A 72,089-nucleotide genomic window follows, 5' to 3' on the forward strand; every position below is an offset into this window, starting at 1 on the left:
TGTGTTGGAGCACCGGTAAAGAATCCCCGTTGCTCAAGCAAAGTGAGCATCACATTGATTATTTGGAAGTTGCCCGCCCTAATACGGGGAGAGACTATTGCACTAGCATAACCTTCGTTGGAAAATATCCGGTGTGGAGCCACTCGTGGTAGATGTGGAGGTGGAGCGGGCATATTTTCATGAGGAACCCGGCCTCTTCGATTGGCTTCAAGTTCAAGAGGTACCTCCTCAACTTGCTCATCCTCGCCGTCCATATCCCCCAATGGCACATTTTCGAGATCATTGTTCGCCGCCATGGTTGTACCTAAAATTTCTCACACAAGTTAATAACACGGAAGGAAAAGAAAATATTCCAAAAACAAATCCAAATATATAGCTAATACGGTTTTAACTCCCCGACAATGGCACAAACAATTGATCCATGTCCAATCCGCACTCAATAGTGAGTGGAAATGGTCGTTGGAAGAATAGTACCCAACAAGAGCCGGGGTCGATTTTCACAGGGAGTTACAATGGGTGTTAGGAGTATACACTTGACGAAAGCGAATGGAATAACTAAATTTCACTTCCATAAAAGGTTTTGATTTATAATTCTAATTTTACTCTAGCAATTATAAGCTAAGAAAAGAAACAAGAAGTGAATGCTTGTTTTTGGTGTATTTCCAATTAATTAAAAAGTCTAGGGATGTGACCATAACCTAGGTGTTCGCCTAATGGGTTAAATACATTAATATTTGTTTTGTTGATTGGGGTATATTATAGCTCTCAACTCTATGTTACCTACTCAATACCTCTCGGTCAAAGAGTGATTTTGCCCATTTGGCTTTCTCAAGTCCAAATGGGTATCAAACAAAATAGTTGATATGAGCTCAAGTCTCATTCTCACTATCTCTAGTTTGAACCCTTTAATTAGGCTAATCAAACCCTTAATTAGCCTAATTCCTTGTTATCCAAGTTATCCCATACTAGGTCCCTCTTTCTCAAGTAGAGACTAAGTCAAAAAGGCATGAATTAATGTTTGCACCCACTAATTCTAACATTAAAGCATAAACTAAGCTAAATAATTAACACCCAATCATAAACAAGCATTTAATTAAATACTCATAAGGCTTACACACTAGGGTTGGGTCACAACCCTAGTAAGAATCTAGCTACTCAAAGTGAGAATTAAAGAAAATAAAGAAGAAATGCTAACTAAACTCTTAATCTAAGATTAAAATAATAAAATATAATATTTAAACATTAAATTAGTCACAAACTTCCTAAAATGGCAAAATGCAACGGCTACAACAGCTCAAACTTCGAAACTTGACCTAAAAATGTGAAACTCGTCTATTTATAGTGGCCCAAAATTTACTGACAAAAATGCCCCTCGGGAGGTTCTGCGGCCGCACAATTCCATGTGCGGTCCGCATATTTCTTCAGTTGGCAAGATCTAGGATTATGTAGCCGCACAATTTTGGATTGCGGCTGTGAAGCATCTTCTACGGCCTTACAATTCTTGTGTAGTCCGCACTTCAGCAAGGCTTCGTGTCTTGGTCTTTTGCACACACACTAAACTTTGAATCATTTGTTAGTGCAGACCTTGTTCTGTGGCCGCATAATTCATGTGTGGTCCGCACATTGGCCAAATTGCTGCTGGGCTCTTTCACTTGATCTGCGGCCGCAGATGGAATTTTGCGATCCGCACTTTCTTCTGCGGTCGAAGAAATCCCTCGGCGGACCGCACTTCTGTAGTTCTGTGCCCTTTCTTACCTTGTGATTGATTCGGAATACTCTTTTTTGAGTCGGATTTCATCATGGGAGACCAAACTTCCAACATTCCTGCAATTTGTACACTTTCTTTAATTTCGTGAACATAAATCAATACTTTTGGACTAAAATTTAAGCAAAAAGGTGCTAATAAGTAGTCAAAATCCCCACTTATCATATATTATTGTACATATCTACGCATTTTGTCTAGTATCGTATGTGTATATGTGCGTTGAGTTCTTTATGAAAAAGGATGTAGTCATGCATGTGTATATGTGATATGTGCCTTGGAAAGGTAAATACAATTAAAATAATGCGAGAGAGTTGACCAAAAATCTGAATTTGAAATAAAAGTTTGCCAAAGTGTAGGGATGGAAACCGTAAATTCCCTCAAAACACGTGCGAAGTTACCATAATGCCCCCATATGGGACATTTGGGCCATTATTAGTGTGGCCAAATATATTTTTTGTTTTCAAAATATGTTAATTTTAAAAGTTTGGCCAAACAAGCTATAAAAGTACTTGGCTAATAAAGAAATCACTTTTGGGCCAAAAAACAAACACGGGACAAAGTTGTCCCTCTCCATATAATTAAAATATATTTTTTGCTATTTTTCCAATATATTAACCTAAAACTTGTTCTAGTTTACTTCAAAAGAAATGTCATGTGTATCCGATACACTTAGACCTCCAACAGGGTAAAATGAGCTCGAGATATGATTATGAAAGATCGATATCGAAGTAAGGATATCATCGAGTCAGAGTATGGGGGCCGACCATCGACCCTCGATAATATCGGGGTCATGATTCGAGATTGACCTAAATTCTGAAGGACTTCTGAGAGCTTTACCGGGCAATCGAGCACGGCCAATAGGAGGCCGTAATATCCGTAACCGGTAGGATATCACGGTATGTATCAATGAAGAATCGGCAATCAGTTAAACAGAAGATGGTTTACTTTTTGTAGAGTTATACTTAGAGTAGAATTCCCCTACTATATAAAGGGAGTCTGATTATTCATTAAGGACATTGTAACACGCAATCCAAAATAATATATTATTATTTTCTCTGTCATTAGCTCTTTCTCCTATTCATCAGTGTTGGCCATAGCGAGCCCGGATCGAGGGTGAATATTTCACTAAGTCTGGAACTATCCTCCTTATGTGGTTTGAATCTATTTTATCTTTGTTTTATTAAATTTGACTTAATTTATCGCTTTGTATTAAATTAATATGCGTATCCTTAAAGCCACTTATAAATTTAATTGTTATCCGATTTTTAGGGTAAACAGTTTGGCGCCCACCGTGGGGCTAAGGATAATAGGGCAATTTGATACGAATTCCGGTAACACACCCTATTTTACACTTGTTCTTTGAAGTATCTTTGATTCCAAGTAAAAGTTTGAAATGTCGAACTCCCAGTCTGCCCCTCTAAACGTGGATGCCGAATCCGGACACCATGGAGAGAACAACAATATAGAACCCAGTAACACGGTGCCCCCCGTCGATCTCGGCGGAGTTCCAATCGTGGACCCGATCGACTCTAGCTCACATGTGGCCATCAATGCAAATTTTCCTACCGATCCTGAGAGCAGCACCCGTAGGAAAGTCCGATTGATTGCCCAAAATATGCACAGTGGTAAAGGTGATGGGATCAATTTGCGGGTGATCTTCGAAATATTGCAGGCTCAACAGGCAGTGATAGCCCAGTTGCAGAACCAAAATCGTGCGCCGAGCAGAATTGAGCACGAGCCATCCCGAGAAGTCACCCGCAGAAATGAACCAGTCATGGAGAGGCCGAATGAAAATGAATCGGGGACCAACCCCGAGATCAAAATGATGCTCGAGGAGCTAACAAATCGGGAGAGAAGAAAATCGAAGCCAATGACAAAAAGGTGGAAACCTACAATTCCAGGGTCAACCAAAGCCCAGGAGCACCGCCGATATTAAAATGCTTGGATTCCAAGAAGTTTGTTCACAAAACTTTTCCTCCGAGCGCAACTCCAAAGCCGATCCCTAAGAAGTTTTGCATGCCCGAGATTCCTAAGTACAACGGAAAAACCAACCCAAATGAGCATGTTACCTACCACACGTGCGTCATCAAGGGGAATGACTTGGAGAATGATGAGATCGAGTCTGTCCTGCTAAAAAGGTTTGGGGAAACTCTGTCAACGGGAGATATGATATGGTATTATAACCTACCTCCTAATTCTATTGACTCATTTGCTATGCTTACAGATTGCTTCATAAAAGCACACGTCGGGGCTATCAAGGTCGAGACCAGGAAGTCAAACTTTTTCAAAGTGAAACAGAGGGATAATGAGATGCTCAGAGAATTCGTGTCCTGGTTTTAAATGGAACAGATGGACCTGCCTCCGCGCAGATAAATGGGCCGTTCAGGCCTTCACCCAAAGACTCAATGTTCTAAGCTCATTGGCTTCGCAGCAATTGAAACAAAATCTGGTAGAATATCCGACTGTTACTTGGGCCGATGTGCATAACTGGTTTCAATCAAAAATCAGGGTCGAAGATAATCAGACGGGGATCGGTATCAGCCATACAATGAAGACCAAAGAAGTAGTGGGTCTGGGCGAAACCCTGTGAGAAGTGAAAGGCGGAGTGATAGAGGTCAAAACAATCGGGGACTCATGAGCAAAAACAGGTTCGACAGGCCCATTGGGCCTAAGGAAGCGCCAAGGTTATCAGAGTACAACTTTAACATCGTCGCCGCCGCCATCGTATCTGCCATCGGATGCATCAAAGACACCAAATGGCCTCGACTTCTACAGTCTGATCCAGCCCAAAGGGATCCTAACCTAATGTGCAAATATCATGGCACTCACAGCCACAGAATAGAGGATTGCCGACAATTAAGAGAGGAAGTAGCCCGGCTATTCAACAACGGACATCTCCGAGAGTTCCTGAGCGATCGAGCCAAGAATAATTTTAGGAATAGAGATTCTACTAAACATATCGAGGAGAAGGAACCTCAGCACGTCATTAACATGATCATCGATGGGGTCGACGTTCCCCAGGGGCCGATGCTGAAGCACACCAAAGTATCCATTACAAGGGGAAAATGGACTCGGGATTAGGTGCTAGAGGGAACCTTGTCTTTCAATGACGAGGACGTTGAAGGGACCATGCAGCCCCATAACAATGCACTGGCAATATCTGTACTTATAAATAAATATCAAGTTGAGCGTGTGTTAATTGATCCAGGTAGCTCGTCCAACATCATCATATCGAGGGTTGTGGAACAGCTCGGTCTATAAGATCAAATCATGCTTGCAGTTCGAGTTCTAAACAGATTCAACATGGCATGTAAGACCACTAAAGGGGAGATAACATTACCGATGAACACCGTCGGGGCCATTCGGGAAGCCAAGTTCTATGTAATCGAAGAAAATATGAGGTACAATGCTCTGTTCGGGAGGCTATAGATCCACAACATGAGGGCAGTACCCTCGACTCTACACCAAGTGTTGAAATTTCCAATGCCATGAGGGATTAAAACAATCTACGGAGAAAAATTGGCCGCAAAGGAAATATTCGCGGTCGAAGAGGTGATCCCGATATACGCACTTACAATGATAAAAGGTCTAGGTTCGGTCTCCAAGAAAAAAACCAAATAGCAATTACCAACACCGGCCCCGACCCAACCGGAGAAGCAGGGGACCAATGAAGATGACGACTATGGGGTTCCCAGGTCTTTTATAACCCCTGATGACTCCTACGCCACCAAATCGATGGTCGAAGAACTGGAGCATGTTATATTGATCGAGAATTTGCCCGATCGAAAGGTATACTTGGGCACAGGGTTAAGTCCCGAGCTTAGGAAAAAAACTCGTTAAATTCCTTATAGCTAACATGGATTGTTTTGCTTGGTCCCACCTTGATTTGACAGGGATCCCCCCAGAAATAATCACTCACAAGCTGAGCCTGGACCCGAAGTTCCATCCAGTCAGACAGAAAAGGAGACCTCAGTCCGAAGTCAAGCATGCATTCATCAAGGATGAGGTATCTAAACTACTTAAAATAGGATCCATTCGGGAGGTTAAGTACCCGGATTGGTTAGCAAACGTAGTGGTAGTCCCTAAATAGGGGAATAAATTAAGAATGTGTGTAGACTATAAAGATTTGAATAAGGTATGTCCCAAGGACTCTTTCCTTGTGCCCAACATCGATTGCATGATCAATGCGATAGCCGGCAGCGAGATCCTCAGTTTTCTCGACGCCTATTCCGGGTATAACCAAATTTGGATGGACCCGACGATCAGGAAAAAATGTCCTTCATCACTAAGTACGGTACCTACTGCTATAACGTAACGCCATCCAGACTAAAAATTACTGGTGCCGCTTACCAACGCCTAGTAAATCGGATGTTCGAAGAAAAGATAGGAAAATCAATGGACGTTTATATTGACGATATATTAGTTAAGTCCCTGCGAGCAAAGGACCATTTAAAGCATTTGCAGGAAACCTTCGACATATTGAAAAAATACAATACGAAGCTGAACCCAGAAAAATGTGCATTCGGAGTCGGATCCGAAAAATTTCTCGGATTCATGGTGTCCAACCGGGGGATCGAAATCAATCTTAATAAAATCAAGACCATAGAGGACATTACCGTAGTGGACAATGTCAAGGCCGTACAATGGTTAACTGGACGCATAGCCTCTTTGGGTCAATTTATCTCGAGGCCCTCCGACAAGAGCCATCGGTTCTTCTCACTGGTGAAGAAGAAAAATAACTTCTCATGGACTCCGAAGTGCCAACAACCTTGGAAGAACTCAAACAGTACCTCTCGAGCCCACCTTTGCTTCACACTCCGAAGGCAGATGAACAACTGTACATATACTTAGCAGTATCCAAGGTGGCGGTAAGTGGAGTACTGGTCCGGGAAGAAGAAGGTACGCAATTTCCTATCTATTATGTTAGCAGAACTCTAAGCAAGGCCGAAACCAGGTATCCTCACCTAGAAAAATTGGCGCTCGCTTTGCTAAGAGCCTCTAGGAAGCTAAAACCATACTTTCAATGCCACCCCATATGTGTTGCAACTACTTACCCATGAGGAACATAATGTATAAACCCGAGCTCTCGGGACGACTGGCCAAATGGGTCGTGGAAATCAGCGAGTACGATATCGAATATTTTACCCCGGACCGCCATCAAATCTCAAATTTTAGCAGACTTCGTGGCCGACTTTATGCCGGCCCTAATACCCGAGGTCAAAAGAGAGTTGTTGTTGAACTCATGGACTTCTTCGGGAATCTGGACCCTCTTTATGGACAGTGCCTCGAACGTAAAGGGGTCCAGACTTGGCATCGTATTGAAGCCACCGACAAGTAATATAGTTAGACAATCTATTAGGACTGTAAAATTTACTAACAAAGAAGCCGAGTATGAGGCCATAATTGCAGGTCTCGAACTAGTTAAAAGCTTGAGGGAATAGGTAATCGAAGCTAAGTGCGACTTCCTCCTTGTAGTAAACCAAGTTAACGGGACGTTCGAAGTCAGAGAGGAGCGGATGCAAAGATACCCGAATAAACTGCAGGTAATGCTACATCAGTTCAAAGAGTAGATTCTACAACATGTACATCGGGATCAAAACAGTGAGGCTGATGCTCTTACTAACTTGGGATAAGTTCAACTCGGGGCGGTAGTGGAATAATGTCATACCGAGATAAACTCAACAAGCCTAACCTGGGACTGGAGAAACAAATATATAGAGTATCTGAAGATCGGAAAACTGCCCTCAGATCCTAAAGAATCGAGGGCTCTGCGTACAAATGTTACATTTTGCGTTTTCGTACGTTAAATTTTCGTCGTAAGTTAATCGACGTAGACTCGAGGATGAGAATATTTTTGAGGTTATAAGCATTTATACTACTTATAACAGGCAATAAGTAAAGTGTCATGAAGATTAAAGGTAAACAAATCAAAGAAAATGAGTTTCGTTGAAGATTGTCAATTTGGGATAAAATACGGTCCGAGCTATAATACCCGGTATTTATGGACTAGTGCCATACAAGGTACTACATGACCATGATAGTAAGGTGTATAAGGCATGTTAAAAGTGAGTAGTATTTTAAGTAAGTTGAGATAATTCTTAATTGTATGGATAATTGGTTAATTATTGGGTAATGGGAGATTACCTAGTTAATTAAGGAGTTGTGGGTGATTAATTAAAGAATTTGGTTAAGATACCCCCCCCCCGGTGGCAGCAAGCCACCCCAAGATATATGACTCTTAAGTCATTATGGATTATGTGGCAAGATTAAGGATTAAGAGTGTGCGGTTAAGCCACCACATGGAATGGGGCCCACACCCATTCAAATATAAGGCTTTTCTAATTCAAAGGGAGATACATATCTTTCAACAACTCAAAGCAAAGACTCTAAGGTACGGATATTCAATAATTCAAACAAAGATTTCATAGCATCTTAAGCAACGTGAGATTTTGCAATTTTAAGGTAGTACGGTGTAATCTTTCTTAAGAATATCATATGAATTTTTTCCTAATCCGATCTTGCCATCACGTGTTTTTTCGCAAAAGACGGGTGTTAGAGGGATTGTCCAGAGAATCGACTCAGGTATGTAAAGGCTATCCCTTCTTTCCTTTTGACATGATCCAAGTAACGATACGTAAACGTAATATTATTTCATAAATGGTTCTACTCTTAGTAACTAAGAAGGTCTACGTTATTCATTCCTGTAAAATGATAATCACGCATGTCTAAGTATGTGTCTAGTTCCCTATTGAGGTATTTGATAAAGATGTTAATGTTCATAATGATATTATATGCATCATCATTTACCATCGAGCTACGGCCGGTTGGACAATTATACATTTACTACCGAGCTACGGCCGGTCGGACAGTCATGCATTTACCACCGAGCTACGACCGGTTGGGCAGTTACATATTTACCACCGAGCTACGGACGGTCGGCCAGTCATGCATTTACTACCGCGCTACGACCAGTCGGGCAATTACCACTGATCAGTTGGGCAGTTAACATCACGAAAATGATGCAATCACAATTATTATATTGTAATTTTATTTATATATACGAGATGGGTCTTATTCTTTATGTTATGGCCCTCAGGTGTAAGTCAGAGGTTATAAGTTGACTCTTATTGCTCAACGAGATAGTATCTTATTATTACATTTCATTTTTGCCTTACATACTCGGTACATTCTTTGTACTGACGCCCCTTTTTCTGGGGCGCTGTGATTCATGCCACGTAGGTGTAGATCAGAGAGGTGAGGACCCTCCATTATAGGCTACCTCCAGATATCAACTTTTGGTTGGTGAGCTCCACTTCTTCCTGGAGTATTGCGGAGTCAAGTTCTATATATGTTATTTCGTTTTATGAGAATGTCGGGAACCCTATCCCGACTTATATATTATGGTCATATTTTCTTAGAGGTTTTGCAGACGGTGTCCTATGTATAGTTTTAGGTATGACATGTCAACGGCCTTGTCGTCCCCTATATGAATCTTTTTGAATTAGTTACGTGAGTTAAGTTCTAATATTGTTACTTATATATATAGATGTGGCCTATCATGGCCTGTGATGAGTCTTATAGTAAAGAAAGATAAGGTACGTGGTGCTCAGTTGAGTAGGCACCGGGTGCCAGTCGTGGCCCTTCGATTTGGGTCGTGACAACAAAGGTGGCCCGGTTCAGCTTGTCTGAAGACGGTACCTTATTCAGGAGAACGTTCGATAGACCAATCGCAATATGTCTAGGACCAGGAGATACCGAGTATGTCATGAGGGAAGTCCACGAAGGCACCTGCGGACATCATTCAGGAACCGAATTATTAGTTCAAAAAATAATCACAGTCGGCTACTACTGGATCGACATGGAAAGGGACGCGAAGGAGTTCGTACGAAAATACGACGGATGTCATAGGCATGCTCTGATGATTCATCAGCCCGGGGAGATGCTGCATTCGGTCTTGTCACTCTAGTCGTTCATGAAATTGGGGATAGACATCGTCGGCCCCCTGCCATGGGCACCCGATAAGGCTCAATTTATATTATTTATGACTAACTCATTTTCTAAATGGGTGGAAGCCCAGGCATTTGAGAAGTCAGGGAGAAGTAAATTATTGATTTCATCTGGGACCACAAAATATGTCAGTTCAGAATGTCGGCTGAGATCGTGTGTGACAACGGGAAGCAGTTCATCGGCAACAAAGTGAGCAAGTTTTTCGAGAACCGTAAGATCAAAAGAACCCTATCGACACCCTATCACCCTAGTGGGAACGGGCAAGCAGAGTCCACGAACAAAATCATACTCCAAAACCTCAAAAAGAGGTTGACAGATGCCAAAGGAAAATGGAAAGAAATCTTGCCCGAAGACCTATGGTCATATCATACGACCTCAAAATCCAGTACCGGGGCCACCCCATTCTCGTTGGTCTACGGTGCCGAAGCTATAATATCGATCGAAGTGGGAGAACCGAGTCTTAGGTTTTGATATGCCACCAAAGAGATAAACGATGAGGCCATGAGTACGAGACTGGAACTTTTAGATGAAAGGCGCGAGGCTGCCCTCGTCCGGTTGGCCGCCCGAAAATAACAGATCGAAAGGTATTACAATCGTAGAGCCAACCTTCAACACTTCAATGTCGGGGACTTGGTGCTAAGAAAGGTCACACTAAGCACCCGGAACCCCGAACGACGGGAAGCTGGGGCCAAACTAGGAAGGTCTGTATTATTGAGATCACCAGAAAAGGATCGTACAAACTCGGAGCAATGAACGGTGAGTGACTACAGAACAACTGGAACGTAACTCACTTGAAATGATACTACTGCTAAGGTATGAACCCATTCATTTCTTTTCTTTACATATTGGACTAGCACTTGCAGGTAATGGTCAAGGAATGATACAACTTTTAGGCCTGAAAACATGCGTTATACTCTTTTTCTCTTGAACCGTTTTTTTCTCCAAATGGGTTTTTTGACAAGGTTTTTAACTAGGCAACAGCGGATCGTGCTAACTTAGAATTGAAGACCAGCTATGAACCGGTGTCAAAGATCACGTCAACAGTATCCGAGGTTTCTCTAAAATTCGGCCTCGAATACTGGGGGCATCACCCTCGGACAATGATTTTAGCAAGGAAAGAAACTTTGTGCTTGAACAGTCTAGGATCGGTGGATAGGATTTACTGTAAGGGCCAAACGGTCAAATGAACCGTGCCCACATAGGCCACCCAAGCCATAACAAAAAGCTTGAACACATTTGAAACTTTGTATATTGCGAACAAAAATGAGTTTCTACCTTGCAGAAAAATACTTTGTCTCTAAAACATTATTACATTTTGTTCCCTTAAGACATCGATCCCAAGGGCCACCTCTATCTGGGTCCAAGGGATCACTCTAACTCAGGGACTGTCGTCCAAAGACAGACTCAGACGGCCTGGGCTATCGAAGACCAGGGGCGCAAAACCTATTAGGTAGTGCCTGAACTTTAAAGACTACGGCCATCCCATTCAGGGACTGTTATCTTGGGCAAGCCTGGATGACTCGAGGTAATAAGCCCATTGGTCAACACCCAAACTTTAAAGGCTACGACCATCCTAGGACGACTCGGAGACGTCCGAGACCCGTAACCAAAATATAAGGCCTTCAAAATTTCTAAACCGGTTCAAAGGCTACCTTTGGCAAAATTATAACATAAAACATCATAAGTAAATACTTCAGGGAAAGCTTCCGATCATACCGAGCCACCACGTATCTTGAGCAAAATAATATCAAGAACGAGCCTTGTTTGAACCTCTGAATAAGACCTAATTATTACGCGTTAAGGCATTCAAAATCTTTGCAATCGTAAAGAAAAAAGCAAAAAGCTTGAAATTTGTCGAAGGAAAAAAGCCTTGTATATATATTAAAAGATCTTGACAAAGGCCCAACGGCCTCAACAAAAACTACAAAAGTACAAAAACATCTACAAAACACCTAAGCAGTCTGGTCCTCGTCGGAGCCCGCCTCATCACCAGGACCATCGGGGTCCTCTCCTTCCCCGGATCCGTCAGAACCCTCGGAGTCTCCGTTGTCCTCGGGATATGCCAACTTCTTGGCCTCGGCCTCACCCTCGAGCCCCTTAGCATTTTTTATCTTGGCCGATAAATCAAAACCCCGGGCATGTACATCCTCGAGGGCCTCCCTTCATGATTGCCACTTTCACATATTCAACGATATCTTTTAGGCAGTTCTGGGCTGCCTCAACATCAGCTTTGTACTGGGCCACCATCTCATCGGCATCGGCCTTGGTTATTTTAGCCACTAACTTAGATGCTTTAAGCTCTTTGGCAACGGTATCCCGATCGGCAGCAGCCGAGCCCAGTTGAGACTGAAGCTCATCGATATTTTGGGATCGGGCCTTAGCTTTCTCCCTCATCGCTCGAAGTTGAGCCCCCGCCGAGTCTAATTGTGCCCAGGAAGTCTCCTTTTCCGAGGCCAAGCAATCCATATTGACCTTTCACTCTTCGGCCTTGACCTTGATTACATCCATCTCAGCTCGGAGTTGGTCGATCCGATCAATTTTCTGTTAGACCTATGGGTTTTGACCATTAGTCATCATGTCTAGCTCATCATTACTAACTTCAAAGATTTTTACTTATTCCACCAGGTCGGCGTGTTCTTTCTAAGCCGCGTCCAACTCGGCTCGAAGGCTCTTAGCCTCTCTTTCACGTTGCTCGCTGAGAAGTTTGTGCATGTCTCTCTTCTCAGCAAGCTCTTTGACTTTGCCTCGAGTTGGATCAGCTCATCCCGATACCGGAGGAAGGTTTCATGGTAAAGCACCGAGGCCTACAAATATGAGAAGAAATATTAGGATCATCAAGAACTAAAGATGAAAAATGAAAATGTTTGGCAACACCGTACCCGGTTCAGCTCCTGTTGTGCCTCATTGAATAGGTATGGCGCATCCACTGTGTTCATTTTTGTCTGGTCTTTGTCGGTTACCAAGCACCGGAGGTAACTAGCTACCCCAATAGGGGCGGAAAGAACCCGGGCATCTTCCGGAACGGTGATGATAATTGACCACTTCCGACCAGGATCCACACTCGGGGTAGGGAACCAGTTGGCCAATCTCGGGCTCGAGTTAGGCCCACCTACCTCCGAGGATGAACTTTTCTTTGGTACCTCTAGGTCACCTAACCCGGTGGCGTCCTCCATGGCGGTGGAATCCACGACGTCAAAAAAGCAGCGGAAGGGATTATCCGCTCTGTAGGCCCCCTCGTTGGGTCGTTCTTTCACCGTTTGTGCCTTGTTGTACATAGACTCGGTAAACGAGAGTGACTCGGTGATGTCTATTACACCAAGTACCTTCTTCGAGGAACTACCCGCATCCCGGGAAGCCCCAGCCCCGGCCTCCTCGTCTACCTCCCTAGCATGAGGAAGATCGGCCTCGCGGATCTATGATTCAACGGCCCCCTGCTCTTCGAGGGGAGATGGCTCGCGGGCCACAAAAAGCTCCTCCCCCTCAGACTCGTCCCTAAGCCGATAGAGCATGTCCGAAGCTGGTGCTCAGGAGCTGGTGTTTTCCTTTGGCTTGTGCACCAGCCTTCTCCTTGGTTTCTTTTTCTCCGAGCTCGGGGAACTCGGAGCCCTCCTCATTTTCCTCTCTTCGGCCTGCCTCGGAGCAAGAGACTCAACAGGCAAGTCCTCGTCCCCAACCGGAGGCCTAAGCTCGATGTTCTTAGGCAAACCTGCAAAAGAAAGTAAAGGAAATAAGGACGTGATGTTAGAAGAAAAAGTTCAATACGACTTGTTTGGGAAAAGAACCTTACCATGGGAACGAGCCTCCCAACAACCTTTTGAAAGTTTGCGCTATGAGCGCTCGGAGTAGGGAATCTATGACACAATGCCCCCAACCCACTCCTTGAGCCGAGGGATAGCATTCAGAACTCGAGCAAGGGCTACAACATAATAAGCACCGATAAGAAAATGGAAGATAAGGCATAAAATCGACACTTAAAGTGAATACTTACGTGATGCGTTCCACCTTTCGAGGAACGGCCTCCACTCGGCAGATACCAAGACGGCGGCCTTCACCCGAACAAAACGTCATTACCAACCCTAATCTCGATCCTCGTTGATGCTCGAGAATGGGTCTTTGCTCGCCCTGCGTACTAATTTTATCAGTCCCCCCGAAAGATTTGGGGACTGTATAAGCGGAGTAGATGATCGATGGTGAGCGAGCACACATCGATTTTGTTCACAAAGAATCGGAGGAGGATCACGATCCTCCACAGTGATGGATGAATCTGGCCAAGGCATATGTTATACCTCCTACAGAAGTCTAAGATGACCGGTTCTACCGGGCCCAATGTTAAAGGGATAAGTGTAAACACTTAGATATCCCTCGACATGGGTGTTAATGGTCACTTCGGAGTCGGGGACCACTATGTCTTTCTTATCCCAGTTGCAGTCTTTTCGGACCGTGGGGAGGACCTCTTTGGTAATTGAGCAGATGTATCTCGAGTCCTCCTCACGCTGACCCTGTACAGAAGAAGGCTTCTAAACCTTGAAGTCATCGGTGACCGAACAACCACCGAGAATGAACATCTTCAAGGGGGGCTCTTCCGTCGGTTCATCAACAACCGTATCGGGGACGGTCTCCTCGACCTCAGTGGTCGGTCGCGAGAAAGAAGGAGTATCCTTCTGAGGAATAGATTTTGAGGTTTTTGCCATTGTTATGGAAGAAAAAGCTCGGAAAAGATTGAAAGTTGAAAGATCACACTTGTTGGCTTGAGTAGGAGATGAGTAAAAAAATTTGCAAAGTACTGAAGAATCTTGAGTAACGGAGGTAAAAACGCTGGAGAGTACTGAAATCCTGAAGGTATGAAGGTAGAAGATTTAATGTAAAGTAAAAAATGAACAAAAGAGGGGTTATTTATAGCGGTGTCGTGACGCTTCGCCTCCAGGGACAGCCGACCGGCAGCTGACATGTATTTAATTCCATTATGACATGACTGACGAGACGTTTCGGATTTTTTGTCGTTTATGTCACGGTGTATCGAAGAAGGAATCGAGACGCTCATGTCGTTTCTCATCAGCTTACTTTCCGAGAAATGAGGGGACTATCTGTGTACGGGTAAAACACTGGCTCATGATATACTCTGACCTTCAATATGGTAAAACGAGCTCGAGATATAATTATGAAAGATCGGAATCGAAGCAAGAAACGAGTCAGAGTACGGGGCCGACAATCAATCCTCGATAATATCGGGGTCATAATTCGAGATCGACCTAAAATCTGAAGAACTTCGGAGAGCGTCGCCGGGCAACCAAGCACGGCCAACAGGAGGCGGTAATATCTGTGACCGGCCGAAAATCACGGCGTGGATCTCGGCACGTATTGATGAAGAACCAGCAATCAGTTAAAAAAGAAGATTTTTTACCTTTTATAAAGTTATACTTAGAGTAGAATTCCCCTACTATATAAAGGGGGGTCTAATGATTCATTAAGGACATTGTAACACGCATTCCAAAGCAATATATTATTATTTTCTTGTTATTAGCTCTTTCTCTTGTTCAATGATGGTCATAGCGAGCCCGGATCGAGGGTGAATATTTCACTAAGTCTGGAACTATCCTCCTCGTATGATTTGAATCTATTTTATCTTTGTTTGTTCAATTTGACTTAATTTATCGCTTTATATCAAATTAATTCGCGTATCATTAAAACCACTTACAAATTTAATTGTTATCCGATTTTGAGGGTAAACACTACTCATGTACAATACGAAGTTTTTCAATATACTTTCCGTTATACTCTAGTTTTATACCCTTGTCGTTAGCTAATTACCTAGTGTTGCTTGTTGTTATTAACAGAATTTCAATATCAAACGGATAGACTGTATTAGGATACTTTTCAGAAAATGTCGATTTACCCATCTACTTTTGAGTACGACCTTCACGTTGAAGTTTTGGTAGAAGTCAAGGACAAACAAGACATTTTTTCTAATCGTCAAGTGCAAGAGTAGACCCAAAATACAAATAGCAAAATTGTTCAATTTTAAAAAAATATTCAATTTCAAATAGTACACAAATTAAATCTTTTTCCCTTTATTCAGAAAACAGAACAAACTGTGTTTAAAAATAAATAAATAAATAAATAATTGAGCAAAAGAATGAAACATTTTGCTTTTAAAAACAAAGTGGATATGAGTTATGACTCAAAAATATTTGCACAAAGTATAAAAATCGTCACAACAAGGAATTGAGCAGTTGCATGAATATTTGTCAACCATCAACTAAAAATACCAAGAACAAATTTTGTTTTTTTATTTATTTAAGGCCTCGTTTATCCATAAAAAAGTATATTTAAATCAATTTTTTTTAAAATGTGTGTGTTCATAAAACTTTTAAGTTTTTGAAAATTTTTCAAAAATAAATTTTTCTAAAACAAAATTTTTTTAAAAATTTCCAAAAAAATATTTCTCCATTCATTATAATATTTTTTTAAATAAAATACATGTTCAAGTATAATTTCAAATTTCAAATATTATTTTTTAATTTAACTCCAAATACAAGTTACAATTTTTATATCCAAACGTCTACTAAATTTCTCATACTCCTTGAAGAAACTTCCCGCTACAGGGTTCCACCTAATAAAACAAAATTAAAAACAACAATAACCGTCATTTGTTTATTCTTTTCATCTAAAATAATCAAAAGATAAAACAGCACAATATACAAAGCCGTTCCCCGTTCGGTCAACTGAATCGATCCGATATCTAATTTCTGATCGATGGAGGACGGTACAATCAACGGAGCACGACGTACTACAATTCAAAGCCAAGTCAGCGACCGTGTGAAGCTCAACGTCGGAGGCAAGCTCTTTGAAACAACAGTATCCACACTTCGCTCTGGTGGACCCGATTCTCTCTTATCCGCCTTATCAAACCGGAATTCCGACGAACCGGTTTTCATCGACCGGGACCCAGAAATCTTCTCGGCTCTCTTAGCTCTTCTCCGGTCTAATCGTCTCCCTTCGACCGCAAAACGATTCTCCAATCAAGAACTCATCGACGAAGCTGTTTACTACGGAATTGAATCACAGCTCAGATCCGCACTCGCTCCGAGTCAACTCAGCGGAATCGACGCTTCACTTCTTTCAACTATCCGCCCCTCATCTGACGGCGTTGTAACGGACTTTAACGCCGTTGATTCTGACGGATCCGTTTGGGTAGCTCATGGAGGGCAGGTTTCGGTTTACGATTGGAGTTTGACCCATACCGAAACTATTCGGACCCATCTTGATTACATCAGCTCGATTCGGAAGGTTGGACCCGATTTGGCAGTTGTCGGGTCTGAATTCGAGTCCGGGCTCCATTTTTATAACTTGGCTAATGGGCGTAGAGTTGGATCTGTCGAATGGACCGACCCGTCTGACCCGAGAATCTACAAGGCAAAAGTCAACGCGGTTGTTGACTCGCCGGACTCTGTCTTTGCGGCCTTCGAGTGTCAGCATAGAGAGAATTGTGTTTTGAGTATCGACAAGTGTACAATGAAAGCGGTTTCGGAGTTGGGAAGGCAATCTGGGAATTCGGCAAAGTCAACGGTCGTCGGAAAGTTGACTTTTTTGCCGGAGATTAATGCATTAGTTGGCGTTTCAGTAACCGCCGGAGCTTTTGGGTATTCGGGTTACGTGCGGTTGTGGGACCCCAGGTCAGGGGACGTTGTGTGGGAGACGAATGAACCCGGGTCGGGTCGGAGCAGCCGGTTTGGTGACTCATTTGCTGACATTGACTTTGACCGGGACGAGTTGACCATGTTCAAGATATGTTCAAAGTCTGGTGATTTGGCGGTGGCAGATCTTCGTAAATTGAGTGAAGATCCATGGGTATATTTGGAAGAGAAAAATCCATGTATGAGGCATGTTGCAAGTGGTGGAAGCAATATTTTACTTCACTGTTATAGAAAGCAGGTGTTCGTCGGAAGAGGGGGAGAGTTGGAGGTGTGGTCAAGAATGGTGGAGAAAGAAAGTGATGTTGAGAGGGAAAGGGTGTTGCATGGAGGGTTGTATAGGAGGAATTATATGGATAAAGTGGAGGATGCTGAAAGAGGGATCATAAAGAAGATCGAGGGAGCTGGTGATAGGCTGTTTGTTACTAGAGAAGATGTTGAGGGTATTGAGGTGTGGCAAAGTTCTCAGTTTTCTGGTGCTGTTTTAAATTTGTGATCATCTAGAGCTGTGAGCTTTGCATCCTTTGTGAGCTCATATTACTGGTTTCATGTCCGACTAGAGGAGAGGCTTGCAATAGCTTGACGATTATAGTAAAGTTAGAAGCCGACCTGAGCTAGTTTGAGATTGAGTATAGTAGTTGTTGTTGTTGTATATTTTGAGCTGTCTGAACTGCAGTTTGTAATGATCATCAATGGGTTGCAGTAGGTTGACGGTAAAGTTAGAAGACAACCTGAACTAGTTGAGATTGAGCATAGTTGTTCTTGTTGTATCTTTTTTAGCTGTGCGACTGCAGCTTGCAATTATCATTAATGAGATGAATTGCGTATTTGGTGATTGCTTTTGGATGTCATGTTGATCAATAAAGAGACAATGTGCAAAGGTTAATATGATTATGTTAATGAACTGAGATTGGATTCATGGTGATCCCTTTTGGACACTATGTTGATCATCAAGAACAATGTGGGAGGTGCTATGCTGTCATAAAATGAAATCAATATGGATTATTGGTGATTTGTGTATCCTGTTTATCGAGAAAGAATGATATCCAAGGGTGTTAAAATAGTTGTATCAGAGGTATGCATCTAACTTTCGCACTTGCTGTTTGTTTTCACGACTTAACTTCCTTGCTAAATTTCTGTATCATTTGGTTTGCCACATGTACACACAAACCTGTAAATTCTTTCCTTAGTTTCATGCAAAATTCCACTTCGACAAGATTCATATTCTATTAGTTGGAAAACAAGGTGCAAAGGAGATTTGTAAGCATTGTATTCTTTGTTTCAGTTGCTAATGATGGTTCGTTTCAACACAGATTAACTCTTTTAGAATGTGTGAGTGTGTCATGTAAATGGTCCCTATTCCTTTTATTTATACTTGTCAAACTCTCTAGTAGGTGGGTTTTTTTTTCTTTTTTTCTTTTTTTCTCTAGGCAAGTAATAAACTGATAAGTGCCATTTGTTGTAATTTAAGTGCTGGAGGCAACTTCCTGGGGTTATGTGGTGGAGTTGTGAGATTATTAGGCAAGCAAAGGGATGCCTTAAGCATGTCAGAAACCACTTCGCGTTAAATCATAATTTCCTGTTTAAAAAAGCTATAAGCGAACAGTGAAATTTTAATGAAAACACTGAATCCAGGCTCATTTGAATACAGAAATAAGTGCTACCATAATTAAGAAAATCAAATATTAAGCTTAATTAATCACAAAAGATTGAAATCCCAAGACTATGGGAGGGGTAAGCGCTAGGCTGACCCCCTCCCCTCCCCCCCCCCCCCCGGGTCCCCAAACAATAGAGAAAAAAGACAAAAGAAAGGAAAAACCCCTCCTTCAAAGTCCAAGTTTAATAAGGACAGATAGTTATACTAGTAAAGACAGAACTAGATGACTGAAGAGGAAATTGCTGGTGTTTTCGAACACCTTTCTTTCTGTAGGAGAAGCTCCTCGCCGGACTGATGGCAGTAATTGTGGAGAAGTTATGATTTCCCTCTCATAGTTGTGGAAGGAATAAGGTCAGAGGAGATACAATCATACAAATGAGCTCAGAGTTAGAGGTAAAGGATCCCATGATACCTGAAAAGGGTAAGTGGAAGCGTAGGTTCTCTAACTGTGTGCAATCAATACTCAAGACTCAGGAGGGCAAAATGCTTTTCTTTGTTTATTTGCAAATGATCTTCCTAATCTCTTTAGGCCCTTCCTTTATCTAAAGGTTACCATACTTGACGATTATAAATTGTTTGATGCACAATACAAAGACTATGTGAAAGTTCTTTTTCTTAAAGGTAGTGGCTGGCTCAATCATTTCTGCTCGAGTAAGGAAGGAGTAGAAACAAGGACTTCACTGAAATAAAATATAAACCTTTGGCTTTTTGTTTGGACAATGCACACTAAACGGGAAAGAATAGCTTGTGAAATAGTGAAAATTGAGAAAGAGAGTGAAAGAAATGAAAAGGAAAGTTTATTTCGAGAACCTCTCAGATAGAACAAAAAGGTGATATGATTCAGTTGCTGATGCCTTAATAAATTGTTTTTTTCAATGAAGTAAGAATATCATTAACAGAAGACATCAAGAAGATGCTTAGGTTACAAAAGAAAAGAAAATATCAGCCCAAGAATAGAGGGGAAAAAACTATTATAAGACTAAAGAGATGATAAATTCCACAAAGGAGTTAGGGTTATATACGGGGTAAGATTAACCAACATCTGGCCTTTCCCTTGAGTGTTAGTTGGCAGTTGAAATGCATCAAAGCATCTTTGATTCCTTTCTGACCATATGCACCACAAAATACAAGCAGGAACCGTAGACCAGACCCTTTGATGGACTTCTCAACTTTCCCGGAACTCCAGCTCGCAAAGGCCTCCCTAACACTGCATAGCATACACCATTCCAGTCCAAAAAGTGTTAGAAACATGTTCCAAATGTCTGTTGCAACTGGGTCGTGAAGAAACAAGTGATTGTTTGTTTCAGAATAGCAAAGGCACATATGACATCTGTTAGCTAGTTGAAAATTCTTCCTATGCATCAATATGTTAATAAATTGTTAACGTCCTATTACTATCAGACCATTATTTATAAGCTATACCGGAAGCTATAAGTCTGCCCCCTCTGCATCAATTGCTCCTTTCATGTCTTATTTTTTGACATTTCTTTGTAAAAATAATTCCAAAAAGTGATGCCAAAACTGAAGGAGATTCTCAGATCTCGTGAATTATTTAGATCCTTAGTCCAGCCACACTCAACTCGTAATATATTTATACTCCATAGTTCCACATTTGATGTTCCTTTTCAAAGTGTTCCCATGATTTCCAATCTTGTCTTCAATCCCATCACATTGGTGGGCACATAAGTGTGGACTGAACAGCGACTTCGAGTATTGTTGGAGACCACACTAGCTTTTTACTTAGTATTAGCTTGATTGTGTTTGTGATAATTGTGTGCCACATTTAATAGTTGTTCAACAGCAACAAACAGTGTAATCCCTCAAGTGGCATCTGGGGAGGTTAGTGTTTACGCAAACCTTACCCCTAGGTTGTTTCGAATAAATCCTCTACTCAAGGAATGAAAAAAAAAAATAGTAACAACAAACAGTAATATCAGCAAGATAAACCATAAACTTCATACACAATAGAGGGATATGATAGAGTTTTTAAAAAAAAATAATGAATGGAGTTCCTTCTTCCATCCTATCATATTCACCGGTACTGATCATTTATACTGTAAACGTCGTTTTCTTGCTTTTGTGCCAGCTCATGATCTAAACGAGTCGCACATACACCCTAGTGCATGTTACTCGACGCTAAGGGCACCCCGAAAGAAACAACAGGTATTAATAGAAATCAAAAAATAAGAAAGTACAAGACTAACATTAATACTATTGGTATGGACAAGGTAAACACACGAGTACTTACTAACCTTCTAACCTAATTCTCGACCTCCATACCCTCCTATCAAGGGTCATGTCCTAGGTAAGCTGAAATAGCGTCATGTCCTGCATAATCAACTCTCTCCAATACTTTTTTGGCCTATCTTTACCTCTCCCCAGACCCACCAAGGCCAACCTCTCACATCTTTCTTACTAGGGCATCAATATTTTTCCTCTTCACATGCCCAAATCATCTAAGCCCCGTTCCGCTTTCCGCATTTTGTCCGCCATAGGGGTCATGCCCACCTTGTCCTGAATATTTTCATTCCTAATCTTATCCATCCTGGTATGCTCGCACATTCATCTCAACATCCTCATTTCTGTCACCTTCATCTTTTAGACATGGGAGCTCTTGACTGGCCAACACTCTGCCCCATACAATATAGTCAGTCTAATCACCTTTCTGTAGAACTTACCTTTAAGTTTCAGCGACACATTATTATCACACAGAACACTGGATGCGAGCCTCCATTTCATCCACCCGCTCCAATACGATGTATGACATACTCGTCAATCTCTCCATTTCCTTGGATTACTGACCCAAGATACTTGAAACTTTCTCTTGAAATTTTCTTGTGTATCGAGCCTTACGTCCACATCTGCTTCACCAGTCACGTCAGCAAATTTGTACTCCAAATATTCTGTTTTGGTCCTGCTCAACTTGAAACCTTTAGACTCCAGGGTCTGTCTCCAAACCTCCAACCTCGCATTGGCACCGCCTCGCGTCTCGTCAATCAGTACATAATACATTGTCATCTGTAAATAACATGCACCATAGCACCTCACATTTGATAGATGTTCAAGAAAATCAATTGTCTATACCAATACTTGGCATAATGTAGGAACGGCAAGCTTAAACTGTGGCACTGCTTTAAGAAAAGCAGAATATCATCAACCTGTACTTTGGAACTTGCATACCTCATTCATGACGGTATACCCAACTTAAAACCAACATGGTTTCTGGCATGGATTTCTACTGTAGAATATTGAACTAACCCTTTCAAACTATTGAATTTGTTAATGTGCAGGTTCAAGCACTAAGGCTCATAGTGTTGTCTTGTTAGACTCTACAAGCTAGAAGGAAAAGAAGTTACCTGGTGATAGAAGTTGAGTGTTACTAAGCCAGTAATATTCTTGATGCTCAGGTTGCATGCTTGCAAAACAGCTGAGCTACAAGCTTGGAGGAGATCTGTATGATGTGGCAACCTCTTGATTCTTGTGTTTTTGGTTGAGCCATTGCCAGAGCTGTATTTTGAAGATGTAAATTTGTGAAATTAAATGCCCATATTCTTGTCTGAACCCTCTCATGTTTGTGTGTTGATATTAAGCTGTGATACTGCTTCAGGAAGTGAATCTTGTAGGCAGCAGGAGTTAGGAGTTGCTGTGATATGGTTGACAGACCTTATTTGATGGTGTCAGTTAATGCATTCTGAATCTACTGTGGTGTAATCTTATTGGAATCAATAAGAGGATTTGTACAAGGACCAACTTTAACACTAGTTATCCTGAAACACTTCAGGAGCAGAATTCTGAATGCCTTAAACTTTAAATTGTGTAGCTAGTGGTAAACTTCTCTATTCTTTTATAATATCATACAATTTTGCAATGTAATTTTCTTCCTTTCCCTTTCTTACGTCCACCCCGCTTGGAAAAAGGTAGAAAGAAAAAGTAAAGCTTTATGCTAACACAGTAAATACTAAAAGTTGAAATCTTTTTTAAAAGGGATATTGGAGGAAATACTTGATGATAGCTTGGGCAGAAGATTTAAGCTTACAAGATCTAAATTTCCAAATGGTGTCATTTGTGTCAACACAGACGTTATTACTAAGATATTTGAGTGTTTTGGCTAGTTTGGTTAGACATTTGGCAGGTAAACTACGATGTATTACTAATAGTACGAATTGTTATTATACTGCAAAAAGCTCAACATTGACAAAAATAGCCAACATTATAAAATTTGTATCTAATGCTAAAGCAGGAAATATAAATGATTCTACTTAAAAGCCAAACATGGTACTACTGTATTAAGTGCATAACTCTTTTAGAAACACCAATTATAATCCATCTATTATTAAATCAGCAACTTGTAATTTTATTGTTGTATTATCTTTCTACTATACAAACCAATACTTTTTAAAGGTGGCACGAAATTTGGGCTCTCTTTTTTTACGGTTCATCTGTGAAAATGGGCTTGGCCCAGAACCAATTGTCAGTTCAAGAAAGTAGAGAGAAATTCATTTGTAGCCACTCCGGGAAAACTAATGACAACTGATAGCCACAAAATAAGGTATACAATTCATAGCCCAAAAATAATTATAAGGGTTAGCAAGTGAAACCTAGAAAACCAACGAGAGACTCTGGCTCCTCAATGCAACCATAATAGTTGCTAGCCCAACCTCTAGCCTAACATTCTTTTAAAATTAATGTTAGTAGTTAAAAATTTTAAAATCTCGCCTAATCACTCCCAAAATCCTTCATATCTAGTGAAATCCCAGTAAAAATTACTATCCTCTCAGCCCCAAAATTCCATCAAACCCAACTGTCTTCTCCACAACCACCAAACTTCTTCCTATTATACATAAATTATAATCCCCTTTTTAAGTTTGACAAAGAATTTTAAATTTTAGTGATCCAATTTAGAAAAATATAATATTACACAAGCAAAAATACCCATGATATAAGAAGAAGAAGAAGAACAAGGTGATGTATGGGTTGTACACGTACTATACGCTTTTTATACATCGTTGAACAATATATATATATATATATATACAAAATTACGTATAAGTACTGTCCAACTTCCTTATTAAACCCATACCCACAATCAACACTTACTGTAAAGGATCTTCACTCACAAAACACCATTATGGCAAGAAGAAGAAGAAGAAGAAGAAGAAGAAGAAGAGGAGGAGGAAGAAGAAGAAGAAGCAATAACCACTTGTATGAAAAAATAACATGTCGATCTACCATAAAATCTCATATTCTCACAAAAATTATCATAACCACCAATAAAACACCAACAGAAATACACAGAGCTTGACTAGAAATTTTTACATTTTCTACTGCCACTCTAATATCATTGCCGTAGTATTAATCAAATAAATTCTTTTAAGATTTAAATTGAGTTTTTGGCAATTTTTCTATCTACTCAAAAGAAACTTTTTCATATAAACTGCAAAATAAAAAGAAAGAAATCTAGATTTGAAATGAGAAATAAAAAAAAGGAGAATGAATAAAGAAGAGAGAGAAATAGACAAAGAAAGAAAATGAAGGAGAAGAAGACAAAAAAAAAGATGTGAGTAATTTCAACAGTGAGTTTTAGAAGATAAAAAATTATTCTTGAGGAATGGAATGAAAGAGATAAAGTTAGGTTGGAAAACGTGTATAATAAATAATGTAAAGTTTTTAGGAGTATGTGATGTTGTCTGTATATGGAGATATGCAATATTGTAGTTCAGACGGTAATAGTTGTGCTAATGGCTATGATTTTATATTAAATTTATTTAACTAGATATTTCGGGTAAAGTGCAAAATTTTGGGATATTAAGGATCCATTTGGCCATAGATTTTGCCAAAATAAACTTGGATTTTATTTGGCAAACACATGTTTGGCCATAGATTTTGCCTACATTTTAGCCAAATTCCTATCACTATTATATTTTTTAAAAATTACCCAAACTTTTGTATTTTATAAAAGAGTCCATCTTTTATTATTTTATCACAATGTTGCTTCGTCTTCTCGGTCATCTGATAGTGTATCATGTAGTTCATTATAAATATGATAATTTTGTATCAAATTTATTTATATGCATGACTATGGTTTGCGATAATATAATGAATGTTATTGATAATGGTACTGTTGGATATTTGTGATAGTTTTTAGAACTTGTGGGTATAAGTCTTCATGTTTTTCCAAACCAAATTTCACCCAAAATAGATGTCCAAATATATTTTCATATTCAAACCAAACTTCACCCAAATCAGATTTTTCAGAATAAATTTGGGAATCTATGGCCAAACGCTAGCTACTTTTTTTAGACGGCCATGCAGTGTTATTTTCTCAAGGAAGTACGTCTTGGTGGCTGATTTCGACGCCGAATTGATATTTGATATCCGCCAATCTTTTAGAGCAAAAAACATAACTAGGCGAAATTATATAAAAAACATTGCTGATGTAGCAGCATTAGGTCTTTTACACATAAGGCAAGAAAATATTTATATTCCTAGCCAAAAAATTTTAAACATTGTACCTTAAATCATCCATCACTCATAGTTCCAGTTACCTACTTCTCCTTAATTAAGATAATTAGTCCTTAGTGTCAGACAATTTTATATTCGGAGCTGTCGTATTCCATATATTCCATATGCCATCTATTATTATATAAAAAGATGAGAAGCAACTAATCGGAAGCAAACAAATGAACTATCTCGTATACTTCTTAGTGCCATAAAATATCTTGTAAATATAAATTATTTCATGTATAATTACACGTAATGTATAACATGTATAAATTATACCCTAAATAATCCGACTACCTCGATGGTATAACAACTCTACATGTAGTATAACATGTATCTTTTTAGTATAAATCATGTATAATTTATCATATCGTTGTACATAAAATATATATTTTTTAATATTGTGGAATGATTGAGAGAAATATACATGCCTAATTGATTGCATATTGTGATAGACTGAGTGATTGGAGAAAATAAGATGAGAGGAGGAGATAATACGAAGAGAGATGAGATCTGATTTCTTTTGACGATGAGAGAGAGTGTGAAATTCCAAAGATTTCATGATTTGTGCATTTTTTCATGGTCATTAATTATTTGCTTATCTTTAAGATATGCTCTAAATGTAAAAAAAAAATAATTTCCGTTTATGTAAAAAATAAAGATTGCTAATATTTTCTTAATTATTTTTTAAAAAGTGCTCAGCCATGTATATTTCTCAAAATAACCGGCGAAAAGCTTAGCGAACCTCTATAGTTATACGCCTTCATTCTGCTTCAGTTGAAGTGTAATCAGGGGATTTCTCCAGCTCATGCTTTGTTAACTTATTTTTTTACATGTTATCTTTGTAGATAAACGAACTAGAATTTTCTTATAAGCCGTTGTCCTAAAAGAAAAAGCACAACCTTTAGGTATTAACACAACTCATATTTGGGACGCTAAAAAAAATAATTTCATTTTAAAGATTATGGACATCATATATATAGCTTGTGAATTAATTGTTGGGCGATAATGACCGCATTTGAAATGTATAGTAAATTAAAAAAAGAACTGTGTATGTATAAATAACATGGACGAAATTCACTAATTCTAAACCCTGAATTTGCCTATGATTAATTGGAATAACGTAAAAAATAAGCTTAGCTTAGGCAATAAGGTCTCAATAAAGCTCGTGGCCTAAGGCCTACTTTTTTTTTTCTTTCTTCTTGTCTATAGTGTAGTTATCTTACACAATATTATTATTTATGTTGGTTTCTCCTTTTTTTCTTTTTCTTTTTGCTTGTAATGTAGTTATCTTACAAAATATAAGAAAATTCAAATTAATAAAATGTTAGTCGTTTATTTATAATGTGTTACCTTGAATATTATTACAAAAAATATCATTTACCAATATGAAGATTTGAGTAGTTTAATTCAAAGTTACAAAATTTCTTTTTTACTTTTACAAGTAATTTATATTTATTTTTTATAAGCTTCAATATTGTAAAAATAAAGCAAAGGAAACTTGACATTGTCGCTTTTAAAGTGACAAGTTTAAATCGGTCTTTTGCTTACGACCTAATTTAGGTACTCTTTCTTATCCGATGGGAAAAGCATCGAGGGACAAAAGAGTATGGATTTATTGCAGGTGTTGTTATGTTTTACTTATAACCAGAAGCTTCATCCTTAACAGGTTTCAATTTTGTAGGATATTTACTATCGGAAAGCAAAGGAAGAAGGATGGCGTGCCCGTAGCGCCTTCAAGCTCTTTCAGATTGATGAGGAATTTAACATCTTTGAAGGTTCTCTTCTCAATAAATTTTCATTAGGTTTCTTTTTCCTTGATTGATGAGTAAAAACTGGTGATTTCTCTTTGATGGATCTGGAAAAGCTGGCAGCTCTATGTTAATTCATTGCAATGCAGCTCCTGATGTAGGGTTTAACCCCTTTTATGAAACTTAAAGAAGTTGTAGGCAAACTACATTTTCAGGTTCTGAAGCAATATTTTATATGGACTATGGAGAATAAGATATCAATTTCTATGTTTCCCATAATATGTTTGGTTAGAGCTTGAAATAATTATATGTTGAATGAGTAGATGGATACTAGTACCCTCTTTCAGCAAAATGCTGCAGATTAGGAGTTCACTAATATTATTTTACATTGCTTTGTTGGTCAGAATTGGTTGTTTGTAGAATTTCACTAATTGCCCTTTCTATATGCAGGTGTGAAACGAGTTGTGGATTTGTGTGCAGCACCAGGCAGCTGGAGTCAGGTATTTTCAATTGAACTTGCTTATTGTTGTTTCTGTGTCGGTGTATAGCTCTGTTATCAATAATCACCTGCTATAAAGATTTGCCTTTTTTTTTTTTTTTTTCTTTTCAAATAACACAACTGATATCTTTAGTCTTGTGCTTACTCATGCTTATTTGAAAGGATTACTATACTTTATAATCATTTTAAGAGTGTGATATAGATTTTGGAGGTGGAACAGATTCTCAAGTTCTCAACCTATTTTTGCACATATATGTATTTTCCCTTTGCGTGACTAATGCCATAGGACAAACGTTGTCATATCTAGAGGTTTGTCCCTCCCTCCCTCCCCTCTCTCTGTGTGTGTGTATCTCTCTTTACACAAGGTTATCTTTATTATGGTGTCCTATTTTGGTCAACTTTTGTTTTTTGCTGTATGATTTGGCTTCTAAACTTGAAAGTTTTTCCCTCTGTGCTTTCTTTAAGCTCTGATGGAACAGATCTACATAGAGGATAAGAACTGAAAATATCTTGAGAATTAAAAAGAGGGAGTTTAGTCTATGCCCAGAAAGTACTATGTTTTAGACTGTAATCTTGAACTTTACTAGGGAAATAATGGGAAAGAATTTTCTTTTTCTGATTTTTAGAGGTACTCATTGGACAAATATCTATATGCTATTGGATTTGGCATGATGTTTTATAGTCCACCATTATTTGGCTTATTTCTGATAGAACCATTACTTTTCACAAAGAAAGATATGAAAAAGTAAAGAAATATAATTAACATGCTACATGTCTTTCTCCTTATTGCTTGCTCCATTTCTTTGTCCCTAAATGTTTTTATTCTCTTTATAGGTTTTAAGCCGGAAGTTATATCTCCCAGCAAAGTTGTCACCTGATATCAAGTATGTGTACTTTCCTTTTTGTAGAATTGGTTCTATGACAATTTCTCTTACCTCTTTTTGTCTTTTTGATGGATAAATCATATTAGGAGCTCGGGATGGTTGTCCAGGTCAATGTTTCTTAATCCAGCAAATATCTTAGTCACTTAGCTAGTTAAAGTGAATAAAGATGCCTGTTATAATGATATTCTAAAGTTTTCTTTTCAAATCTAATGATCGAGTGCTCCTGTGTAGTTAGTGTCTCTGTGAATTGTTTTCTCATTGTCTCATTTGTTCCTAATTTTATCATTCAATCTTTTGGAAAGAGAGTTAATTAGCATGCTGTCATATTCATCATGTAATAATGTGGAAGAACAATTAGTCATGAACCACAGCTTCAGCTTGCTGCATCCTCTTCTCCTAGATCCCAGTAACACATTGACCTTGCCCCACATGACCACGTGGAATGGGAAAAAGTTTGCTCTCCATTACTTTTTTCTAACGGTGATTGAGTTAGGCTATTGACAAGTTTCCTACCTTAGAGGCTTGTCGCTGCAGCTATGATACGTCTGTGAGAGAGGAGATTTTAGCATTCACTCTTTGGCCAACTTTAAAATTGTAAAAGTCAAGTTGCTACCACTGATATTGTTTTTTGTTTTCCTGGCCATGTCACAAACATGTATGTAATGAGGTGCTACTATCTTTCTTATTCATGTGGTTTCCAGGGATGGCGATCTACCACTTATTGTGGCTATTGACTTACAGCCTATGGCTCCCATTGAAGGTGTTATTCAAGTACAGGGTGATATAACAAATGCTAAAACAGCTGAAGTGGTATGGATTCCTATGCTGTTTCATTTATTATATATGAAATTTTGATTTTTGAAGGCTGGTTTGTTACTTCCTAATTAGGTTTCGAGAATAACTAGCATTTTGGCACATTTGATGCATGTGCACTTTATAGAATCGAGATAATTATTATCTATGACATGTAATACAAAAACTTATAAACTGTGAGAATTGATTGTGGATATTTCTCTGGGAAGATAAGCAATTTAAGTAGAAAAGAACCATTTTGCAAATTCTAGTGTTTATGTTTTTTCATAATGTCTTCCATTTGGAGAACGAAAATTTAAAGTTGAAATGGATGAAGCAGACATGTTGAAAAAATTGACTACCTAAAAGGAAAGTAACTTCCTGTTCCATAGTAGAGCTATTTGAGAGAATTTAAAATTAATTATTAAAAAAAGAGTGCATTTAGAATGGATGGAGTAATCGACGGCTGAGAAAATTTAGTAGATGGAACAGTTATATACTCTACTTTCTTACTTTTAGCCATTATTATTTATTTTGTTTAATTTCTCTTGGAATATCTTAAAGAAATTATCTCCCGTAAGAATCTATGCAATTTTCATCTAATATATAAATATCATAATTTTCCTTTTCTCAGATATCTCTTAAAATGTTATACTGTAGCAATTAATACACTTGGAGATAATAAGTTTCCGTGTTACAATTACTCATACAAGAAATTAAACAGTGGCATTAAGTTTAAGTTGAATCAGGAAAAGTGGGTTTATCGGAATCTAAAGTTCAGCACACGAGAGATTGAGTTAGTAACTCTGGTTGATGTTGAGGGCATGACCAATAGAAAGGAAGAAAGAAACATGCATTTTATATTAGCAGTTTGAGGACATTGTTGGTTTCCCCATTTTATGTCGATTAGACACAATGCTCAGAGAAAACGAAGGTTAAATTTGGACCGAAGGTGGCTATTTTGGTGTCCAACTGCATCTTTGAGAGTTCACATGTAAGTTAGGATTAGATGTGGCGAAACTGAACTCGGTGTGTGTCCTTTTATACCTTGATCTGTGTCACTATTGGCTGGACTGCTACACACAAATAATTTTTTTTTTTGATGAAGTAAGGGAATTTCATTAAAAGGCATCAAGAAGATGCATAGCAAAAATTACAATATAAAGGTATTGTCTGCTCATATGCAGAAAACTTACGGGACAACTAGGGAGCAGACAAACTCAAGAAATAGTTCAACACTAGTTACAGGGGCCTGATTGAACCAACTAAATAAGTTAATTAAACACGTGGCTTTAAGAGTGTGGTTGGGAGTTGAAATCCCATCAAAACATCTACGGTTCCTTTCATTCCAAATACTCCAAAAAATAGCACCAGGTACCATTGACCAAGTCTTTTTGATGGATTTCCCAACTCTCCAAGAACACCAACTCTCATAAGCTTCCTTGATACTGTTTGGCATAACCCAGGCAAGTCCAAAAACTGATAAAAACATACGCCAAATATCAGTTGCTACTGAACAGTGCAAAAAAAGATGCCTCACACTCTCTGATTCCATCTGGCACATATAACATCTATTCACAGTCGGTATAAGTCTTCTGCTAAGATTGTCTTGAGTAAGACAAGCTTCATACAATGTTGTCCACATAAAGCCAACTACTTTTGTAGGTAGTTTGGTTTTCCATATAAGCTTCCGTGGCCATTTGTCGATCAATTCCTTGTTGGAGCATAGATTGTCATATCCTCTTTTGACAGTATAGGTTATCTCTTTTGATTCACCTCATTCCAACCTATCCTGCACCTGGGAATTGACATTAGCACCTGATAATTTATTGAGCAAACCCAACATATCATTCAAAACCCAACATGTCCCTTCTGAAATGTGAAGCCCAAGCACTATTTTGCCAAACATGTGAGATAGTTGCATCTTTATTACTAGCAAGTAAAAATAAAGCTGGAAATTCATCTTTCAGGGTCTCTGTACCTAGCCATTTATCTTTCCAGAATGATATATGCCCCGTTCCTTAGCTTGAGTGATGACTTGAGCTTGAATTCTCCCCAAAGCTTTGAAATGTGTTTCCAGGGGCCTGAACCATGTGGAGCTCTCCCCTGCCCACCCCATACTTTGCTTGAATTACTGTTTTCCATAGCCCTGAACTTTCCATGTTGTACCTCCGATGCCATTTCATCAATAAACTCTTGTTATGCAAGGCAAGGTCCTTTATCCCTAGCCCTCCATGGTTCTTAGGAAGAATAACTCTTGGCCATTTAACCAGATGGAACTTGTGAGTGTTACTGTTGCCTTCCCATAAAAAATCTCTTCTTAATTGATCAAGTCTCCTTTGTACCTTAGTTGGGATTGGGAATAAGGACATGAAATATGTTGGTATGCTATCTAGCACACTATTGATGAGTGTAAGTCTGCCTCCAAAGGATAGGTATTACATTTTCCAGGAAGCAGTTTTCTTTCAAATTTTTCAATCACTCCATTCCAGATGCCTTGAGACTTGTATCTAGCTCCCAATGGGAGTCCCAGATATGATGTAGGGAAAGATCCCACTTTACAATTCATAACCTCTGCAAGCTCATCCAGATTTGGGATTGTGTTAACCGGATAGATGGTGCTTTTCAGCATGTTCATGTGTAGGCCTGAAATAGCTTCAAAAATCATTAGCGTGAGATGAAGATATAGAACTTGTGATTTTTCAGCTCCGCAAAAAATCAGAGTGTCGCCTGCGTATAGCAGATGCGACACCATCACAGAATTGCCCTCTTCATTGCCCACCTTAAAACCCTCCAGCCAATGGAGCTGGTTAGCTTTGTCTAACATTTTGCTTAGGCCTTCCATAGCAAGAATGAACAAAAAAGGTGACAGTGGATCTCCTTGTCTGAGGCCTTTTTGGGGAGAGAAAAACCCAACAGGTCCACCATTGATTAAAATTGAGTACTTCACTGTGGTAATACAAAATTTAATCCATCTAATCCAGCGTTCTCCAAATCCCATCTTCCTGAGTATATTGATCAAGTACGCCCAATTGAGTTGGTCAAATGCCTTTTCAATGTCAAGTTTGAAAAGTAGACCAGGTTGCCCAGACTTTATCTTCCAATCTAATATTTCATTGGCTATTAGAGCTGCATCAGTGATCTGCCTTGATTTGATGAAAGCATTTTGATGTCATGAAACTAGCTTCCCTATCACCCCTTTCAACCTCTCTGCTATGATCTTGGGGGCTATTTTATAAACACTATCAATCAAGCTGATTGGTCTGTAGTCCCTTAATTCAGTGGCTCCTTTCTTCTTAGGGATTAGAGCTATAAACGAGGCATTACAAGACCTGACTAAGTTGCCATACTGGTGAAAATAATGAAGTGCACCCATGATATCATACTTTACTACCGCCCATGATTTCTGGTAAAATGCCATAGTGTAACCATCTGGACCTGGAGCTTTATCAGGTGCACAAGCTTTGATAATGTCCAGAACTTCTGCCTCTTCAAATGGTCTTTCCAGCAACTCTTTCTCTTCTCTAGATAAAGTTGCTACATCTTCTAGCCTGGCTGAAGGTCTCCATCTTTCATTTTCAGTGTACAACTTCTGATAGAAGTCTAAAATCTCACCTCTGATTAAAGCCTTGTCTTCAATGAAATCATCTTCAATTTTGAGTCTGTCAATACGATTATTTCTCCTATTGGAATTGGCAACTTTCTGAAAGAACTTGGTGTTTTTATCCTTCTTTGAGCCACAAACATCTTGATTTTTGCCTCCAGGAAACTTCTTCTGCTTTGGCCAGCTGTTGAATTTCCATTTGAAGTCTCATCATGCTGGATTTTTCTTCTTGAGAAATAGTTCTGCCTTCAGTTTGTTGTTGCAAAAAGAAAAGCTCCTCTAGGGATCTTCCCCTCCTAGCTGCAATTCTGCCATATACCTCTCTGTTCCAAGTTGTGAGATCTTTTTTTAGTAGCTTCAATTTATTCACCAGTACAAAGTCAGGAGTGCCATTGACTTCATAACTCTGCCACCATGACTTGATCCTATCCTGAAAGCCTTATGTGTTTAACCACATATTTTCAAATTTAAAGTAGGATGGATTTGAATCCCAGTCCCCACTTTCCAACATGATATGATAATGATCTGAGATGACTTTGGGAAGCGCTACTTGACTTGGATATTCTCCTCTCCTCTCCTCTGGACCAGGTGAATTGAGCTCCCTGCAATGGTAAGTCTAATAAGCAAAGATCTTGAATGATATCTGAGAACCCCCTCATGGCCCTTGATCTTCTCAGACAATTATGCCTTTCACTTTCAAACCTACAAACATTGAAATCGCCTCCTATTACCCATTGCTCATCCCAGATTCCTCTAACAGCCCCTAGTTCATTCCATAACTCTTCTCTTTCCCAGTTTGTGTGTGGCCCATACACCCCTGTAAAGCAGAATCTGAAGTTCTCATTAGTGTTTTCCAGCATGCTTGAGATGGAATAAGTACCCTGTTGAATTTCAATACAATTCCCTTTTGTCCCACATAGTAATTATGCCACCCCTAGTACCACTGGTCTTGAGTTCTGCCCAGCCAGCCCATCTTGTGCCCCATATGTGTCTTGCTAGAATCCCATTCCAATCTTCCAATTTAGTTTCTTGCAGACAAAGAATATCCGGTTTTCAAACTTTAATTAGTGATTTAATTGTATCCCTCTTTCCAGTATCATTTAACCCTCCAACGTTCCAGCTAAGGATTTTGATTTTCATCCGGAAAAGACTGAATATTTCCTCCCCTTACACTTTTTATTCCCCCCCCCCCCCCCCCCCCCCCAATAATAATTTACCAAGCATAACAACCTTTTGGCTTCTGTTTCCCCCTTTTTGTTAGGTTTTCTTTCCCTCGTATACTTCTGGTTCTTTGCTTGGGTTTGTCTTTTCTCCTCCATCCTTATAATCATATCTAAAATTTCATGTTCGAACCCCTTCACATTAACTCCGAATGCCTTGCAAACTTTCCCCATCACTAACTTGGTCCATTTAGATGTCTCAATTACTGTAGGATTCTGTAATTGCTCACCGGAATCGTACCAGGGGAGAGAGAGACAATCACTTGCTGATTGTAAAGAGAATTGAGAATCAGAATCACTAACCGGAGACAAAGCAATTCTGGGAAGCAATCTTGGCATGCACAGGGGATAATTCATATCCTCACCTTCATCATCAGCTTCCAGATAATGTAAAGAGTTACTATTCTGTTGATATTGAATATGATGTACATCGATGGAGTTGTTAGTGATTGGACTTTTTGCTCTCAATCTCTTGGGATTAGTGGCTGTCTCAGGTTCTACACCACCCTTCAAAGAATTCTCTGCATGTGGTTGTGAGGAGGCCATATCGATGATTGTAATAGATTCTTTTCCCAGACGAGAGTTTGAGTACTCAGATTGTTCAGGTTGTTGGGGTTGTTGATTCTCATCTATTACCCGTGTGATTAGAAAAAAAACCTTTAGCTCTCCATTGGGTAATTTGTGGTGGGGCTTTTTTATGTTTTTGGGCTTTGTGTTTTGGGCCTTTAGAATAATAGGAAGTATCTATGTTTGGGCCCTTTAAAAGAAGGCTCTTTGAAACCCTAGATTTGCTAGTTGAGGGATCCCCAGAATAATTTTGGGGCTTTACATTAACTGGTGGTACAAAGGAAGTGTCTAGGTTTGGGTCCTTTAAATGAAGGCCCATAGAAACCCTAGATCTGCTAGTTGAGGGACCCACAGAATAATCATTGGACTTCTCATTAGCTGATGGTACAAAGGGTTCCGAGATTTTTGAATTAAAGTGAGGCTTCTCCACATGCCCACCCACGTGCTTGTAACCAGAAAGGGGAACTGCAGGATACGAGGTCTCGATATTTGCAACGACCGGCAAAGCACCACCGGAACAACTCCGATCAGATTTTCTGGCGAATCTAGGAGTAGCAGAAACTTCATCTACCAAAGAAATTTCGAACTTCCATTCTCCTATATCAAGATTAATCTTACCCGGTGTTTTGGCTTCAGTGTTCCTTATGCATATCCTAGCCCAGAGAAGATGATTGATGTGTTTTGTATCATCATCAACCCCAACATAGCCACCACAAAATTCACCAATAGTTTTAAAAGTATCCAGTGACCAAGCATGAAGCGGGATGCCGAATGCTTTGATCCATCTGAGTTCCGACTTCTTGCTTGTTAGATCTGTACCGGCCACCGGTGTCCACCACTCCAATGACAATCGTCTTTCGTTCCAATGCCATTCACCGACATTGATTCTCTCAGTTTCTTCCCTTGAGGGAAACTGGAACAAGAATCTGTTACGAGAGATTGGTGTAATTTTTAGACCAGAGCATACATGCCATCTGCTAGTAAACCATTTGTGCAACACCTCTGATTTTGGGTTGTAGCTGAATGGGTCATTGAAGTAGCCAATCATACAACTCTGCAAAAAGTTTCTCTTGCTTTTAACTCAGAACCTGCTGCTTGAGACACTACCTTGTCCGGCCATTGATATATTCTGGCAGCTTCAACAAAAGGCTTTGTGTGAATATCAGTAAATGTCTGCAAAATCTCCCCAGCCCTTGTTATGTTCATCTTCCGGAACAATGATTGCATTGCTTCTATCTCCCACCCAAGTTTCAATTCTGACAAAACGGCCATAACTGTTGAAGTTCTGATACACTCTGTAAATGTATGTTTGAACCTTCCTTCCCCAACGTCTACATAAGTTCCCTGTACCCCTGGATGCTAGAGCAAGAGATTCACAAACCCATCGCAGATTCTCTTCATCAATGTAGATTCTGCTCGTAAATCTCCTGTTCCATTCTATCAGTGTATACCATCTAATTCGTCCTTCATGATTCCCTGCCAATTCGAATGATTTAGAGCCAGATGTGAAGAAAGTTCTTTCCCCCATGATTTGAAATCACCGGTGAAGATTTACACAACATATTTCAGAAGAGAGAGAGAGAGAGAAAGAGGAGAAGAGAGAGGAGAGAGACACACAAATAACTTTTATAACACAAGAGGCATGATCCATGATTTCAGGCTGTGAAAACATTGAGTTTGCATTTTAGGCAAAAAATTAGGGATGGTGCTGCAATTTGCTCATCATAAATCTTGCACATCCATGCTACTCAAAATGTTGTAATACATTGGGCTTCTTATCTTAGTGTGTTCGTCTGTTCCCTATTATCTTCGTTATTACATTTTCTCTTCTTTGTTTTTCTCGTTCTTCTAGGAGTATATTAGGAGATATTAGTACTATGTTATTTTCCCTCATGCTTTGTGGTTAACAGTTTATATGAATCATTATCAATTTCTAACAGGTTATTAGACATTTTGACGGATGCAAGGCTGACCTTGTTGTCTGTGATGGTGCACCTGATGGTAAGAAACTGCTTTCAACTGCCCTGATACATTACTTTGGTCTTTGCTGTATTTGACGAAACTAATCTGTGCTAATGTTTATCTTATGTTGCAGTAACGGGACTTCATGACATGGATGAATTTGTTCAGTCCCAGCTGATATTGGCGGTTAGTTTCTAAGAGAAAATAGGTGGAATTGGTTTAATGAATAATATTCACCTCTATATTGCAACACTGTAATAACTCTAGAAGGCACACTCATATAGATGTGTAGTTTTCATGGCTTTGCTACATGCCTGCATCTATAAAATTATTGGTGCCATTGTTGTCTAGGAACACTTGAAAGCCTAATTAGAAGTTCCTTGTTTTCTATGTAGGATGTCTGAAAGAAATGCCTTTTTGTGAATCTCCATCATAAATTGTGTTTTTGAGGAAGATAACTAATTCTTTTTCTATCTGGTGATGTTATTTCACTATTTTCACTTTGCTTCGTATATAGATTACCAGAAAAAGAAAATAATTGTTTCTGTATGTCATCTTACTGCATTTTTAGTTTTTTGATATCCTGCTTATAATGTGCAATTATTCCTTGAAAGATCAGTTATATGTGCTTTAAGAGATGTTTCTCATGTAAGTCTGCCATGTTGTTCTCAGTCTTTGTTTCATCTGGGTGGTTGAACTTGCAGGGCCTAACCATAGTCACTCACATACTAAAAAGAGGCGGAAAGTTCATAGCAAAAATTTTTCGAGGAAAAGACACAAGCCTCCTTTACTGTCAGGTTCATTGCACGTGTACTCATTATTTTTTGATTTAGTTACTTCACTCATTCAAGATCTCGTTTAGTCTTTAGACGAGACCTCTATTTCTTGTTTTCTGCTGTCGGATATTCTACATTCTTGGGTTATCATGGTGGATTGCTTATTTTTTTGCCTTCATAATGCAGCTAAAACTATTTTTCACAGAAGTGACTTTTTCTAAGCCAAAAAGCAGTCGGAATTCTAGCATAGGTGAGTAGCTAATGTTTTCTACCTTGTTTATGTGGCAAATTTTCCTGCTAATGGAACCCATTCATTTGCGAGCTCTTGCTAATTAAATATGTTGTAATATTTCGTGAGAACTTAATATTGTAAAATTTTAAGGATTTCTGTATTTGCTTTATGCCCTTACATCTAGAAAGGACCCCAAGTTTGTTGTTTCACACAGAAATATTACATAATATTGACTGCTTCCTATTGCCTTATGATATTTCTGCAGAGTTAGTTTGTATATCCGGCTTCAACTTTGGTTATTTCTATGAATTAGTGGTAGGTGTTTTAGGATAAATAACGTCTATTAGGTATATCAAATGTGAATTGGAATGAAACTTGGGGTGTGTTGGTATGAAGGAAAATGTGTTTCCAATTTTCCCATATTTGGTTGGCTCAAATATTTTGGAAAATATTTTCCTTATTAAATCATTTTTCTCCAAATGAAGGAAAATGACTTCCCTACCAAGAGAAGGGAAATCATTTTTCAAAACTCCTTTTCAACCTTCCTCACCCCTGGCCTCTCCCCCAATCCACACCTTTGCCGACCCGGCCTCTAAACTCCTTTTCAACCCTGACTTACCACCCTACATCACGACCTCACCCCAACCACTCCGAGACAATGGGTGAGGGTGGGGGAAGGAGCTGGGCAGTGTTGAGGTCGATGTTGAGGTTGGGTTTATGGAGTTGGGCTTGAGGTCCGGGGTTGGGTTTGGGGTCGGGATCAGGGTAGGGGATGGGGTCAGTGTCAGGGTTTGCGGATGGGGGCAAGGTCGGGGTTGGGGTTCGCAGTCTAATTGGTGATAGGGTCGGGATCCAGATTGAGGTCCGGATTAGAGTCTGGTTCGAGATTAGTTTATGGGGCCGAGATTGGGTCTGGGGTTGAGGTTCGGAATTCAGGGTACCCGTAACTCCACCGCCTCGCTCCTGCCCCCGCCCTCACCCGTTTCGTCTCTCATAGTGTTTGCCTAGATTATATATTTTTCATAACATTTTTTGCTAACTAACCAAACACTAGAAAATAAGTAAATAAACTACTATTTTCCGTGGAACACATTTTCCTTCCTACCAAGCACACCTTTGTATTTTTATATTTCCGGGTGGAAGATATCTTAAAGCAACACTAGAATTGCTATGCACATAAATCTAATACTAACGTTACCTTGTACAGAGGCATTTGCAGTTTGCGAGAATTACTCTCCACCTGAAGGATTTAATGAGAAAGATCTTCATCGCCTTCTTGAAAAGATTGGAAGTCCATCTGGCATAGTGGACCTAGGTAATTTCCATGTGCAGATGCTTCTTCTCTAAATGGCCTTTTACTTTACGCCAACTTTAACTTTTGCCACCTTATGATTTTTGAGGCAAGTGACATGGATCTTAAATCTGCCTCTATATCTTTTTCTTCGTGGTGGAATATAGTTTTTAGTTGCTGTTTTTTATGTTGGAAGTAATGCGGCTTCCATTTTTTAAGTTCAGATTATAATTAATTCCGACTATATATTTGTATTTTGCATCATCTTTCAAGCATTTTTTTGCATGACAGATTGCAGTAGTGCATGGCTGGAAGGTCCTAATAAGGTGTATATTCCATTTCTGGCTTGTGGAGACCTTAGTGGGTATGATTCAGACCGTTCATATCCACTTCCTAAAGCTGCAGATGGAACCTATCAGTGTTTAGATCCTGTACAACCTCCAATTGCACCGCCATATAAACGAGCTCTTGAAATGAAGAAAGCGTCAAGTCAAGGAATCCAAAACCTAGACAAGCTTTCTCTTGGCTCCTGATCTTACCATCCAGAATTATCCCATTCCGTGACATCTGAAAATCGCTTATATGTCACCAAATGTAAGTACTCTTTATTGCTAATTGATGAATTTAATATGTATTGTTAAGACTTTAGATAGTTTAAACCAGATGAGAGTCATCTACTTGTGTCCCAGGGCAAAGGTAGTACAGCACATGATGTGTGGTAGGCGCGCTTCATGTGAACTAAGTTTGGAGAAAGATAGGGGAGCTAGTCCATTATCCACCAAGTTTCAAGTTCAGAGCAACTGATTTATCAGTTATCAGAAAAGAATGATAGTAGTAATATACTTTGCGTAATAACGAATTTATTTTGTACTTGGGTGATTAAATCTAAAATTAACAGACAATGATCACTGGTTATATTACATCGCGTGAGACTTCCTGTGACAACAGTAGTTCTTTAGATGTATGAAATGATTTTCTAGATTACTGCTAATGATGCTTATAGTATAGGCCTTTTACCAATCATTAATGAGAAAAATAGGTGTTGTATTCCAAACGATTATTTTTTAAAATGACGAAACGTAATTTTGTCGTAACTTGGTTTGCTTTCTTTAAGACTTGGTTGTGTTCCATGTGAATTTGAGTGTGTAACAGTAAGCTAGTCAACAGTCAAATCAATATGTAACTAACGGGTCAAATGGAGTTGCCATAATTCAGCTGAAACCGAGCAGAAAATGGCAGCAATTTCCTCCTCAATTGCTTCTCTTTTTCAACCTTGACACTCCTAAAAACCCATGATATACTTTCTGCTCCAGGATATCACCATATAAATGTTTATTTACACCGATGGTGTAAATATATTTACACTATTAGGTTGGATATAAGATAATTTAAATGAAATATATTTTGTGCACATGCAGTGTAAAGAATTTTCATATTATTAGTTAACATGGAACTCTCCGCAAAACCTAATATGGGTAATAACCTGTTGTTATCGGTTAAATTATATTGATAGTATAATGTTTTTGGTACTATCGGTATACACAACTTAAACTCACTCTCATTTTAAATGAGAATTTAAGTTTTGTACTTCGTTAATTTGATCTATACAATAAAATAGGTAATTTTTCACAGCCAATTTAATATGGTAATTTAAAAAATAAAGTAATTACTTACTATAACAGTCAAATTACATTGGTGATGTAAAAAAATACGATCGAAGAAAGAATAGTCACATTCACAAGGCCAGGACTATGTTGACATTCATTTAGCCACTGCCCAAAACAACTTTTACAGCTTTTAGTATATATTTCAAAAATCTGATTAATTAGGTTTAACTTTAATGAATTTTCTCTATCGAATTAACTATTTAAATATTATTTCTAGCAGCTTTTTCATTATTATTTATACAATATATCACTCAACTTAAAGTTTTAAAGATGATCATAACTTGGATGGATAAGGCAACATTTGGGGAAAAACTTGAAGAATGAATATTCTTTTGGGATTGCATGAGTTAGACAAATCAAAATTCATAAATCTTGTCTGCCGGCCACTAACTAATGAAAATTTATTGGCGATTGCCATCAATCTGCATTCAAGTATAGGGAAAATTTACCATTTAATTTAGGTTATTAATTAATATTTATTATATATAATTACATTTTATTATCGATTAAATGATATAATAATGTAAATATACTCCCTTCATTCACTTTTTCTTGTCTACTATACTAAAAATACATTTTTACTTTTACTTGTCCATTTTAGCAAATCAAAAGATTTTTTTTTTGTACCCTTATCATTAATTATTCATTCCCTAAATCTCTTCCCAGACCTTTTAAAATGCTAGCATTATTATGAGTGGGAGGGGAAAACATCTACTGGAACAACGGAATAATTTGTAGTTCCTGGAAAAGAAAAAAAGGTGTACATACGTGTTAAGTCTCTTTATAGACTAAAATAAGCACCCAAACAATGTATGAAATTTGATCACATAATATTAAAATATATATATATATATATATATAATTTATTATTTCTTAAGAATATGCAAAGTTCATCGTGAACAAGTAAAAGTGAACGAAGAAAGTACTTTATCATATAAGTGCATAGAATTAAACTCAAATAAATAACAAGAATAACAAGTACAACTGGAAGAAAGAATTTACATAGAAAAGGATCACTTGAAAAAAGAAAGGATATATAAAAGTAAATACATCCAAAATCTTCAAATTAAAGCCGGGCGTTACAATATGATAAGTAATTTTCTGCATCTATGCTACTCTAGCTAATTTACTAATTCCAAAAGTACTGAAATCTTTTGTTGTGTGAAACTTAATATTCCTACATAATAAACAACTAAAATGTCTACATATATTTTTTCCTCCTCAATTCATCTACATAATTACAGTAACATAAAAACTTTTCCTTTTGGATAAGAAAAAGAAAACTAATAAGAACAAAAAAAAAATATTCACTCCTGTGTAAGCTTGATCACATTGTCGGTCCCAAGTCTCGATGAAGGAGGAGTGTTACGGCACGGTAGAATAGCAGCGAGCGTAAAACTATTGGCAAGTACTGCTAGAAACAATTTATATAACCGATCCCAACTTGTTTGAAACTGAGGCGTAATATAATTGTTGTTGTCGTTTAGGAGAAAAATGAAAATAAAACTATTGGCAAGTACTGCTGGAAACAGAACTGGACCTGTGTAAACAAGAAGAAGAATTCAAGAACTCAATGCAATCTTCAATAGCTTCAGCTCTTTGAGAATCATGAATTGTTTCTGCATAAGAACGTGATCTTGCTAAGCTTGCTGATGATACTTTACGTGAAGACCTTTTTCTATTGGAATTCGAAAGGAAATTTAGAGCATTAGCCACTTTAGTTCCAATATTCTTTAGAAAACTAGCCACAGAAAATTCATCAGAAGAAGAGGTTTTTTGAAGCCTAGAATTCCAATTAGATGATGAAGATGGCTTCTTTTTAAAGTAAAAATTGTTTTGGTCATAGACATGATCAGGGCTAAAATTGACTCTTCTACTCATTTTCTTTTAATTTGTGTGTTATTGGAAGAGAGGGAGAGTTTTGTAACATGAAGAAGAGAGGCAGTTGGGAAAATGATGAGAGGTATTTATTGAGAGTTGAAGAGAGAAAAAGATACTACTCCATATATGGCCCCATTTATTTTTCAGTTTTTATTGTGGTAATAATAAAGAAAAGAAGAAGATTCAAACCTACTTGACCTATTTATTGTAATAAGACCAGAGAAAAACTTTAACTGATATTCTGCAACTTTTCATGGCCCATATTCATATCAGTTTGACTATTGACCAAATTAGTCTTTATCTCATTTATTTACTCTCATTATTTCATGACCTAGACTAATTAAGCTACCCATGCATTCCCATATATATAATTAAAATCTAGCAAAGTATTGTTGCAACTACTACTTATTTGTGATCAAATGGGTGTGAATTTACAAATATATATCTTCAAGTTCTCTTTCTATATATATATATAGAGAGAGAGAGAGTTTGAGTTAAAAATAGTGATCTTGCTGACACATGCGGCTAATTAGTTGGGCTTAAATGCAAAGAGAAATAATTGATGGCCTTATGTGTTTACACCAAATTGGATAAGAGATGTCTATTTGTGTATTTGTAATATAAATAAGAAGTCTTAATTGTTGAATCTCTACCATTTTTTAGTTTAATAAAAATGAAGAGGGTAGCAAGTAAAAATTGAAAGGTGGAAAATAAAACATGTATAAGAAACTAAAAGATACATTAGACTTTGGGTAAGGGACATAGTGACTTTGATTTATTTCAAGATTGATGAAACGTGCATGGAGGGCAATCATGACGTTAGTATATATAGGATATATATATCCACAACTACATTTACAAAAGTTGAAGAGATATCATTTTCGAATAATTAGTCATCTACATGTACCATTTTTATTTTCTTGCTGATTTTCTTCCAAAATTGACTTACAATATTGCAATGAAGAACATCTACCTTTGCCACAACTATGATTTTAGAATTTGGCTTCTGAAATCTTAGTTTCCAGATTTATCAGTGTAAATTAGAAATTTACAGAACAGAGAAAAGATAAAATTTGGTCAAAAAAGGAGAAGAAAGTGTGGCGGGGATGGCGGGCCCCTACTAGGAATGGGATAAAGTGAAATAATGTACATTTGTTTTTTTGTTTTTTTTAAAGGAAGAGGGCAAGACTCAAGAGCTTAGGTGGAAAAGAGAGAACATGAAAGGGATTCATAATTTTTTACAAAATTCAAAGTATAGAAAATAAACTAGTAATTGTGGCGATGGATGCAACTTTTAGGCAATGAGTTCAGAGTATATATATTTTGTTGTGTGCGTGTGTGAAAACCAACTCATATTTTTACAAATATAGTACATTTAAATCATAATCTCAAAAGATAATTAGTGGCGGAGATAACTTACAACAAGTTGTGTCATCTCACACCTCTTCATCGAAAAAAATCTAAACATACGTGTACATAATATATAATTAGTGGCAAAGATATCTTATTATAAAGAGTGTCATCTGACATCCTTCGTCAAAAAAATGTAAACATACACGTAATTATAATTTTAACAATAATATATATATATATATATATATATATATGATTTACGCTGCTTGAAAATAATGCAATACCTCTATTTGGAAGAGGGAGGTAGAATTTTAAAATCCCATAATCTCCGTTCCTTCCTCAGTTCTAGATCTCTTTTGGTTGAGTGGTAGTGATTAAGTAGTACCCCTTAGTCTATAGTGGATGTGGTTAACGATGTGAGAGTAAGGTCATCTCCTCGGGTGAGGGCAAGGGTGGGAAGGGGTACAAGGAAGCTTCTATGCTGAGAGTTGGGTCCTAGAACATAGGGACGTTGATGGGTAAGACTATAGAATTGGGTAGGATACTTCAGAGAAGGAGGATCAACATAGCGTGTGTCCAAGAGACCAGGTAGAAGGGTACTAAGACACGTGATATTGACGGGTATAAGCTGTTGTACTCTGGAGGTGCTGGGGGAGGGGGGAGGGTAAGAATGGGGTGTGTATCTTAGTTAACAGGAATATTAAGGAACTAGTGGTTGAGGTTAGGAGGGTAAGCGATAGGGTGATTGTTGTTAAGCTTGTAGTTGGGGGGCTTACTTTAAATGTGATTAGTGCATATGCTCCTCAAGTAGGCTTGGGTGAGGAGGTCAAGAGGCAATTCTGGGAGGACTTGGACAAGGTGGTGCGTAGTATTTCGTGCACCGAGAAGCTTTTTATTGGAGGGAATTTCAATGGCCATATCGGGGCTAATGTTGGGGGTTATGATGATGTGCATGGAGGATTCAGATTTGGAGATAGGAATGAGAGAGGTACTTCGCTGTTGGATCTCGCTAGAGCTTTTGATTTGGTGGTAGTTAACTCGAGTTTTTCTGAGAGGGAGGAGCACTTGAAAACTTTTCGGAGTACAGTGACCAGGACTCAAATAGATTATCTTCTCTGCATGAAATGTGATAGAGGTATTTGCACGGATTGCAAGGTTATCCCGAGTGAGTGTCTCACGACCCAACATAGGCTCCTGGTAGGGGTGTTCATAAAAATCCGAAAAATCGAACCAAACCGACCAAAAAAATCGATACTTTTTAGGTTTGGTTTGGTTTTGGTTTTGAATTTTAAAAACCGATCAAATTTGGTTTGGTGTTAATAAAAAATAACTAAAAAATCCGAACCAAACCGACTATAGAAGTAGCTATTTAAATTTATTATTACACACACACACATACACACACACACACACACACACACACAGACACACACACATATATATATATATATATATATATATATATATATATATATATATATATATATATATATATATATATAAAGTTTCTAAAATTTTATGCTACATATTAGTCTTTTATATTTTTAGTCTAGTTTTTTTACTATAATAATAATCTAATTCTTTGCCTTTACATTCTAGTTTGATTGGAAGTTTTCTTTTGCTAAGTACAAGAATTTATTTCATGTAAAAATAATCGATTTTTAATTGAGCACTTAAATTATTCATCACTATTTGATTCAATTATCATCAATATATTTTGGTAAATGATAGATTTCTCAAAGAGCAATTGGTTTGATAGTGTTACATTGAAAATATAGTCTCCGAAATATGTGTTTGGTAGTGTATGTCTCATATTTAAGAAAAAACTCGATAAATAATCGAAAAAATCAAAAACCGACAAAAATCGGATCGATAAAAATCGACTTAATTGGTTTGGTTTGGTTTCAATATTTGAAAAACCGATTTAGTTGGTTTGGTTTCTTTTTAGGGAAAAACTTATCCAAACCGAACCATGAACACCTATAGCTCATGGTAATGGATCTGGGGATCAAGATGAATAGAAAGATGAGAGCAGTGTGCAATCATCATAGAATCAAGTGGGAAAACTTGACTACGGACAAATCCCAGGAGTTGGGGGAGAGGTTGCTAGCTATGGGGGACTGAAAGAGTAGTGGGGACGCGACTGCGATGTGGGCCATGACAACGAACTATATTAGGGAAGCTGCGAGAGAGATTTTAGGGGTTATTAAGGGATACCCTAGGGGACGTATAGGGGACTGGTGGTGGAATGCGGAGGTCCAAGGTAAAGTTGAAGTCAAGAAAACGACTTATTTGAAATTAGTGGAGAGCATAAACGAGGAGGAAAAGAGGACGAATTGGGAATATTATAAGAAGGCAAAGAAGGAGGCAAAGTTAGCGGTTATGACGACTAAGACTGCTGCCTTTGGACGCATGTATGCGGAACTTGGGAGCAAAGGCAGTGACAAGAAGTTGTACAGGTTAGCCAAAGTGAGGGAGATGAAGGCTCATGACTTGGACCAAGTGAACTGCATCAAAGATAAGGATGGCATAATATTGATGGAAGATGCTCATATTAGACGAAGATGGCAGACATACTTCCATAGACTGTTGAACAATGGGGGGGGGGGGGGGGATAGAAGCGTTGTGCTGGGTGAATTGGAGCACTCCGAGAGTCAACGTGATTTTGGCTATTGTAGGCGTATTAAGGTAGAATAGGTTATGGGAGCGATGCGTATTATGAGCAGGGGTAGAGCGACTGGGCCAGACGAGATCCTGGTAGAATTCTGGAAGAGTGCTGGTCGTGCAGGCATGGAGTGGCGTACTGGGTTGTTTAATGCTATCTTTAAGACAAAGAAGATGCCCGAAGAATGGAAGTGGAGTGCGATGATTCCGTTGTACCATAACAAGGGTGATATCCAAAGCTGCAATAACTATAAGGGTATCAAGTTGCTGAGTCATACTATGAAAGTTTGGGAAAGGAGGATGGAAGTCAGGGTGAGGAGGAGTGTGCCTATTTCCGAGAATCAGTTTGGATTCATACCGGGGCGATCAACTACAGAAGCCATTTATCTGGTAAGGAGATTGGTAGAGCAGTATAGGGAGAGAAAGAAGGAATTACACATAGTGTTTATAGACCTAGAAAAGACGTATGAAAAAGTCGGGAGGGAGGTTTTGTGGAGATGTTTGGAGGTTAGCGACGTTCCGGTAGCATACACTAGGGTGATTAAGGACATGTATAATGGTGCTAAGACTTAGGTGATGACAATGGGAGGTGACTCGGATCACTTCCCAATAGTGATGGAGTTGCACCAGGGATCGGCTCTTAGCCATTTCCTATTTTTTTTGGCGATGGATGTGCTGACGCGGCACATTCAAGGGGAGGTACCATGGTTTATATTATTTGCCGATGACATAGTGCTGATTGATGAGACGAGAGGTGGGGTTAATGCGAGGCTTGAGGTCTGGAGACAGAACCTAGAGTCTAAAAGTTTCAAGTTGAGCAGGACCAAAACGGAATACTTGGAGTATAAGTTCAGTGACAAGACTCATGAAGTGGGCGTGGATGTGAAGCTTGATACCCAAGTCATCTCGGGGAGGGGTAGTTTCAAGTATCTCGGGTCTATAATATCACGACCCAAACCGATGGGCCGCGATGGGCACCCGGTAACTTACTCAACTGAGTACCAACGTTACATATCATTCTTATTGTACTATCATTGGCAAATGGGCCAAACGGGCCGTCATGGGCTATACGTCCAACATGATCATTTATAAACTCAAAACATAGGCCGACAAGGCCATACAATCTTTTACGTACATGATATCTGTCTACAAGCCTCTAAGAATACATAATTGTCATAAAGGTCGAGACAGAGCTCTGCCATACTAAACAATAACATCTAAATCATACTGACCAAACAAGCAACTCCGGAGCAAATGGAGTGCACCAACATCTCCCAATGAGCTGATCGCCTACTTGAAGGACTCTCGACCGATCTATCGAGACCTGTGGGCATGAAACGCAGCGTCCCCACACAAAAGGGATGTTAGTACAAATAATGTACCGAGTATGTAAGGAATGAAAATCAGTAAATAATAGACATGAGGGAAACATAGAGTAAAACACTCGACATGTACGTCTGCATAGCTCTGTGATTTATTTCATTTTTATAACGTCATGTATATGCGTATAAATGTCATACCATGCATAGGTATATGTGTTCATAATATCATCAAGCCTCTGAAGGCATCCCATCATATCATTTCGGCCACTGTGGGCAAATCATCAACGTATACTAGCTGATCAGGTGGTGGTCCGTATATAACGCCATAACCTTTTTTCATATCCCATATATATATAATATACGCGTATATAACGCCATCTGGTCATGGGTCAATGTACATGTATAAATGTATGAAATGCATAAGAAATACGTTAATAAGATTTTCTCAGAATGTCATAAAAATAATATGCTTGTCGGATAAATTTTATCAAATACGTATTTTTCTGAGACCCATGAACAAAAGATATAATAATAATTCACATGGGGAATCAAGAATATAGACACCCCTAGTATTCCTATGAATGGAGTAATTTATGGAAGTTGCGTATTTTGCTCATTTCATTTGTATTATTTGGATCATGCCAAAAAAAGAAGAAGGGATAGCCTTAACATACCTGAACCGATTCTCTTGACAATCCCTTTAACACTGTCTTTTGCGACGAAACACGTAACGGCGGATCGGAGTAGGAAACAATTCATACGAAATACCCGAAGCAATAATGTTGCTATGCGAAGATAATCTTGGCCGAAGCTTTTCCTTAAGAACTTAGCAATAACGTTGCTATTTGGAAAATCGTCTTTGTTGAACTCTTTCTTAAGAGATAAGAAATAACATTACCGTGTAAGGAATCTTAGCTGAAACTCTTGGAAAGAACGTTACTTTTCCTTGAAATCCTTTCTTAAGAGATTATAAATGTTATCCTTACTTTTAGGTAGACCCCACATAATAATTACTAAGCCTTATAATCTTACTCAATTGTGCCACCTTTCCATTATAACATAAGAGTCACTAAATAAATAAATAAAAGGGGCTGCCACGTGAAAGACCAATTACCCTTATCCCCACTAAACTAATTAATTAGGTAATCTTTCACTAAAATCACTAATTATTCAATTATCCGTATAATTAAAAATTATCTCAAATTACTTCAAATACTATTCACTTGACACACTTTATGTACCCTACTATCATAGTCATGTGGTACCTTGCATGACATTAATACATAAATACCGAGTATTGTAACTCAGACCGTATTTTTATTCCAAAATGTCAAATTTTGACGAAATTCATTTCCTTCGATTTGCTTACCCTCTCACTTTCACGAATTTACTCATCACTTGTTTGAAGTAGCACAATATTTATAATCCCAAAATAATCTCATTCCTGAACTTATGTCGATTAACTTACGATGAAATTTTAACGTACAAAAATGCGGGATGTAACATCTCATTTCCGAGCTTTCATTAATTTATTTATGGCGTACTCTCACGTACGAAAATATGGGGTGTAACATCATTCCACCCCTTTGGAACATTCGTCCTCGAATGTTGACTGATGCACTTATCATTTTCGTAACTTATGTCTTTTGAATACTTTAGTACTCTCCTTGCCATCTAGGCAGCTGTTTTGTGAATAAATCCAAAGGCCAGGACATTCCCCCCATTAGGCCTCTTTCTTACACCATGATTTGTGGTCGAAATCTTTCAAATTTTGTGACTGTTGCTACCTTTTATCATGCAGCCTGTACGACTCTGACTTTGTAAGTGCGTCTATGCGACTCTTCTCTCCTTTTTCCTCCAGTTTTTAGCCAATCTCTAGCCCTCACTTTGTAAATATATACAGAGCTTGATAAGATGTCCCTTTGGGCATATATAGGTATACTGAAGTTCTTCGCTCGGTACTTTGTTGAATTTACGAATATTTCTATATCTTATTTCATAGACCCGGTTATCCATCCGTATGACTTTACTGAATCTAGGTAGTCATACTATACCATAACTCTTACTTCGATTTATCGTTGTTGAGGTCTGCTACCAAATTCCAGCTTACTCTTGTTTCTTATCCCATATGTATAAATCTAGGTCTTTTAATGCTTCCTCATTACTGTTCATCTTAAGAATGACGACTTTATTCTCATCTCATACTTTGTGACTTTTGTCTATCCATTGTTGATTCACCTCAATATTGATCTACAATATACCACCGATAACTTGAAACTTCTTACGTAATACTTTGCCACTAGGGCTTACGTTGCATCGAGGAATATTTGAAGTGATTATCCTGATCCATTTAGCGGCTATACTGTACTTCAATAAGCGTATTTTATAGCATCCCAATGTGATTCATTTACGTGGGTATTTTAATCCCGTATAATTCATGAAATCCTCTTCAAATCATTACTCAATCGAAGGCCCAAATGTCATCCTTTATCTATCACAATTACATCCTCATTGTATGCTAGGGCAACATTCCATCTCTTCTAAATGCTACTGATCTTAGACTCCTTTGAGTTCATTCTGGCTATACTGAGCTTTCTATAACTTAGAGAAACCATAAGCTCTCTTGTTTAATAGGTTTAATCCCGAGGACTTATCCATTCTCGTCACCTTCTCACTCGCCCTTTCTATTCCTTACTCATGTCTTCCTAAAACCTTGTCGCTTTACCATACTTTAGCTTACGACCTACACATATCTATTTATACTACTCGCAACCTTCCTTCAACTTGCTTGCATCATAGATTTCCTTGTGTCATTCTGGGACATCAAGTGAGACATCATATCGTCTCTAACCCTTTGTTACTCTCTTAATCAGGATTTTCGATACCTAGAAACCATAGGCTGGAAGATATGCCACTGACGATGTTGTTATCATTTCTGGATATTGAATCCCCGCGCTTCTAGCCTTCTATCCGAAGTATGGACTATTCACAACCTTCTGCATTTGAGTATTTCGTACATTGTTCACATTTACCTTACTTACCTTAAGATCTCGCATCACATCTTCTATCTCTTTCATGACCTTCATTCCACATAGGTGTAATTCACATCCACAACTTGAAGCTCTATTATAACACTTGCACCTCAGGTGCATACACAATCCGGTGGGAGCTTCATACTGACTTCTTATGAGGCTGATACTTTACTAACTGGGTCTAACGTAGGGTCGTTATAGAATATGGTTGTTGTACTATATCTTTTGTACCTCTGATATTAAGAGTGATTCTGCAATGTTCTCAATCATGATCTCCAAAATTTTCTGGGTCCAAGAATCAGATTCCCGATTTACTTAGTTGATGTAGTTTCCTCTTCCTTTTGATCAACTTTTATGTAGGCTTAAGCTATCTTCCGATCTGCGGCTTCTGGTATTAGCTATTACTTTAGCCTTTCATGGGCGCTATGGAATATTCATGATACAATCTTTTAACAATGCAATCCTTTGTCTATGACCTGGACTCAATTCTTTCTTTTAACTTACACCGGAGTCTTTTATGGTTGTATGGTTGTCAACATATATGCTGCTTGGATAATACTCCGAAATCTTAAGTGTGTTCATAACGTAACTAACTCTGGATCATTGATCGAATGATTCTTTCCATTCTTTCTCAGCTTTCTTTAAATGTAAGCAATTACTTTTTCTGGTTTTTTTGCCCCCTTGTTGCGTGCATACTTAGCTTACCTTAGTGCCAACACATATTGAATTCCATACAACTCATGTGATCTTGAATATCACATCTGATTTTACTTCCCGTCATTAGCCACAGTAGGTTCCACTTTCTTATGAAGTGCATACAATGTTGTGGTAAGGCTGTTGTTACAAGACCATTTCCTCTTTAGGTGATTGTGCTTAGGCTGAAGCCTTCATCCTTATTCCCTCATCTAGTCTTTTGTTTTAGTACTTAGGGAGGACCTTCCGACTCTTGTAAAGCTGCGAGCTTATTGCATCGTATACTTGACGGAATTTTTGATGTTCTTCCTTGCCTATAATTATCCGTAGTTACTTATTTCCACGCTCTTGTGCTTCTAGGGTTGCTCATGAACTGAAGTTTTGACTGTTTTTCCGGTGGAATTCTCTTTTATTTACCTTTAACTACCCCAACTCCTATCTTAATATATCTCAAGGATCACGATGTCATATTTGCGAGACTGAATTCCCATGTTGGGGTTCACTATGTTTATCTTGCACGATCTGTTGATTTGTCTATAACCTCTTATCTAGCCATAACTAGACTCTTCCTGAATCAACTACTAACTGCTCGTTGGTCCATTTTCATATCTGCATTCCGTGCAATCCCTCTCGGGTTATTCCCTTTGTCTTAACTTACGTCTTGCACTGACTCTTTATTTATCAATAACATCTCAGGTAGGAACCCTTACTTCATTTCCTTGACATCGTGTTTGCATAATGTTCTGGAATCGTAGCATATCTGCAGGATAAGTACAATCTCATTCCTTTCACATTTTTTTAATCGCATTCTTCCTTTACCATTCCATAGTTACTAGAACCACTTAATTCTGACTTAATGCCACATCACCCTATATTCCCCCTTTTAGGGGAGTACTAAGATTTAGCACTACGATGATCTACGTATAGATGTTTTACCTCTTCATCTTTGGCGTATTTTCACATCATCGATGATCTTTACTCGCCTCGCGGTAATCCTTCTGTACGAAGGATAACAAATTTCCTTACTCGCGAGGGTGACACATAGTATAACTGGCACATATAGTCCCTTAAGCTTAACTTTGCTCACATTGCTTGCTTTTAGGGAAGCATTTTCCTGAATGACCATTCTCTGAATTTCTCATGAATCTTCTTCTGTTGTCCATTCTATTATCGCCGGAATGAAATCTGAAATTCTCATGATGTCGACCATTATCAAATCACTAAATCCCTAATTCATGTTTAGTTTACCCTGTTCACCAATCCATACTGATTTCTATTACTCTGGGGTCTAACTTTTCCTTTTGGTAATCACGTTAGAGTCACGAACTTATTTTTCAAAATGAGGACATGACTTTATGGCCTATATTCTTTTGTTGTCTCAAGGCTTGTCACCTCTCGTCTTTTCCTTCACTTGATTATAGACTCTGTAATACTGTCATCATTTTTTTTTTACCATTGTCATCCATGTATCATATCTTACTCTTAATGCTTCATTGACCCTCTTCTTGTTTTTCGCTAACATCTATGTCTATTACTTTATTCTGAAAACATCAACAAGACATTCTTTTGCCTTTAGCTCCCCTTACTCCATCCATTGTGTTACACATCGGAAAATTTCGAAGTACTTAAGTGGTAAGCCCGGTAAATTTAGCAAAGAAAATAATGTTTCATGGTGTCGGATTAGGTTTACGTGTTTGAGGATTGTAGAAATTCTTTGCGGTGAGCTTGCGAGCCGCGACTCGGACTTTTTGGGGTGAACAATGAACCGGAAAGTAAAGAAAACTTTTTGGCGGAAAAGCGCATTTCTGCGGTCCATTATGCGACCACAGAATCACTCTGCGGACCGCATAATGGCCGCGGAGTGAGGCAGTTAATTGGGCTAATTGGAAGCAATTATGCGGTCGACTATGCGACCGCATAACGGTTATGCGGACCGCATAGTGACCGCATACACAGACAGTTCTTTTGACTATTTTATAACCAACTATGCGACCGATATGCGGTCCGCATATCGGTTATGCAATCGCATATGCGATCGCATACCTTGTTCTGGAGCTCCATTTTTGGGTTTTTAAAACCCGACCCGATTTCATTAAATACACTCTTTGGGTCATTTTTGAGCTATTATCTGACATTTTAGAGTGAGAGAGGGTGCCCTAGAGTGAGAAGGTGTTCTCCAATATTTGTTCTTCAATTCTTGCTCAAGTTTTGGAAGATTAAGAAGGCAAGCTCACTAGGTCTTCATCCTAGAGATAAGATTCTACACCCTAAACCCTAATTTCGAAATCATCTGAACATGGGTAATTAGCAAGATAATGTTTGGGCATGAGAGTTGATTATTTTACATGCATGTGATATCAAGGGGTGTAGGAAGATTGTTGAACTAAGCATGGTAAATATTGGGTTGTGGGATGATGGAATCCTCCATAAAAAGGGACCTTGAAACCTTATGCACACCTTATGTTTGATAAAATACTCAAATGAGCTAGAAACATGATCATCTTCCTAATTGTGGTTCAATTTGTTATATTTCTAAAATAGATTGAAGTTGCTAAGAATTCCGGAATGTTTTAGAGTTTAAGGAAGCTCAATTGAGGTATGTTGGCTAAACTCTTCTTTAAGAATTGGAAGTCCTAATATCCTTGTACGTTCTGAGATGTTGATTATAAATGGAGTATTCCGATAAGTTTTGTGATGAAGATATATGTTCAATTCGTATTTCAAATGCTCTTATCATATTGCATTATAAATTGAGGATGTGTCCCAAACTATGGATTACGTATCCTCATGTTATAATTTCTAGTCCTGATTTGTGTGAAAGGTCTTATGCCAAGTTGTGTAAAGATTGTGATTATGATACACCTCCACCCGCATACATTGGGGTGAGGCGACATGGCCACTTTGTGTGGGGATTATGGCATAGAGATTGTGATTGTGATACACCTCGACCCGCATATATATTGGGGTGAGGCTGCATGACCTCTTTGTGTAGGGATTATGATATTGTAGGACTGCACCTCCACCCGCTTACATTGGGGTGAGGCGGTACGAACGCTTTGTGTATGGTTTTGGTATTGTTATGGCACCACCACCCGCATACATTGGGGTGAGGCGGCATAGCCGCTTTGTGTTGGTATTGGTATCGTTGATGCATTTCCACCCGCATACATTGGGGTGAGGCGGCATAGTCGCTTTGTGTAGGTTCTTGGTACTGTGGTTATACATTCACCCGTATACATTGAGGTGAGGTGGAAGGGACGCTTGATTAGAGTTGTGGTATTATACGTACACCTCCGCCTGCATACATCGGGTGAGGCGGCGGGGCCGCTTTGTGTGAAGATGGTTATATAGGATCTCATCTTAAATCCTATAAATGTTATTGATAGCTTTTAATAAGCTTGCTATGTTTGAGACGGTTATCTATATTATTCTATTGCCGCACTAGTTCATCATAATTATCTTGTATTCCTAAATTCTTAAATTGGTGTTCAGTTTTCATACTAGTTCTATTCGACGGTACTAACATCCCTTTCATACTCACTAGTGGGGCACTGCATCTTTAAATGGATGCAAGTGGTTCCACAGTAGGAGACATTGATCAGTGATAGCAGTACACCTTCTTCCCAACTGACTTGGTGAGCCCCACTTCATCCCGGGGTCATGTATCTTTTGTTCTTTATGTATTATGGTTGAGATATAGCGAGGGCCTTGTTTCCAGCATTATCATTGTACTCTTCTTTATCTATAGAGGCTCCGTAGACATAGTGTGGGTTGTGTATTGGTGCTGGAAAAGACAAACTATGCTATGTTGTGGTTGTATTACTTGTCCATTTGAGACTTTAAAAATGGTGAAACTTATGGTAAGAAATTAGTAATTGCAAACATGACCACTTTATTGTTTAATTAAGGAAAACATATATTCTCTTTATTCATGAATGAGTTTGGGTAGAAGGAATCTAACAGGCTTGCTCGGTCGGGTTCACTCGGTTGAGCGCCGGTCGTGCTCCTCGGTTTTGGGGCATGACAAACTTCGTATCAGAGCCTAAGGTTTTAAAGTGTCCTAGGATGTCTCAGAGCCGTGTCTAGTAGAGTCCTTATTATCGGTGTGTTGTCAACCACATCTATAGTTAGGATGCTACATGGGCATTTAGGAATAATACCCTTCTTTCATGTTCTCTATCGTGCGATAAAGCTAGTTGTAAGACTGTTCCTCCTTTAACTCCTGCATTGCTCTAATTTTCAGTACATGGCACCTAAAAAGAAGGCAAGAACTAGCCAAAGAGCCAATGTCACCCCAGGAGTGACAATTAATCCTATAATTGACGATGCGGGTGAGCATCCGATGAGTGAGAATATTCCTCCAGCTACTACACTGCCTGGCTCTACTATAACTGATCAGGCCGCACCTGTCCCCTACAGAAGGTGCAACGGTTTCTCCAACTGATATTCCAGTTCCACCTCCAGCTCCAACTTCCGATTCTGGTGTGTCTGATATTGATATTAGGGGAGCCATACAAATGTTGACACAGTTAGTGGCTTCTCAGGCCTAGAGATCGAGTGTTGGGCCTACTTCTTCCAGTTATCCAGGAGAATCCGCTAGTTCCAGGGTGAACAAGTTTCTTCAGTTAGATCCTCCAGTGTTTACGGGTACTGATCCCGAGGAGGACCCACAGGACTTCATTGATGAGATGCATAAAACTCTCCGGGTTATGCATGCTACAGAGACAGAGGGAGTAGAGTTAGCCTCTTACCACCTGAAAGGGGTGTCCTATTCTTAATTTGAGTTATGGGAGGAATCCCGTGAGGAGGGAAGCCCTCCGGCAAGGTGGGGTGAGTTCACAGATGCCTTTATGGATCATTTCTTGCCTGCCGAAACTAAGGCAGCTCGTGTTGCTGAGTTTGAAAGCCTGAAGCAGGGTAGTATGAATGTGTGGGAGTACCATATGGAGTTTGCGCGCCTGTCCAAGTATGCTATTCACAAGTATGCCTTGAATTTCGATATGAACTATGGTAAGATAGTGGCATTTGCTCAAGCCACAGTGAACCACAAATTGATGAACAAAATAGAGCGTCAGAGTAGCAGCAAGGCCCGGTCCGCGGGCAACTTTGGTAGTTCTTTCGGTGGTGGTGGTGGTAGGTCGGCATTCAGGGGAGCGTCATCAGGACCATCCCAATCATTCTCCTAGTCTTCGATGGGTGCATAATCATCTGGACCCAGTCAGGGCAACATGGGACCGCACCAGCAGGGTCGGCCCGACAGAAGGTTTCAGCAGCGGAGGCTTCCATGCCCTAAGTGTGGGAGGATGCACTTTGGGTCCTGTTTCATGGACCTACCAGTATGCTATGGGTGTGGTTTGCGGGGTCACATTCAGAGAGATTGCCGCTCGTCCCGCCGAAATATGGGCAGAGGCGTGGCACAACCAGCTAATTTTGCAGCTACTACATCTACAACACCTCCAGCTCGAGGCACCCTAGCACCCGCAAGGCGTGGTGCAGCTAGAGGTGGTGCACAAAATTTGGGAGGACCCAGTAGATTTTATGCTATGCAGAGATGTCGGGAATCAGAGGCTTCTCCAGATGTTGTCACAGGTATATTGACTGTCCAATCTCATGATGTATATGCTCTTATTGATCCCGGTTCCACTTTGTCATATGTCACTCCTTATGTTGCTATGGAATTTGGGATAGAACCATAACAACTTTATGAGCCGTTCTCTGTATCTACTCCGGTTGGTGAGTCTATTTTGGCCGCGCGGGTTTATAGGGATTGTGTTGTCACATTGCGTGGTCGAGAAACCGTGGCCGATCTTATTGAATTCAGAATGGTCGATTTTGATGTGATAATGGGGATGGATTGGCTTTATTCTTGTTTTGCCAAGATTGATTGCCGAATCAGGACTGTTAGGTTCAAATTTCCAAATGAGCCAGTTATTGAGTGGAAGGGTGATGATGTAGTGCCAAAGGGTAGGTTTATTTCTTACCTTAAGGCCACAAAGATGATACACAAGTGATGTATTTACCATTTGGTCCGGGTTACGGACACCGATGCTGAGGCACCTACACTTGAGTCCGTGCCTATTGTGAATGAATTTCCAGGAGTCTTTCCGGATGAACTCCCTGGGATCCCACCAGACATGGAGATTGATTTTGGGATTGATGTGATGCCAGACACACATCCTATATCTATTCCACCCTACAGAATGGCACCGGCAGAATTGAAGGAGCTAAAGGAACAATTGAGATATTTGTTAGAAAAGGGTTTTATTCGGCCAAGTGTGTCGCCTTGGGGCGCACTGGTCCTTTTTGTAAGAAAGAAAAATGGGTCACTGAGAATGTGTATTGACTATCGGCAACTTAATAAGGTCACAATCAAGAATAAGTACCCACTGCCAAGGATAGATGATTTGTTTGATCAATTGCAAAGTGCCAGGTATTTCTCCAAGATTGATTTAAGATCCGGGTATCACCAATTGAAGATCAGGGAGCGGGATGTTCCAAAAATAGCTTTTAGAACCCGGTATGGGCACTTTGAATTTTTGGTGATGTCTTTTGGGCTAACAAATGCCCCAGCAGCCTTCATGGATCTTATGAATCGAGTTTTTAAGCCGTTCCTCGACTCTTTTGTGGTAATGTTTATTGACGATATTTTTGTATATTCACGAAGTCGAGAAGACCATGCCGATCATCTCAGGGTAGTTTTGCAAATCCTGCATCAGCACCAGTTATATGTAAAGTTTTCAAAGTGTGAATTTTGGCTTGAATCGGTCATATTCTTGGGTCATGTAGTTTCTAGTGAGAGAATTAAGGTTGATCCTTAGAAAATTTCAGCGGTGAAGAATTGGCCGAGGCTTACAACTCTATCAGATATTCACAGTTTCTTAGGCTTAGCTGGATATTACAAAAAGTTTATGGAGAGACTTGCCTCTCCATTGACTAAATTGACGCAGAAGGCAATTAAGTTCCAATGGTCAGATGCTTATGAAAAGAGTTTCCAGGAATTGAAAGCAAGATTGACTACGGCGCCGGTGTGGACTCTACCAGAGGGTATAGATGGATTTGTGGTATATTTTGATGCTTCAAAAATCGGGCTTGGATGTGTATTAATGCAACATGGGAAGGTGATAGCTTTGCTTCTAGGCAACTAAAGAATCATGAAAAGAACTATCCAACACATGATTTAGAACTTGCAACGGTGGTATTTGCATTGAAAATTTAGCGTCATTATTTATATGGGGTCCATGTGGATATATTCACGGACCATAAGAGCCTTCAATATATTTTCAAATAAAAGGAATTGAATCTGAGGCAGAGAAGATGGCTTGAATTACTCAAGGATTATGACACTGATATTTTATACCATCCGGGGAAGGCTAATGTTGTGGCGGATGCTTTTAGCCGGAAATCTATGGGTAATTTGGCTCACTTGGAGGCATATCAGAGGCCATTAGCCAAGAAAGTTCACCGATTGGCTATTTTGGGAGTTCGTCTTGCAAACTCTAGTGAAGGAGGAGTAATTGTGCAAAATAGGGCTGAATCATCGCTTGTTGTGGAAGTCAAGGAGAAGCAATACAATGATCCATTGTTGGTGCAGTTGAAAGAGGGGATTCATAAACATAAGACCATGGCCTTTTCTCTTGGCATGGATGATGGTGCACTAAGGTACCAAGGGCGACTCAGTGTTCCAAATGTGGATGGTCTCTGTGAAAGAATTTTGACTGAAGCTCACACTTCTAGGTATTCTGTGCACCCAGGTTCTACAAAAATGTATCATGATCGTAAGGAAGTCTATTGGTGGAATGATATGAAGAGGAATATGGCGGACTTTGTAGCAAGACGTCCGAACTGTCAGCAAGTGAAGGCCGAACACCAAAGGCTCGGTGGGTTGACACAGAACATAGAAATTCCAATATGGAAATGAAAAATGATTAATATGGACTTTGTGGTAGGATTACCGCGCACTCCGCGCAAGTTTGACTCAATTGGGTGATTGTGGATCAACTCACGAAATCAGCACACTTTTTGCCGGTTAAGTCTACTGACACAGTGGAGCAGTATGCTCAGTTGTATATCAAAGAAATAGTCAGGTTGCATGGCATCCCAGTTTCCATCATTTCTGATCGGGGGGCACAATTCATTGCTAATTTTTGGAAGAAATTTCAGCAAGGTTTGGGTACTCAAGTGAATCTTAGTATAACCTTTCACCCGCAGACTGACGGGCAGGCAGAGCGGACTATTCAGACACTTGAGGATATGTTGTGTGCTTGTGTTATAGACTTCAAAGGTAGCTGGGATGATCATTTACCACTCCTAGAATTTGCATATAACAATAGTTATCATGCTAGCATTCAAATGGCACCGTTCGAGGCTTTATATGGTAGGAGATGTAGATCTCCCATTGGGTGGTTCGAAATTGGGGAAGCAAAGTTGATAGGGCCAGACCTCGTGCATCAGGCTATGGAAAAATTTAAAATCATTAAGGAGCGGTTGAAGACTGCTCAGAGTCGTCAGAAATCCTATTCGGATGTTCGTCGTAGAGATTTGGAATTCAAGGAAGATGATTGGGTATTTTTGAAAGTTTCCCCCATGAAGGGTGTAATGCGATTTGGTAAGAAAGGGAAATTGAGTCCGAGGTATGTCGGACTGTACAAAATCATTCAGAGGATTGGTGAGGTAGCATACAAGCTTGAGCTACCACATGAGATGCCATTAGTACACTCGGTGTTTCATGTGTCTATGTTAAAGAAAGTAGTTGGAGACCCGACAGTCATTGTTCCGGTTGAGACTATTGAGGTAAATGAAGAATTGACTTATGAAGAGATTCCAGTTTCTATTATTGATCGGCAAGTCCGAAAGTTGAGAAACAAAGAAATTGCATCCGTGAAAGTGCTATGGCAAAACCAACAGGTTGAAGAGGCTACTTGGGAGGCCGAAGAAGAAATGAAGAAAAAGTATCCTTATTTATTTGAATAACCATGTAATTATGAGTTGTGCCTTATGAAAATGCTAAGGGATATTCCTATGAAATATGTATGACTTGTACATTTGGTGTTAAGGGTGTTCCGTTCTGGTAATATAATTGCTTGTGAGGCCACAATTGGTGTTGTTTTGTATTATGTTACGATGTTGGATTATGTATATGCTGTTAGGATGTATTTCTGGGGCTCTCTGACAGGTGGATAGGCCTAATTACAAGGGAATCTCTGGCGAACTTTTTGGAAATTTAGGGAGTTAGTCAAATATGGAGATGCTAGTTTGTGGTATAAAACTAACTAAGTTGCATAAGATGCTAATGGCGGATTTTTACCCTCATTCGAGGACGAATGATCTTAAGCGGGGGAGAATGTAATACCCTGGAAAATTTTGAAGTACTTAAGTGGTAAGCAAGGTAAATTTAGCAAAGAAAATAATGTTTCATGGTGTCGGACTAGGTTTACGTGTTTGAGGATTGTAGAAATTCTTTGCGGTGAGCTTGCGAGCCGCGACTCGGACCTTTTGGGGTGAACAATGCACCGGAAAGTAAAGAAAACCTTTTGGCGGAAAAGCGTATTTCTGCGGTCCATTATGCGACCTCAGAATTACTCTGCGGACCGCATAATGGCCGCAGAGTGAGGCAGTTAATTGGGCCAATTGGAAGCAATTATGCGGTCGACTATGCGACCGCATAGTGACCGCATACACAGACAATTCTTTTGGCTATTTTGTAACCAACTATGCGACCGATATGCGGTCCGCATATCGGTTATGCGATCGCATACCTTGTTTCAGAGCTCCATTTTTGGGTTTTTAAAACCCGACCCTATTTCGTTAAATACATTCTTTGGGTCATTTTTGAGCTATTATCTGACATTTTAGAGTGAGAGAGGGTGCCCTAGCGTGAGAAGGTGTTCTCCAATATTTTTTCTTCAATTCTTGCTCAAGTTTTGGAAGATTAAGAAGGCAAGCTCACTAGGTCTTCATCCTAGAGGTAAGATTCTACACCCTAAGCCTTAATTTCGAAATCATCTGAATATGGGTAATTAACAAGATAATGTTTGGGTATGAGAGTTGATTATTTTACATGCATGTGATATCAAGGGGTGTAGGAAGATTGTTGAACTAAGCATGGTAAAGATTGGGTTGTGGGATAATGGAATCCTCTATAAAAAGGGACCTTGAAACCTTATGCACACCTTGTGTTTGATAAAATACTCAAATGAGCTAGAAACATGATCATCTTTCTAATTGTGGTTCAATTTGTTGTATTTCTAAAATAGATTGAAGTTGCTAAGAATTCCGGAATGTTTTAGAGTTTAAGGAAGCTCAATTGAGGTATGTTGGCTGAACTCTTCTTTAAGAATTTGAAGTCCCAATATCCTTGTAAGTTTCGAGATGTTGATTATAAATGGAGTATTACGATAAGTTTTGTGATGAAGATATATGTTCAATTCGTATTTCAAATGCTATTATCATATTGCATTATAAATTGAGGATGTGTCCCAAACTATGGATTATGTATCCACATGTTATAATTTTTAGTCGTGATTTGTGTGAAAGGTATTATGCCAAGTTGTGTAGAGATTGTGATTGTGATACACCTCCACCCGCATACATTGGGGTGAGGTGGCATGACCACTTTGTGTGGGGATTATGGTATAGAGATTGTGATTGTGATACACCTCCACCTGCATATATATTTGGGTGAGGCAGCATGACCGCTTTGTGTAGGGATTATGATATTGTGGGACTGCACCTCCACCCGCTTACATTGGGGTGAGGCGGTACGACCGCTTTGTGTATGGTTTTGGTATTGTTGTGGCACCACCACCCGCATACATTGGGGTGAGGCGGCATAGCCACTTTGTGTTGGTATTATTATCGTTGATGCATTTCTACCTGTATACATTGGGGTGAGGTGGCATAGCCGTTTTGTGTAGGTTCTTGGTACTGTGGTTATACATCCACCCGCATACATTGAGATGAGGCGGCAGGGCCGCTTGATTAGAGTTGTGGTATTGTACGTACACCTCCACCTGCATACATTGGGTGAGGCGGCGGGGCCGCTTTGTGTGAAGATGGTTATATAGGATCTCATCTTAAATCCTATAAATGTTATTGATAGCTTTTAATAAGCTTGCTATGGTTGAGACGATTATCTATATTATTCTGTTGCCGCACTGGTTCATCATAATTATCTTGTATTTCTAAATTCTTAAATTGGTATTCAGTTTTCATACTAGTACTATTCGATGGTACTAATGTCCCTTTTACCGGGGGCGCTGTATCTTTAAATGGATGCAGGTGGTTCCACAGCAGGAGACATTGATTAGTGATAGCAATACACCTTCTTCCCAGCTGACTTGGTGAGCCCCACTTCATCCCGGGGTCATGTATCTTTTGTTCTTTATGTATTATGGTTGAGGTATAGCCGGGGCCTTATTGCCGGCATTATCATTATACTCTTCTTTATCTATAGCGGCTCCGTAGACATAGTGTGGGTTTCTGTATTGGTGCTGGGAAAGACAAACTATGCTATGTTGTGGTTGTATTACTTTTCCATTTGAGACTTTAAAAATGATGAAACTTATGGTAAGAAATTGGTAATTGCAGACATGACCACTTTATTATTTAATTAAGGAAAACTTATATTCTCTTTATTCATGAATGAGTTTGGGTAGAAGGAATCTAATAGACTTGCTCGGTCGGGTTCACTCGGTTGAGCGCCGGTCGCGCTCCTCAGTTTTGGGGCGTGACACATTGGCTCTTCGAATTGCCTAACATTCTTTCTCTACTAGGGACGGGAGCCACACTAAGGTAATATTTATCCCTTCCAGGCTTTCAGTGCCTATTTTCTGAATTATTTTTTGATCATGCTAGTATTCACATTTAATTGTAATATTCTATAGTGCACCATCTGGGTGCCTCACAAGGAGATCTATTAGCACCTTTGTAATATCCTTCGGAAATGTCAACTAACACAAATAATCCATTCACTATTTTGGGTTACTCTAACCCTAGCCGGATCCTGATATCCCGTCCTTTTCTTAAACTACACCTGTTAGCCCCCAATAGGGTATAACTGAGATGGGTGTGGCCAATTATACATACCTCTGGTATTGTTGAAGGTAATTCAAAAGGCTTATATTCCTCTCCCTGAATTGTAAATACTGATAATCTTCATTAACTGGGTGCCTCGTACCCTTCTTCCTCTTGCTTTCTTTACTTGTTGAAACTTGTATCTATCTTCTCAATCTCTCATTGCCTTTCACCATAGGGGTGGATAGATATTCCTGCCTTAAGTCTCCTTATCAAAAGGATTACACGTCTTAGTACACACATGATCTGCTGAAGACCTTACATTTATCCATCATAAGCATCATGCAAAATCGAGTTCCTCAGAATTCACTCTTTCACATCCATATGCAATCTCTTACCAACCGTCTTTCTAGATGTGGGCATCCTCGTATTATGAATAATATAGAGTTTAGGAAATTGAGTTCCTACAACTGAGCTCTACCACATGATTTAGAGTAAGAAGAAAGAGTGACAGTCCTAAATGCCCTATAGCCTCCTGCTTATAAGTGTGGTGCACAACACACCCATAAACAAGACTCTGGGACACAGCTTGTAGACTCCCTATGACAAAACTTTTCTGATACCACTTTTGTCATGACCCAAATCGATGGGCTGCGACGGGCACCCAGTACCTTACTCAACCGAGTACCAACGTTACATATCATTCTTATCGTACTATCATTTTCAAATAGGCCGTCATGGGCCGTCATGGGCTATAAGACCAACATGATCATTTATAAACTCAAAACATAGGCCGACAAGGCCATACAATCTTTTACGTACATGACATCTGTCTACAAGCCTCTAAGAATACATAATTGTCATAAAGGTCGGGACAGAACCACGCCATACCAAACAATACACATCTAAATTATACTGACCAAACAAGCAACTCCGGAGCAAATGGAGTGCACCAACATCTCCCGCTGAGCTGATCGCCTACTTGGAGGACTCTCGACCTGTCTATCGAGACCTGCAGGCATGAAACGCAGCATCCCCAGGCACAAGGGATGTCAGTACAAATAATGTACCGAGTATGTAAGGAATGAAAATCAGTAAATAATAGACATGAGGGAAACATGGAGTATAAAAGACTCGACATGTACGTCTGCATGGCTCTATGATTCATTTCATTTTTATAACGTCATGTATGTGTATAAATGTCATACCATGCATAGATATATGTGTTCATAATATCATCAAGCCTCTGAGGGCATCCCATCATATTATTTCGGCCATTGTGGGTAAATTATCAACGTATACCAGCTGATCAGGTGGTGGTGCGTATATAACGCCATAACCTTTTTCCATATCCCATATACATATAATATACGCGTATATAACGCCATCTGGTCATGAGTCAATGTACATGTATAAATGCATGAAATGCATAAGAAATACGTTAATAAGATTTTTTCGGAATGTCATAAAAATAATATGCTTGTCGGATAAATTTTATCAAATACGTATTTTCTGAGACCCATGAACAGAAGATATAAAAATAATTCACATGGGAAATCAAGAATGTAGACACCCCTAGTATTCCTATGAATGGAGTCATTTATGGAAGTTGCGTATTTTGCTCGTTTCATTTGTATTATTGGGTTCATGCCAAAAAGAAAGAAGGAATAGCCTTAACATACCTGGACCGATTCTCTTGACAATCCCTTTAACACCATCTTTTGCGATGAATCACGTAACGGTGGATTGAAATAGGAAACAATTCATATGAAATACCCGAAGCAATAACGTTGCTATGGAAAGATAACCTTGGCCGAAGCTTTTCCTTAAGAACTTAGCAATAACGTTGCTATTTGAAAAATTGTCTTTGTTGAACTCTTTCTTAAGAGATAAGAAATAACATTACTGTGTAAGGAACCTTGGCTGAAACTCTTTGGAAACAACGTTACTTTTCCTTGAAATCCTTTCTTAAAAGATTATAAATGTTATCCTTACTTTTAGGTAGACCCCACATAATAATTACTAAGCCTTATAATCTTACTCAATTGTGCCACCTTTCCATTATAACATAAGAGTCACTAAATAAATAAATAAAAGGGGCTGCCACGTGAAATACCAATTACCGTTATCCCCACTAAACTAATTAATTGGGTAATCTTTCACTAAAATCACTAATTATCCAATTATTCATATAATTAAGAATTATCTCAAATTACTTCAAATACTACTCACTTGACACACTTTATGTACCCTACTATCATGGTCATGTGGTACCTTATATGGCACTAATTCATAAATACCGGGTATTATAGCTCAGACCGTATTTTTAATCCAAAATGTCAAACTTTGACGAAATTTATTTCCTTCGATTTGCCTAACCTCTCACCTTTATGAATTTATTTATCACTTGTTTGAAGTAGCACAATACTTATAATCCCAAAATAATCTCATTCCCGAACTTACGTCAATTAACTTACGACGAAATTTTAACATACAAAAATACGGGATGTAACATCTCATTTCTGAGCTTTCATTAATTTATTTATGGCGTACTCTCACGTACGAAAATATGGGGTGTAACATATAATCCAAGGTAACGGAAAAACTGATGATGAGGTCTCCCACCGTATTGGTGTGGGGTAGATGAAATAGAGGCTCGCATCTGCTATTTTGTGTGATAAGAAGGTTCCACAAAGACTTAAAGGTAAATTCTATAGAGTGGTGGTTAGACCTACTATATTGTATGGGGCTGAGTATTAGCCAGTCAAGAACTCCCATGTTCAGAGGATGACAGTAGCAGAAATGGGGATGCTGAGATAGATGTGTGGGCATACCAGGAGAGATAAGATTAGGAACGAAGTTATTCGGGACAAAGTGGGAGTGGCCCTCGTAGAGGACAAGATGCGGGAGTTGAGGCCGAGATGGTTCGAGCACGTGCAGAGGAGGAGTACAGATGCTCCTGCTAGGAGGTACGAGAGATTGTCCATGGCGGGGCTGAGAAGAGGTAGAGGTAGGCCTAAGAAGTATTGGGGAGATGTGATTAGGCAGGACATGACGCTACTTCAGCTCACCGAGGACATGGCCCATGATAGAAGGGTGTGGAGGTTGAGGATTAGGGTAGAAGACTAATACGTAGTCGAGAGTTCCCCATTCTTTTCTAGTAGTATTAGCAGCGCTCTTATTTTTTTTTCGTATTCTTTCCTCTAGTATGTGCCTATTGTTTCGTTCGCTTCGTGTATCGAATTTTTCTATTTATTACTATTTGATGCTACTTTTTTCTTTACTTGTTGTTGTTGTCGTTATTGTTATTATCGTCTTTTTCTCGTTTTCCTTATTGTCCTTTGTCTCCCTCTTCTTTCTTCCTTCTTCCTCTTTCTTCTTCGTCTTCTTCCATTTTCTCTCTTTTCACCTTTTTTTGAGCCGAGAGTTTATCGGTAACAGTCTCTACCTCGTCAGGTAGGGATAAGGTCTGCGTATATATTACACTTTCCAGATCACACTTGTGGGACTATACTGAATATGTTGTTGTTTGTCATAATCTCGCTTCCAGATCCATATATAAGCTGCATTGTAATAATATGTCGGCATCGTGCTTATACAAAACTTTACATACGGTCACCACAGAGTTCAATGCACCAGCAATTAAATTTTTTAAAGAACGATCCTATTAATTTTAAATCTTAAATCAGCCTATATATATTACCTTTAACCTGTTGATCAATATTTTTTAAAGGCGCATATAACATAGTCAGGAAATAACGGCATTGAATATTGACTTTGCTGATTGATTCATTAATGTTTAGTTGAAAAGAGTATTATACCACTTCGTATTCTCATACTTGTACACTTTTCAAGTTGGATATTGGAAATTATTTTCCCTTCCTTTTTTGGGCAAAAGGAAATAAATCAGATTAATAAACCCAGCATAAAGGAGTGTTAGAAAACAAAAATCTGATACCCTTGTCGTCAGCTTTAACTTTAAGAGGTGCTCCCGATATCCCATGCTTGGACCTTTGCCCAATGGCTAGCTCTCCATTCTCTCTTTTGCTTGCCATTTGACTCTTCATTTTCATTTTGAGTTTTAACTTTTATTTAAGGATAGCGTAAGAAATTTTTATGCCATCGGTATCGCTCGACTCTAATTTATATGATATATTTTCTATTTAGTTTATTCCATTTTTTTTGTCTAGTACAATTTATATTTTCTGTGTGGTTTACGAGCTATTATACAGTAAGCAGGTTATTCAATGCGCACCCGAAAAATAGCGGCTGCGGATTTCCCTAAAAATTTTCCAAAAAAAAAAAAATGTAACTTATAAATTTTTATTTTATCCTTAATACAATGACTTACAGCCACACAAATGTATATGTCTTGTTTTAGATTACAAGTTTAAAAAATCTTTCTTTCTTATATTGTGCTTAATCAAAATACATCACATAAAATATGATGAAGGAGTAAATAATTACATATAATTATTCATAAAAAAATAGAATTAATAAGTTGGAAAAATAAAACAAATCACTTGCTACAATAAGTTAAATTAAACTAACTATATAAAATCATTTGCTTTTGATTCTTACTCTTTGAGGTATCAGAATTTCTAAGAATGGCCCTCTTTGAATTTTATGTGTTTTGTGTGTGTGAAATTGAGAGAGAGACAAAGACAGAGAAGAAAATGAGGAGAATCTGTTTTGAAATGTGGTGGGGGTACTGTGGGGGCATGGCGTGATATTTGAGAATCACTCCTCTATGTATCTTTACTTTTCTTTTACCTTGTTTGACTAAAAAGAATACTACTGCAGTAAAGCACACCTTTGGCCTCTCTTGTTTTTGTATCAGGTAAAATATGAAGGAGGACACATAAAATCCAAGATGACATGTTTGAAGACCGAAATTTAAGATGGACTAAATATAAAGTATAAGAATTTTGGATTTTCGAATATCCAAAAATTCGAAATATCAAATCCAATATTCAATCCGAAATTCAAAAATTTAAAAATTAAATCCAAAATCCAGTTATCCGAAAATCCAAGCCAAAAATCAAAAAATATCAGATTTCTTTTTAGATTTCGGGTTTGGCCAAATTACACCTATCCCAAGGAAGAATTATGTGGAGAGAGAGAGAGGGGGAGTGATAGCAATTTACAGGGTCCAAATTAAATAGGTACCATGGTTGACCTGTTATACTGCTGAAGTGGTAAGGACTGGAGGGGAAATGACAGTTAATGCCGAGATTGAGAGTGTTCCATAGGTCCATATCCCCACCCAAAGCAGCCATTCATTGTGGAAAATGACGCCAAACAAACACTTGCATTGATCGTCGTTAGGCATTTGGTTGGCGTTTGGACAATTTCTTGGAAATGTGTGTTTGAGAAAAAATTATGAAATTTCTCTTCTTTTTTTTTTTTACTCTCATCGCCAAAAATTAATTGCCATGTTTAGCTTCTCGGTAATCAATTTGATTAGTCTTCAGGACAATTGTGGATTACATCAACTCAATATCTACAATTAAAATTTTTATATTAAAAAATTACACGAAAAATACTACAAGTTGTAATTTTTCTTATATCGATATGATGAAGAAATACATTATAAAATATTGATGAAAGTTTATATAATTTGACAATTGAGAAATAAAATATGACAACTAATTTGAGACGGAAGGAATAATAAAAAAGAATCATAAGAGACAAGAGGAGAATTTTTACTAAGGGATTCAAAAGATTTAAAAGTATACACTTGAAGAAGTAAAGAGAATGTCAACATTTAATATATGAATTTTAACATTATATAAACAATATGATTTTCCGACGAATGTAGTTCCGATGAACCTCTTAGCCCAAGCTCCGCCCTTGACAAGAGATAGTTTAAAAGTACAAGTCAAACTTCACGAGTATAGTTTGTTGTTTCTTTTGTCGAGATTGAGAAGAGTCCAAATATAGCTACTACGCTTTATATCAATTGCGTTTGTTTGCTATATTAATCTTATATATATCTATGGAAGAAACAAAACTATGCAAAGAGTTTGCAATTATTTACAAACAACAACTCCCCTCCCAGACACACACCACGAGGGGATTTATGGTCATATCTTACAACATTCAGCACCAAATATTCTTGGGCTTTTGTTTTTTCCTTTGGATTGCGGGATTGGGCGGGACAGTAGGGAATAAGCAAGTATTGGGCTCAAAAGTCAAAATGCATGTTCAGAAAACATTCCACAACTGGGCCGAACACTTATCTTGTCACACCATTGGGCTTCTACATCTGGTCCGCTGTGTAGCAAAAAGTGAAATTGTTTCCTTTAAAAATTGCCTTAATAGTTGATTTTCTTTGAGGAGCAAATAAGCATGAAATTCACCACAAGAATGATAATTTAGATGTCTATTACAATCACACATTTTTCTTATGTAATTATAGCTTAATGATGCGTCTCATTCATGTTATATTGGTATTCTGGGGGGAAAACTTATTAGGAATATACATTTCAACTAGCTATGTATAAAAGGAAAGTATTTCTTTTGTTTCAATATTGTTGGAAGAATTTCTAAATTCCAAGTTTCCAAGAGAAAATTAGTAGCAACTATAAAGTATAATTGGGCTCCTCTCGAATTCTCAATAATTGGAGATTCATCATTTATTTAACCAAACAAATACTGGCATACAGCTTTTTTTTTTTCCTTCTAATCAATGAGTGAGATTTTGAAAATCAACTTACTTCCATCTACTTAAAATATGTAAAAACAAAACAAAACAAAACCAAAAAAAAAGTCAGATGTCTGCACCAACTCGTTGTCTTTGTTTAATACCATTATTCTCGAAATCAGCCAGCGTTTTCTTTTTGGTTGCACTAGTGAATTTTGTATAATATTGTCTATTTCATATATACTCAGGTTGAGGAGGTAACTGATAATTTAGAGCTTGAGTTTACTGTTCAGAGGAGGATTGTACCACGTACCTATATTTGTTTATACTGTTTATTACCCTGCCGTATATTTGTTTACTTCCTACTGTGTTTGATTTATTAGACCACTAGTAAGTGTCGATGTCGACCCCTCATCACTACTCCTCCGAGCTTAGGCTAGATACTTATTGGGTACGCGTTGATTTACGTACTCATGCTACACTTGCTGTACTTATTGTGCAGGTATATGTATATATATATATATATATATGTCTGGTGGTCTTTTGGGCACAAAGGTGCGACTGTTGTGGGGACTTTATGGTGAACTGCATTCCATGTTACGATCCGTAGCATATAGAGTCTCCATCAGAATTATTTATATTCTCCTATCTAACTTGTGTTTCAGACAGATGTTGTAATTTATTATATTCCTAGTAGATGCTCATGCACTTGTGACACCGGATTTTGGGGGTTGTTCTAGAAACTGTTTATGGATTATTTTACATTGGCACACTTTTACCTTATATTTTCATTAAACTGCAAGTAACTATGATTTATTTTAATGCATTGACCTCTCTATTTAAACAAGATTTATGATTTTAAAAATAATAAAAATGAATAATTAAGTGTTGGCTAGCCTAACGACGACGTTGGGCTCCATCACGGCCTATAGTGGATTTTGGGTCGTGTCATATATATTCCTAACACCCCTTATAACTCCCTGTGGATTCGACTCCGACTCATAGTTGGGTAATTTATATTGCATACGACCGTATCATATCTCTTATCGAGGTATGTTGTGGACGTCATCAATTTTTGGCACCGTTGTCGGGGAGTTAAAATGATGTTAGCTATATATTTGGGGTTATTTTTGGAATATCTTCTTTTCCTTCTGTGTTACTAACTTGTGTGAAACAATTTTAGGTACAACAATGGCGGCAAACAATGATCTCGGAAATATGCTTTTGGGGGATATGGACGTCGAGGATGAGCAAGTTGAGGAGGTACCTCTTGAACCTCAAGCCAATCGAGAGGCCGGGTGCCTCAAGACAATGTACCCGCTCAACCCCCACCTCCACCACGAGTGGCTCCACATTAGATATTACCCAATGAAGGATATGCTAGTGCAATAGTCCCTCCCCGTATTAGGACGGACAACTTCCAAATCACCAATGTGATGCTCACTTTGCTTGAGCAACGAGGTTTCTTCTCCAGTGCTCCAACACAAAATGCGTACAAACATTTGAAGGGGTTTGTGGACACTTGTTTGGGAAGGAAACAAACGGATGTCTCCGAGGATGCATTTAGGCTAAGGATTTTTCTCTTCTCTCTACGGGAGGAAAGCTTTAGATTTGTTGGAA

General features: G+C 38.8%; 4 protein-coding genes across 5 annotated transcripts; 3 read left to right on the forward strand and 1 right to left on the reverse strand.

Annotated features, from left to right (window-relative positions):
- Window positions 1-16,418: 16,418 nt before the first annotated feature.
- Window positions 16,419-23,019, forward strand: LOC104087691 (protein ENDOPLASMIC RETICULUM-ARRESTED PEN3). The gene is made up of 2 exons (XM_009592233.4): window positions 16,419-18,538; window positions 22,411-23,019. Exon 1 carries the CDS (start codon window positions 16,526-16,528, stop codon window positions 17,957-17,959), a length of 1,434 nt encoding a protein of 477 aa, XP_009590528.1. The 5' UTR covers window positions 16,419-16,525; the 3' UTR covers window positions 17,960-18,538; window positions 22,411-23,019.
- A 4,087-nt stretch (window positions 23,020-27,106) lies between these two features.
- On the forward strand, window positions 27,107-40,119 carry LOC104087692 (uncharacterized). Of its 2 annotated transcripts, XR_001967579.3 has the most exons (12): window positions 27,107-27,228; window positions 27,306-27,399; window positions 27,823-27,872; window positions 28,706-28,755; window positions 29,457-29,565; window positions 36,879-36,939; window positions 37,034-37,086; window positions 37,605-37,697; window positions 37,863-37,926; window positions 39,116-39,223; window positions 39,491-39,793; window positions 39,889-40,119. XR_001967579.3 is itself a non-coding variant. In XM_018767931.3 (11 exons), exons 1-11 carry the CDS (start codon window positions 27,202-27,204, stop codon window positions 39,730-39,732), a joined length of 951 nt encoding a protein of 316 aa, XP_018623447.1. In that variant the 5' UTR covers window positions 27,107-27,201; the 3' UTR covers window positions 39,733-40,119. The 2 variants fall into 2 exon arrangements, 1 of the variants encoding a protein (XP_018623447.1); XM_018767931.3 differs by having other exon boundaries at window positions 39,491-40,119.
- A 2,253-nt stretch (window positions 40,120-42,372) lies between these two features.
- On the reverse strand, window positions 42,373-42,747 carry LOC104087693 (josephin-like protein). Its single transcript, XM_009592235.1, has one exon. The coding sequence runs from the start codon at window positions 42,745-42,747 to the stop codon at window positions 42,373-42,375; it is 375 nt and encodes a 124-aa protein (XP_009590530.1).
- Window positions 42,748-46,248: 3,501 nt separating this feature from the next.
- Window positions 46,249-46,797, forward strand: LOC138896119 (uncharacterized). The gene has a single exon (XM_070180899.1). It carries the CDS (start codon window positions 46,249-46,251, stop codon window positions 46,795-46,797), a length of 549 nt encoding a protein of 182 aa, XP_070037000.1.
- The last annotated feature ends 25,292 nt before the right edge of the window (window positions 46,798-72,089 follow it).

Source organism: Nicotiana tomentosiformis, chromosome 7 (assembly GCF_000390325.3).
Source record: "Nicotiana tomentosiformis chromosome 7, ASM39032v3, whole genome shotgun sequence".
NCBI lineage: Eukaryota > Viridiplantae > Streptophyta > Magnoliopsida > Solanales > Solanaceae > Nicotiana > Nicotiana tomentosiformis.

Excerpts from the sequence above, each read along its gene's own strand:
- LOC104087691 (XM_009592233.4), top strand. The coding sequence starts at position 16,526 with ATGGAGGACGGTACAATCAACGGAGCACGACGTACTACAATTCAAAGC.
- LOC104087692 (XM_018767931.3), top strand. The coding sequence starts at position 27,202 with ATGGGAAAAGCATCGAGGGACAAAAGA. Across the intron at positions 27,229-27,305 it reads AAGCATCGAGGGACAAAAGA|GATATTTACTATCGGAAAGC; the intron begins GTATGGATTTAT and ends TCAATTTTGTAG. Across the intron at positions 37,698-37,862 it reads CAAGCCTCCTTTACTGTCAG|CTAAAACTATTTTTCACAGA; the intron begins GTTCATTGCACG and ends TTCATAATGCAG.
- LOC104087693 (XM_009592235.1), bottom strand. The coding sequence starts at position 42,747 with ATGAGTAGAAGAGTCAATTTTAGCCCTGATCATGTCTATGACCAAAAC.
- LOC138896119 (XM_070180899.1), top strand. The coding sequence starts at position 46,249 with ATGTGGGCCATGACAACGAACTATATTAGGGAAGCTGCGAGAGAGATT.